We start from the raw sequence: 72,089 nt of genomic DNA on the forward strand, positions 1-72,089 counted from the left end.
AAAAAGCAATCAGTGACATTTCCAAGAAAGAATTAGTCATTTCTACTCTACATTGGAAGAGTGAGAGTAATTTAAAAAGTTTATGTGAAAAGGGAATAAAAGGTAAGTTTATTCTGGTATAAACATTTTCAAAATCTGTGACTATATTTTTCGTCATAATACGCATTTTCCATGAACTGTTTAAATTTAGATCCTTCCTCTCTATGAATGAGGAAATGTAAAGAACTACTAGCTTTTAATATAAAACATAAATACAATCACCTAACATGGAATCTACTTTAAAACACCTTAAAGCTTGTTTTTCTTTTGACCTTTCACTGTTCTCCTTCTTATACTGAATGCATAGACTTTGAAATTTTCCACAAGTATACCTTATCTTATTTTAGTTACTGCGACTACTCTGTCTTCTTTACTTGTGTTAATCTAAAATGTAAGTAATGTAAATAATCTTCAGTTCTCCTAAACTCTCATCCATTCTGAGATGGCCACATTAGCAAACCTTCACTCCCTTTCTGACTGTAGGCAACATCATTTACCATTGTCTCATCAAGTTACTATTGTTTTATCATTTCCTACTTTACCAATTATTTTGCACATCACTACTTTTGATGTCATGTCTCTTCAAGGAGAGCTTAAGTGCTTGCAGTCTGTGCTATTTATTTTAATAACTGGTTGGCACACACATTTATTAACTTACTCATTTGCAAACCGTATAAACAACTATGTTCGGCAAGGACATTTTTGTTTGTGGCAGCAACTTGTTTCTTCGTTTTCTTTGAAATATTATGGAACTCTTTCCTATCCTACCTATTTAATGTTAGAGCAATACTAATTAAAAATAGTCTTTTCTGTAAGTTCCTTTGATATTCATCTATATACTGTTTGATCATTCTTTGACTCCATCTGAATAACTCTGTGTATTTTCTTGTATCAGAATATATTTTTTCATAAATGCCCTCAATGTCACTAGCAGTCTAGATTTGTATGCTGCTTCTAAAGTATAAATAAAGGCTATCTGGGCTTCTCTTCAGTTATGGAATTTTGAGTATGAGGAATTTTTGTTTGCTTACATGTAAAAGGTATCTTAAAGTATAATTTACATTAGATCAAAATAATTTGTCTTTGAGCAATGATAAATTTGGGTGTTTCAAAAAGTTCTGAGAATAAATATGTACTCTGAATAGTAACTATTCCAACTTGTAATGACAATAATTTATTAAAAAAGGGAATTGTGGGAAGGTTTCCTTACTTTTTTAAAATTTATCTTTATGTTACTTTTACATCTTGAATTCTCTAAAGACTTATACATAAAAGTGATTAATGAGCATATGCCTACAGACATCCATTTTTTTAAAATGTCATTTACAATAACAATAAGTATGCTGTCTAGAAATGTCAACATAAAAATTATCAGCACATATTATGTAAACTGCAAAACTCAGTTGATACATACAAGAAAGGTGAACAAAACAGATAATAGGCTGGATTTCCGAAGACTAAATGATGCAATGTTATCACTTCTTTAATTAATCAAAAATTTCTCAAATAATTCTAGTTAGGTTCTTACAAAATTCCCTTTTAAAAAGTAATAATTAAATAAGCATATAAAAGAATTTTCTATAAGAACAGAATGGTCTGCAAAGCTAGATTTATTTCTTATTTATTATAAAATAACAGAAATTGTAGTAGTTTAAAAGCAAGAATAATAATAAACACATTTTCATACTATTGAGAGTTTCTCCCTGTTATGACTGAATACTATAAAAGAAAGGAAAAATGTATACTAATATCCCAATGCCTCTACTAGTACATGATTTGAAGACTAGAACAAAGTAGAAATATAAAATAGATACTTGACTGGACAGTTTGTTCACAATGAGAATAAATTGTGTCCTTATTTGGACTTATATCTGAATGTTTAAAATGATATTGAAATTCTACTTGGACTTAAAATTTAAACATTATGTTTAATAAGAAAATAACCAGCATAGTGTGGTAAGTAGACTCTTAATTCAAGAAATTACAAGAATTATATTAAAAACTTCATTAAAACATGATTGAAGATACAATAATAATAATTATACTAATAAACACAGTGATAAAATGTGACACAAACAAATGTCCCAAATTGATAACTATAGCGAAAGTCAGTGGGCATAATAGAAATAAATAAGTAAAGTTTCTTAGTTGTTACCAAAGGAAAATTAAACAAATAATACATATACATTTATTTATTTAATTTTTTAAAATTTTATTTGAAAAGTATAAAGAGATAGATGCAGAGAGATCTTCCATCTGGTGATTCACTCTCCAAAAGCCCACAACAGCCATAGCTGGATCATACCCAAGACAGAAACCCAGAAAACAATTCAGGTCTCCCATGCTGGGGGAAGTGACACAGATATTTGATCCATCCCCTGCTGCCTACAAGGATGAGTATTAGCAGGAAGCTGGATAGATGCAGAGCAATTTGAAATCCAACCAAACACTCTAATATGGGATACAGGCATCCCAAGTGATGCGTTAACCACTTCACAAAACACATGCCCCCAAACAAATATATTGTTAGAATTAAATACAAAATTGTGTATAATCAAATTTGGTAAAGAAGTGAAAATTAGAAGAGATTTTAGGTAGAAATATACAAAACACGTAGTGAAGAGAGTACTTTTCTAGAAAAATGGCATGTAGTAAAAATAATATATAAAATCTACTTTGGTAAATTGGAAGTATACAGTATGAAAAGCACGGGAACTTTATTTTAAATTCCATTTTAAAGCAGCAAAGAATAAGACAGTGTGATTTAGCATAAAGACCAAAAAGTATGAATGAAACAGGACAAGAGATCTGAAAAAAGATTACCATGAATATAGTCAACTGACTTTATCCAAGATACACAGGCAATTTAATGGTGATTGGAATGTCATTTCTACAAATGGTTTTAAACCAACTGGCTATTCATTCGCAAAGACAAGAATTGTAATCTATACCTTGTACCACATGAAAAATTAAACTAAATAGATCATTTACCTAAACATAAAATATTACACTTAATGGAAAAAATAAGAAAAAACTTTATAATTTTGAATTAGGCAAAACTTTTTAAATTTGACATTAATGGGGGATATGGGAGTGAGGGGCAAGATCGGGCTTCATTGTACTTAAAAATTTACCTTCAAACATATTATTAGAAGAACAAAATGACAGGTTACAGACTGAAAGAAACATCTGCAAATCACATTTTTGGAAGAACGTGCATTTAGAATACATACATAACTCAAAGCTCAATAATAAAACAACTCACTTTAAAATGAGCAAAATTTTAAATAGACACTTTATTCAAAAAGATACACAGATGTTAAATGACCACTGAGAAAAATGTTCTTAAATTACTTGGGAAATTCAAATTAAAACAGTCATGAGATTCCTCTATGAGCATATTAGAGTGCTTTCCATGTAAAAGCATAACATTATCATATATTAGGAAGAATGGAGGCTTTTGTCACAGCAGATAGAGCCATAAAATGGTATAGCCAATTTGAAAACCAGTTAGGCCTTTTCTTGAGAACTACACATATGCCTATAACATAATCCAGTCATTTTTAGACATTTATGCTAGACAAATTATGTGTAAGTCCACAGAATGTACACAAATGTTCTTGGAAATTTTATGTGCAATAAATAAGAGTGAGAACAATTCAAACGTACATAAACCAACTATAGTGTAGTCTTAAAAAGGAGAAAACTCAGCTATAAACAGGGATGCATCTATACTAGTGACCAAATGGACATAATTGATACCTACAGAACATTTCATCCCACATTTGCAGAATACACATTCTTTTCATTAGGGCATGGAACTTTCTCTAGGATGGACCCTATCCCAGACCATGAAACAAATGCTCAACAAGTTAAAAAAAAAAAAAAAAAACTAAATTGCACCATTTATCTTTTCTAAAAACAATGGAATAATGTTGGAAATTAAGAATATAAGAAACCCTAGAAAATATGCACATACATGGAGTCATCAAAACTTGCTCTTTAATGAACAGTGGATCAGGAATGAAATCAAAAGAGAAATTATAATTCCTAGAAATGAATGAAAATGACAACACAACATATCAAAATGACTGTGGCATACCAAAAGCAGTGTTAAGAGGAAAGCATATAGCAATTAGTTCCTACATCATGAAATTGGAAAGACATCAAAAAAATGACCTAATAATGCAACTCAAAGACCTAAACAAACAAAAACAAACCAAACTCAAACTTGGTAGAAGGAAAAAAATAATAAAAATATGTGGAAAAATAAGCAAAATTAAAATTAAAAACTATACAAAAAAATCAATTAAACAAAGACCATTATTTGAAAAAATAAACAAAATTGATAAACCATTGGAGAAACTAACCAAAAAAAGGGAAATGACCCAAATTAATAAAGTCCGGTTGAAAAATGAGATATTACAACAGATACAACAGGGAGAAAAGTATCATCAGGAATTACCGCAAACAGCAATATGTCAACAAATTGGGAAATCTACGAGAAAAGATTTCTAGATACATACAATTTACTACAATGAGGCACAAAGACACAGAAAACCTAAATAGACCAATAACCAAGACAGAGATTGATTTTATATCCCGCAACTTTGTGAAACATCCTTATTGAGTTATGGTATTCTTTTAGTAGAATCTTTTAGATTCTGTATATAGAGGGTCATGTCATCTGCAAAGAGGGATAATCTTCCTCCTTTTCAATTTGTGTCACTTTGATTTCTTTTTCTTGCCTAATGATTCTGGCTAAAACTTACAGAGCTATATTGAACAATGCCATGGCTTAAGAGAACATGTATGATAAGTGCCATTCATGATAACTACCAAAAAATTCAAATTCCTTGGGATAAATTTAACCAAAAATGTGAAAGATCTCTACAATGAAATTAACAAAGCAGTAATGAAAGAAATAGAATAAGACAGAAAAAATGGAAAAAAATCTTCAATGTTCATGTACTAGAAGAATGAATATCATTAAAATACCCATACTACCTAAAGCAATATGCAGATTCATTGCTATTGCAAACTAAATACCAACAATATTCTTCTTGACTATAGAAAACGAATTACCCTAAACTTCACATGGAATCTTAAGAGACCCCCAAACATTAAAACAATCTAACATAATGAAAACAAAGCTGGGTGCATCACAATACCAGATTTCAAGACATTTAATAAAACAATCATAAAGTAGTCTGAGACAGGCATAAAAATAGACATGTAGGCCAAAAGAAACCCCAGAAACGAATCTACACAGCTACAACCAACTAATCTTTGACAAATAAGATTAGAACATTCCCTGGAGAAAGGACAGTCTCTTCAACAAATGATGTTGGGAAAAATTGATCTCCACATACAGAAGTATGAAACAAGACACCTGTCTTACACCTTGTAAAAAAAAAAAATCAACCCACAACGCATCAAGAGTTGAAATTCAAGACCTGAAACCATCAAATTACTAAGGGAAAACACAGAGGGAGCACTGAAAGATATTGGCATAGATAAGAACTTCTTGGATAAATCCCAGAAGCACCAATAGACAAAAATAGACAAATGGATTGTATCAAGCTAAAAGAAGTTTCTGAATAGCAAAGAAAGCATTCCACAAAGTGAAGAGGCAACTGGCAGAAGGGGAGAAACATTTGCAGATTATGCATCTGATAAAGGATCTATATCCAAAATATATAGAGTGGGAGAAACTCAACAATGAAACAAATGTCCAGTTCAGAAATGGGCAGGGGATGGCGCTGTGGTGCAGTGAGTTAAAACCACTGCCTGTAATGCCAGCATCCCTTATGGCTGCTGATTTCAGTTTTGGCTGTTCTTCCCATCCAGGTCCCTGCTGATGTGCTTGGAAAAACAGTGGAGGATGGCCCAAGTCTTTCAGCTACTGCACCTGCATGGGAGTCCCAGGAAAAGCTTCTGGCTCCTGATTTTGTCCTGGCCTTGGTAGTTCTGCCCATTTGGGGAGTGAATCAGAAGATGGAAGATCTCTCTCTGTCTTTCATTCTTTCCTTGTAACTCTGCCTTTCAAATAAATAAATTGATTAAAAAACAAACAAAAAGAAATGGGTAAAGAACACCAACAGGATGTTTTCAAAGAATTGAAATGAAAATGGTCAATAGAAAAAATGCACAGGTTCACTAGCCAACAGGGGTATGCTAATAAAAACAACACTGACTTTTCACCTTACCCTAGTTAGAATGACTATCAATCAAAAATCAACAAATAAGAAATACTGGTTAAGACATGGAGAAAAAGGAACCTTAATATTCTTTTGGTGAGACTATAAACTAGTATAATCATTATGGATTACCACACAGAAATTCCTCAGAAATCTGAAAAGATATCTGCCATACAACCCTTCCATCTCACTCCTGGGAATTTACCCAGAGGAAATTAAATCAGCTATGAAAGTTACCTGTATCTCTATGTTTATAGCAGCTCAATTCATAATAGCTAAGATACAGACTCAACAAAGATGTCCATCAACTGAAGACTATATATATATGTATATATATATATATATAAAATGGAATACACACTATGGAATATATATGTGTGTGTGTGTGTGTGTGTGTGGAATACTACTCAGCCACAAAATAAGAATGAAATCCTTTCTTTTGCAACAAAATGGATGGAATTGGAGATCATTATGCTTAATGAAATAACTCAGATCCAAAAAGAAAACGATATCATGTTTTCTCTGACTTGCGTTAGTCAATATATAGAGTACAAAAAAGTAACATTTGTGAGTGGAATTGACATCTTGAGATTTAATTATTATTTATAGCCCTTTTATATACTCCTGAAGAATAGTGGTATTTCTGCTTTCTATTTGTTGAATAGTTCTTTATTCAGTGGAGCCTGTGGTAATAAAGTAAACTGAAAGGTATGTTATTGAAAAAATTGAAAGAAAAAAAAAGAAAGGAAGGATAAAGGCATCATTTGTCCTCAAAATTGTATATATGAAACACGTGAAAGCTGTTCTTTTTATTTAAATAAAAATTAAAATACTTTAAAATGCATGCAATACCATAGGTGATTCTCAAAAAAAAAAAAGCATATTGAGCTAAAACATGCAGGTTAAAAATAAATATGTACTTTACAATTTTTATTTATAAATTTTTTTATAAAATACAAACTAATTCATACCGAAAAAAAGACTAGTGATTGTCTAAAGCAGGGTAGTGGATGACAAAGAAAAAAAGAATTAAGTTATTATAAAGGGATACATGAAAATTTGTGGGGATGCTATGTTCCTATAGTCATCATTTTTATTTTGGAAACCTATATATATATATATGTGTGTGTGTGTGTGTGTGTATTCTCCTTTGTTAAAAGTCATTAGAGAAAATAATATTAAAATTAAATGTACCTAATAAAATATCTTAATATCTTCCTGAAAAGGAAAAAATATATGGATAGCTCAAAATTTATTTTTTCTTAATATACTTTGAAAGTTTTAATTGACATTTAGCTGTATAAATTATTGTATAAGGTGTGATATTTTGACAGAAAGAAATGATGATGGGAGAAGGGGAAGTATCATTATGTTCGTATCTATGAACTACATGGAATCTGGTTTCATTTTACTAAGATCACTTTAACATGAGAATTGTGTTGTAGTATTTATCACACATTTGCTGTGATCCTGAGAATCCAATGTATTAATAAAGTCCGTAAAATATATATAGATGGGGCCAGCACTGTGGCATAATGGGTAAAGCTGCTGCCTGTGGTGCCGGCATCCCATATGGGTGCTGGTTCAAGTCCCAGCTGCTCCACTTCCAATCCAGCTCTCTGCTATGGCCTGGAAAAGCAGAAGAAGATGGTCCAAGTCCTTGGGCCCCTGCACCTGAATGGGAGACCTGTGGAAGAAGCTCCTGGTTCCTGGCTTCAGATTGGTGCAACTCCACCTGTTGTGGTCAATTAGGAATGAACCAGTGAATGGAAGACCTCTCTCTCTCTCTCTCTCTCTCTCTCTCTCTCTCTCTCTCTGCTTTTCCTTATCTCTCTGTGTATCTCTGACTTTCAAATAAATAAATAAATCTTTAAAAAAAAAACATATAGACAACATATAATGATCAGATAAGGGTACTCAGCCTACCCATGATCTGAAACACTGATAATCCCTTTGTGTTATGAACATTCAAAATCCTCTTTCCTATCAATCCTGAAATATGCAATTAACTATCTGGTTGTAGTTGAAAGATTTTCTTACAGCTGTCTTTGCTATATAGAATATTAGAGGTTATTTTCCTATCCAAGTGCACTCACATATCCATTTCTCCATTCTTCCATATCTGCACATCATCACTTCTCCATTCTTCCATGTCTTTATCCATCCCAGAGTCTGGTATCCACTATTTTACTCTCTATATGGAGGAAATCAACATTTTTAGAGTCTACACAAAGATAAGGACATTTGTTATTTGTCTTTCTGTGCCAGACTTGTTTTAGTTAACATAGTGTTCTACAGGTCCATCCATGTCTTCACAATGACAGAATGGATGAGTAATATTCCATTATGTAGAGATACCATATTGTCTTTGTCCACATGTCTATCAAAGAATAAGAAGGTTAATTCCTTTTCTTGACCATGGCAAATAGTGCTAAAATCCATGATCATGGGAATGCAAATAATTATTTGATTCAGTCACTCCCTTTCTTTTTGATATTATAAAAATGTATTTTAACATTCTTCATGTTTAGTACCAGCCAAGAAGCAATGAAGTCCCTTAAATAAGAAAGTGTCATAATGACATAAAAATAAATAATATCAAGGTAAAAGTTAATAATTAGAATGAGAAAAAAGATCAAAATAAAAAACAGCAAATCGAAATACATGTGGAGTAATGATTCACTTTGGATTTCGTAAGTTCTATAGACACTCTCATATGGGATACTGCCATTGCAAGCTGCAGCTTAAGTGGCTATGCTACAGTGTGGGCCCTGATTTTTTTTTCAAGCTTTTGCTGATCTTAATTCTGCTGCTTCATCTCTGTTGCTCCTTCCTCACTGTGTACTGTTTGAATGTTTTTAAGTTTTCACTGAGTTTATCTTCAGGGAGTTTTTCACTGCTGCTGGACTCCTTATGCACTCCCACCAATCCCATGGCTGAATTTTATTAACCATGTTCTTCAGACACTGTTCAGCGTGTCTGCTGTATCTTTCTATTTTGATTACCAGTGGGAGGCAGGCACAGTATCAACCTTCCTTGTTTATCTGTGTTTGCAGGCACATGTTCTGTTCCCCTACATTCCCTATTTACTGAAGAAAGCAATCACAACATTGGCGATGCTCTTAGTTCTAGCTCACTGCCTTCTGCAGGCCCGAGACACTGCCTGCCTCCTCAGTAGGGCTCTATGTGATTCTTCTATATCCTAAGTCTCCTGAGGCCCTAGCTCGTGAACATGTTGCTCTAGATTTCTATTCCTCTTTTATTTCAGTGTTTAAACATAGCTCTGCCTTCCCTTTTTTAGTGCAGCAATTAGGTTTTCTGATCATTTTTTCCCTCTATACTACATGTTGTACAAAGTATGGAAATTGTAATAAATAAAACTACTTAAACTCTCATCAATAAGTGGACAATAAACTGTGTTTTAGTCACACAGTAAAGTATTTTACATCAATTAACAGTATTTCCTGCCGGTGCTGTGGCTCACTGGGTTAATCCTCTGCCTGCGGCACCAGCACCCCATATGGGAGCCGGGTTCTAGTCTGCATTGCTCCTCTTCCAGTCCAGCTCTCTGCTGTGGTCCTGGAGTGCAGTGGGCCCTGCACCCGCATGGGAGACCAGGAGGAAGCACCTGGCTCCTGGCTTTGGATTGGCACAGCACGCCGGCAGAAGTGCATCGGCAGTGGCCGCCATTTGCGGGGGTGAACCAACGGAAAAAGGAAGCTTTCTCTCTATCTCTCTCTCACTGTCTAACTCTGCTTGTCCAAAAAAAAAAAAAAAAAAAAAAAAAAAAGAAAAGAAAAGATATTAGCTAGAAAAACCAATTTAATATCCATCACCTGCCAAGATGTCTCCAAGAGTAGCATGTAGGGGCATGTAATTTGTGGAATTTCTGCCTACCAATGCTTACTACTAAATAGATGGGGCTCTTCACACTAATCTGTGTCTTATCTACTACACGTGTTGCCTCCAGTCATTCTCTTTCTACTTACTGGGTCTCTAGAAGAGTTGGCTCATAGTGCCCCATCCTAATGGGATTAACACTCTGTCCAGGATAGCACAAGTCATCACTGAAACAATTGGGACATTTTCAGTAAACAAGGCTTTTGTAAACCTCTCCACTGAATTAGTTGAACTTCACACCCAAATTGCAGTTTCCCTCTGTATCTTTGAAAATCAACTCATTGCCTGCAGCTGTCCTCAAAAACAGATCTAGATAAGTTAACTGCTGCCTAAGGAGGCATCAGTGCCATGTGCCAAGAAGAATGTTGTTTGGGGTTCAGTCAAATTGGACAGGTACAACACCATATTCAATGGTTCTTGGACAAGGCCAGACAACTTCAGCACAAGGCTTAACATAGTTAAAAAATTTATCCTAGCATCTGGTCATGGTAGTCCTGGCTATTGCCCCGCCTTGGCCCTATAATTCCCATACTCTTATTATTTCTCACTGGACTATGCACCTTTTATATCTTCATCTGTTTTGTCACCAACAGAATACAACCTTTCAGCTCCAGATGGTCATGAGGGAGGGCTTCAGCCTACTGTGTTGGATGATATAACCAATCTTCAAGACCATGCAGACTAAAATTTTCCCAAACTATCTTCCAATACCATAAGCAGACAGTAAGAGAATACTTACAATCAACTCTATACTTCTATGCCAGCAGGAGATAGATATGGAACACAGATCTCTACCCATTCTTCTCCAATAAGATGTATGAGTTGCTTCTCTTGAGTGGGGGGAAGGTTAGGCAGGCAAACAGATGCAAGCCTGTGTGTCTGTGTGAGAAAGAGAGAGAGAGAGAGAGAAAGAGAAAGATATTTTTAAAAATGAAATCCTGTGTACTATCTTTGAGGGAGGTGGCAGGGGTGGGTGAGGTTTGAATTTCATGCCTAGGAAGCCTTCCACCTAACAACATGCCAAAAGAATAGTGGTAGGGAGAAAATGTGGCAGAAAAACTTTTCCTTAAACCCATAAAAACTCCATTCTAAGAAATGGCAGAAGATTGAGTTTTCTGCCAGGCTGTTCACCTCGTCCCTTAAGTGTACACCTTAATTAAACTTCATTAAATTGCTTACTGCTGTCTGTCTCATCTGAATTGTTTTCTTACAGGGAGACAAAGGCCAATTATTGTTTCTTACTGGTAGCACTTCTAGTCATACAGGTAATAGATACATGAACACATAAAGTTGTACAATCTTTCCAATACATGAAGACATCACTTTCAGAAATTAGATAACTTCTGGAGATATTAGATGCAGTTTTATGGTTATTGCAGTGAATTTTAGCTCTTATTATATCAGTCTTAAAATAATAAAAGCTAATATGGAAAGTAATGTTTGACAAATCTAGTATATAATACTCACTACTCCAGAGTGCATTGTGCTACTTATTTATCTATTTTAAAATACTTTACATATTTTTCTTGTTTTTCATTTTCTATCTTGTATCCTCAAATTTTTAGGCTTCTATAAATTACAGTTACTATCTTTAAATAACATGTACATTCCTTGTCCATCTGACAGTAAAAGATGACAAAAATCATCTTGTTTATACCATGCTTCACCTGTTCATTCTCTTCTCAAATTCTATACTTCGTATTATTTCAAAATGTCATTTTGTTCTGTTTCCTCAAATTTTGGTGGTAGTATTAGCGGAGAAATATGTTAATGGAGACGGCTGCTTGGAGGTTCTTTTCTTTGCACAAGAATGAATTCGGAAGTGAGATAGAAAGTAGTGATAAGCAGACTAGCCAAAAATAATGAATACAATAATGAAGAGAAGTACACCTGGTAGCACAGCAGCACCTCAGTAATGGGCTAAGATCCCAGGGTGTGTTCAGACTGCAGTTTTTAGTTGACATGAGTATGGTTCCCTTGTTTCTATTCCCCTCCTCCCTTCTCTGAGAAATTGCACGTAGGGCTTTTCTGAATGTGGATTTCCTGAAAATCCTACCAAAACCTTTTCAGTACAGTGCCATCATACCTAACAGCCTCCTTGGTTAGAGGGTAGGGAGAGGCCTAAGCCCATCTGACATGAGCAACTAATTTCAGTGTAATTGCTTGTCTGCTTTCAGGGCTTGTTTCCTTGGTTCCATTGCACATAATTTTTTTTTCAATTCTCATTTTTTTTTCCCAGCCCCTCTTATACACCTAAGCTAATATCTACCTAGCTAATCATCATTAATTATCTCTGTGAGCCACCTGTAATATCAAACATCTCTGTAAACATACATATTAACAATTTTAATGTGTAAACCTATATTTAAAGATTTCAATATCCGTACAATTAATCTAATTTTAGATTCTTTATTTGTTATTTGCTTGACAAAACTGATTCTCTGATATTTTCCATTAAATAGATCTCATGGGAGCTCTATTCTTTGGATTGTTAAAATATTCAAAAATACTGATTTTTTTTCCTTTATAATTCAGTGATCACTCATGTAAATTAAACCAGAAATACTATTATTATAACTATTATTATTATTAAAGACCAAGCAGGCATTGGACCTGTTTACTATATTTTTTTAATTCACTCCTTCATTCTCTGAACAAACATTGAGTTTTTAATATGTGATTGGCTGTGTTTTAGGATGAGTGTATAGCAAAACAAGATAATACCATGAAAAAGTCTGCATCTGGCATGGTTTTATATGCATTAAGGGTTAAAAATATTCTAGTAATTTGTTTATAATTATTTTTCTAAGCAGTAACTTGTCAAAATCATATGTCAAACTGTGTCATGTTATAACAATATTCCTTTAATATCATGATTATTATCTGTTATTGATTCTAAGCTTATTTAAATACTGGAAAATATTATAATTGTATATTTGAAATAATATAACTGATTATTTAGTTGTCTTCTTCTTGGGCACATTTTGAAACTCCTTTGATTCTGATATCTGAAATATAAGTAGGCAGAAATTAAGACTTGGATGCTGAATTTGGTGTTTGGCCCAGCTAATACGATACCAGGCTCTATGTCTAGGGTTTCTTGGATTTGACTCCAAGATCTTGCTCCTGATTCCATCTACCTCCAATGCAGATCATGGGAGGCAGTGATGATGCAAGTAGATGGATCACTGCTATATATGTGGGGTACCTGGATTGAATCTCAGGCTCCCAGCATCAGCCTGGTCCAGTGTTGGTGATATGGGGCATTTGGGGAGTGAACCTGAGCCTGCAGATTTTTTTTTTCTCCTTAAAAAAAAAAGAGTAGGATAGTGATACTGGGACTTAGAAATTTCTCTCATTGCATACTGTAGAAAATTTAAAGAAAAATACCTTAATATTTTATGAATTTATATAAATAACCTTTTAAAATATAACAAAAAGTACAGTTTCTCTGAATTATCTGAGTGACCAGAAGCTGGTCTCTGATCACTAACAATTTAGTGCTACAAATGTTTTGAACAATAGGATGCATGCTCACATTCATTTAAAATAATTAAATAGAATGCATACAAATACAAAATACAAAAAAGGGCCATAGAGATTATCTGAATAAATAGGTTTATGTAAGGATAACTTCAGAAGACATCATAGTCTTAATTATCTGTTACCATTTGAGTAGCATAGAAGGGCAACTTAAGGTTTACCCTGTTTCTAATTATTTTTACAACCTTTAACTTCTATTTTCAAATAAGTTATACTAGATTGTTTGAAAACCTCATTCAGTATATTTTTCTTCTGGTTGTTCTCAAGATAGTATCCATTGTCTACAACTTTTTTCCTCTTAATTACTGTGTGTTCATGCTTATTTTTCCTGTTGTCTCTGAGATCTATTTCAGCTTTGAATTTCTTATTTGAATTTTTAAGAAGTGTTGATGGAATGTTTAACCATTCTTATTTTTCTTGTCATAGTTTAGGAATAATTGTTATGAGGACAAGGGGGCAAATATGAATTTCCTGTGCTTTCTCATACTAGAAGACAACTAAACTAATTGTATTTCCCAAAATTTACATATTTTAAAAATATTCAAATGAATATTTTTATTTTACTGTGATTCTGCTATCTCTATCATAGGAAAACAAAATTAAAAACATATCCAAAGGAAATCCAAACATAATAATTTAAAAATCTTTTTTAGGTATTTGAAAGTTGTTCTTTATAATTTTATTTATCATTTTAAGTGACAAAATCAGAAAAAGTTGAGGACAGAACAATAATCTGTAACTGCCTGAAATGAATTAATTATGAGTTTCAGAATAAAATGTAAAAGAGAAAGGAATATATTTGTACTAATTAATAAGAAAAATACTGGTAAATATAAACACATATAAATATATGTATAGACATATGCAGTTGAAAAAAGACTATTATTACTTATAATAAAACAGTATAATAAATATTCAAAGTATAGTTCCAGTTAATAAGAAGTTAAGAGACTGCTATTGGCCGGCGCCGCGGCTCAATCGGCTAATCCTCCACCTGCGGCACCGGCCCACCAGGTTCTAGTCCTGGTCAGGGCATCGGATTGTATCCCAGTCGCTCCTCTTCCAGTCCAGCTCTCTGCTGTGGCCCGGGAGTGCAGTGGTGGATGGCCCAAGTGCTTGGGCCCTGCATCCACATGAGAGACCAGGAGGAGCACCTGGCTCCTGGCTTCGGATCAGTGCGGTGCGCAGGCCACAGCGCACCAGCCTCAGTGGCCACTGGGGGGTGAACCAACGGAAAAGGAAGACCTTTCTCTCTGTCTTTCTCTCTCACTGTCCACTCTGCCTGTCAAAAAAAAAAAAAAAAAAAAAAAAAAAAAAACACCTGCTATTGAGTGACTACTGAAATCAAATCACATGAGTTATATCTGTTTATTGAGTCGGTCTGTATCTCCAATAGTATCAACCGTGATTGTACAAATGAGGGAACAACCTAGGAGCTGGATGTTTCACTGGAGCCAGTAGAGGGGATAGGCAGTAAGATCAGGTTGGTAAACTGTCGTTGTGACTGTAATGACAGTGAAGCACCACCAGAAAGCATAAGTAACATTCAATTATGCAAAGGAAGGAGTGTGGTACATCTCAGCAGATGCACAGCCCTAGGACATTTCCAGCCAAGGATCTATCTTTGGTTAAAAAAAGTCAATCAAGGACCCTCTGGAGCTCAGCCAATGGAATCTGCTGAGGGCATTGTGGAGTTCCCATTTCATCGTGCCATTTTAAAGGCTCAGAGCAGTTTTATCTACCATGAAATGGATATTGTTTTCACATATTCCAGTAAATCAATCAAATTTGTACCATGTGGTTAACTTAAAATTCAAAGAATCTCATATATGTGTGTGTGTGTGTGTGTGTTATTTATATTATAACTTCAGTTTCTGGTTTTTTTCAATTATAGATGACAGATTAAAAAAATAAGTAAATAAGTCTTCATTGCTTGGGATCTTATAGATTATTAGTTATTCTACTTTCACCAAATATTCTTGCTTCTTGCTAATCAAAGTTTTGGAAACCATCTGATTTTCTACTCTAAATCTCGTTCAATGATGTCATGATGGGATACCTCATTGTAACTTTCATGAGGTAACACTATGCTTATTTTTATTCTCTTTCCAATTTTCTTTTTTTTTTACATTTTATTTTAGAATAGTTTTAAATTTACAAAAGATAAATTGTGAGGTGGTTATACAAAGAGTTCCCATATATCCCTTTCCCCATTTCCTCTGTTAACATCTCATAAACTAAACTCAACTTCCCATATTTTTTTAATCTGGAAACTTTTTTCCTTCCTATTCTTCCAGCCTCTAGTATTCAACATTCCGTGTTCAGATTTTTTTTTTCCCCTTTTAGTTTTAGCTCCCACGTGTAAAGAATACATGGCTATTTGTCTTTCTGTGTCTGGCTTATTTCACTCAATGTGGTGGCCTCCAGTCTCATCAATTTTGCTGCAAATAACAGGATTTCACTAATTTTTTTAACCTGAATTCCATGGGGTGTGTGTGTGTGTGTGTGTGTATGATTTTCTTTATCCATTTAAAAAATGGACAATGTGGTTTATTCCATATCTTGGATACTGTGAACAGTGTTGTTATAAAAGTAGTAGAACAGGTATCTTTGATGCCTGTTTTTTGGGGGGTATATACCCAGAAGTGAATTTCTGGATTGTATGGCAGATCCATTTCCAGTTTTTAAGAAATCCCCATGCAGTTTTCCACAGTGGCTGCACTATTTTACAATCCCACCAAAGTTATGTAAGAGTTCCCTTTTTTCCATATCCTTGCTAGTGTTTATTTTTCTCTCTCTCTTTGATAATAGCCATTCTGACAGGGTGGGGTGATATTTCACTATGGTGTTGATTTACATTTCTCCTTTTGAGAACTGTCAGTTAAGGTCCTTTGCCCATTTCTTAAATTCTTTGGTTGTTTTTTGCTGTTGAGTTTTCTTTTTAAGATTTATTTTATTTATTTGAAAGACATAATTACAGAGAGACCATCCACTGGCTCACTCCCCAAATGGCCACAACAGCCAGAGCTGGGCCTATCCGAAGCCAGGATCCAGAAGCTTCTTCCAAATCTCCCTTGTTGGTCAGGGGCGCAAGGACCTGGGCCATCCTCAGTTGCTTTCCCAGGCACATGCCGGAGTCCAGCTCCAGCAGGTCCAGGGGTTCCCGAAGGTGTGGGAGGCATCAGCACAGGAAAAATGAGACACACTCACAGCAAGGCTGATGGCATGGCTCTGGTTCTGGAGTGCCAGACTGTTTTTCTTATATCATAAGTCATATAATGATTCTTCTTACAATACTAAGTTGCCCATTTTCACCTAGTTTCAATTTCTTTGATTTTCAAGGGTATATTCAGAGCATAGGTTATAATCACAGGTGTGAGACAACAATTTTCAAAGGCATGTTCAGAGTATGGGTTACTATTACAAAACAGGTGCAAGATAACAGGCTGCCCACACAAGCCAAGCCTGGAGGGCTGTCCAGCTATGCAGAAATTGGTTACAGAAGCTAGAGTACTACCTTCCTAATCTAATGTTTCCTAGAAGCCCCATGGCCAAAGGAGGCCCCTTTTTAAATGTATCCCCTCTTATGCAGTCCTTTCTGTAACTCTTTAATTTCTTTATTGTACTTATCTAAAGGTTCATTTAGATCTATTCCACGGTTTTGAAATCCTAACCATTGTTGTATTTGTAGCACATATTGAATTAACAATTTATAACATTTGTCTTTGTATTAGTGGGAAGTATATACCAGGGAGCTGTTGCCTTTTAACTCTTTTCCACAAACAGCTCAACCTTGTGTAAAACATCACCCCTTCTCCTACACTAGCATTTGACTTGATTAAAATTCTACAAAACAATGGACACTTGGGGATTTTGAAACTAAGCTCTCTTCCCTAAAATTAGAAATAAGGTAATCATTGGTGGGACCACCAGGAAGCCCTGGCTCTCTTATGCAGTGTGTAGTTCCCAACAAATCTAAAACCACCAAGAGGACCGCAGCTGTCCTTCTCACGCCTTGCTGAGACAGACCTTCCGCTGTGACCTTGTCAGCCAGCCAAAGTTGCCTTGGCTTCACCAAGCACATTAGCAGGGAGCTGGATTGGAAATGGAGCAACCTGGCCTTGAACAGGCACCCATATTGGATACTGGTGCTGCAGACCAGGGCTTTAACCTGCTGCACCACAGCAGCTGCCCAGCTGTTGAGGTTTTTTTGTTTTTTTAATTGTTGATATATTTTGGATATTAATCCTCCCTCTCATAATGGCTTGCAAATGTTTTTGCCTGTTGTGTTGGATGTCTCAACTCTACTGATTGCATCCATTACTTCATAGAGCTTCTTAGTCCAATTTTTCTGATTTTTACTTACTTTTGAGTTACATCCCTAGAGCAACACATTATCAAAACTAATTAGAAATGCATTTTGACTGCTTATCATATCTGAAAGCATATTTGTCTCGTATGGATTTGGTATAGGTTGTTTATGTCAGAGTCACTGAACTAATATTTTCTTATCATATTTATGAACATTCTGCTAGCATGCAAACTTGGATTACTAACACTAGAATTGCTGGTTATTATTTTTGCACATTAATAGTTGTAATCATGTTCTCTCTAGCACTGATATTGTGAAATTTTGATAGGATAAGCCTCATAAATTTTTCTTCACTTTTCTTGACCTATGATGACTCCACTAAAATGAAGATTTCAGACCTGGAATTTTTTGCCCTATATATATTTTTATTTTATTTTTCTTTAACTCTAATTGAAGTCATAGAAAACTCTCCTTTTGTTTTTTAAATATTTCAGTTTAATAAAATTATTTGATATTTATTAAACTCCATATTTAAGTTATTCTTTAATTTTATTTAAGCAATTACATTTTTTAATTTCAAAGCTGTTATTCTTTCTCATTTTTTTCTTTTTTGTACCATCCTTATATTGCTCTGTGCAATATACAATTCCTTGCAAATATCTAGAAAAACTAGAAATCTGCTGCTGTATATTTAATCTTTTCTGGAAATTATGTTGATCATTCATCTACTAATTCATTTTTTATTGATGACTATGTGATATATACTGGTGTATTTTTATATAGGTGGTTGGTTGTCTCTTCAAGTGGAACCATGAAGCTCATGGGAAACCCTGAAGTTCTAAGATTCTTCATTTCTATATGCAAACAACATTCTGAGCATTCCCTAGATTCTGCTTCCAAAAGGGAAGGCAGCTCGGAGCCAATGCGCTGGATCATGGCAAAGCTTTGCTTTCCAGTGAAGCCCGAGTCCTGGATGATAAATTCCTCCATCAGTGCCAAGAAGTGCAAAATACCTAGTAATTAGGCATTCAATATTTTATTGAGTGACTTAATAACTACTTCCGTGGAGACCATGAATGTTACTAAAACTATCCTGAATTTTAGATTATAAAATAATGATTCTATCTTTAAGGAACATATCCTGGATTGAACATTTAGTTATTTTATATGAGCAATAAGAAAAATATATAAATACTCTTGGCTGTTATAAATTATGTATGACTTAGATTGTGTATCTCTAATAATGTAGAGATTCAGAATATTCAGCATGCATGCATAATAAATTTCAAGTAGAATATCAGTCCGTCAACATATTTACAAGAAGAATTGCTAAATATATGACTGGAAAAATTTGGGATTTATTGCAATTGATTGTGAATTCTTTAGTTGTAAATTTAATTTACCTTTCATTTTTTTCTGATTTAATTTTGTTAAGAATAAAGTGAAGTAGAACAGAGAGAAATTCAAAACATCTTCTTTGACAAAGAACAAAATTTACATTGCACCACATTTCATATTGAAAGCACAAATAAAGGTTCCAAAAGACTTTAAAATATTTACTTTAAAACATTGAATTTATTATTTAATGATAGAAGATGATATTGTTATGCCATAATATAGTTTTGTAATTTATTTCATAAGAATTAGAAAATAACTAGAATACAAGTGGGCCCAAACTTTCACAGTTCTAAATCTCAGAACTGCTGCTTTAATCCAGGTATTACAGGGTCTAGAGATATCTGACAAAAATAATAATATTTAATTTAATGTTCTCAATATCAATGTATAAGATATGTTATAAAGTTCCTAAATTTCAATATCTTTTCAAAAATTTTATTATAGATGTACACTAGTATACAGTGACTATACAATACTATCATTTTAAGCAATGTAGAACATAGGTATACATTCAGCAGTCATTTCCCAGAATCCATTTGATAAGTGAATTGAAAAAAAACAAATGGCATTAATTAATAGTCCTTTTCCTACAGAAACTCATGAATTGAAGGTCCTTCATGGGAATATATTTATGAGATAAGTAAATATGGATTTCAATTTTTACACCAAAATAAATTTATCATTTAATTCAATTTCTCATGAACTTAAAGTACCATTTTATATGGCATTGGTCCCAAAAAGGCAAATACCATGTTTTCCCTGATCTATGGTATCAGAGTGCCAAATTATGTATAGGAGTGAAATTGCCACTTTGAGATTGGATGATTGTTTACAGCCCGTGTCTGTACTGTTGAGGAACAGTGTTTTTTTCTTGTTAATAAACTAAAAGTAGACCATTGAAAAATTAAGAGGGAATAAGACAGGGAGGAAGAAAAAGGGTGAGAATGTGGGCAGGAGGGAGGATAAGGTAGGGAGTATCACTATGTTCCTAAATCTGTACATATGAAATAAATGAAATTTGCTTACCTTTAAAAATTAAAATAATTCTTTTTAAAAAAGAAAAATTCAGCTTGTGTTAGAATAAACTTTCTGAAAATTTTTTTTTAATCTTCCCCAATTACAACCTGCAAATTTAAATTTATTATTCAGTAGGACTAGGGGGAGACTTAAAAATTTATATTTCCAATAAGGTACCAAGTAGTGACATGCTCCTTGTCTTTGAGCATACTTGTAGAACCACTAATTTGTGGTGATACCATGTAATTTTAAAAAATATTACTATGTATAATTACAAAGACAATGAGTGCAAAAGAACATTGAATATCTAGTTATGGTTGATACTAGCTTCTCAACCAGAACCCACTGGAATTCTCATTCTACTATTTGAAACTAAATGTAAACACTACCAGTCTCCTTTGATTCCCAAAGTTACATGGGAGATATATGCATAATACACCTCACAAAATACATAAGTTGCAAAGGGAGGAATAGCACACAACTTGTGATATCACTTACTAAACTTCTGAATGATTATTTAACATACATGAACCTTGGAATTTATATCTTTAAAAAAGTGATCATATAGCTGCATGTATATATCAGTATAAGTTGAGATATATCTGCTGATACAAAAGCAGTTTTCTACAGTCTACACAAGTTGAAAACTAATGACACATGAAAACATGAGGTTAACATCACATGAAGGAACATCAGAAAGTAATTGGAAGGCAGAATTAAATGTATGAGATTATATTGCTGAAATACTTTTTCAAAATATGTAGAAAATATATATTACAAAAAGTATAAATGGATTTAATAGTCTATCTCTAGTACCTTGATATTTTAATTATGATCAACTTAGAAAAAACTATACAGTAGGGCAATACCAAATTATAATCATTCAAGTGTGTTTTGGCCACTCTGCCACTTTCCATATACTTTTTTGAATTGTGAATTCATTCTATACACACACAAAAATTCATTTACTCTATTACTTTCTGTAACGTTGCTAATGTTTTATGGAATTTCATGTTCTTTGGCATGTGTCTGTCTCTGTGTATATCTAACATATGTCTACCTACCATCTATCATCTACTTTATACTTTCTACTCACACATATGCTGTGGCATATTATACCTGAGTTACTTTTTTTTTCTTTTTGAGTTGTTTTGCTGATAAATAGAAATATAATTGTTTTCCGACTTATGATCAAAAGCAAAAATGGATAGCTCTTATTTCAGTGTTTAACATATAGTTCAGATATAGTAATCTACTCTGGGATTTTTCTTTGTAAGATTGTTTCATAGTTGTGGGAAGATTTATGATATATATTTTATCTGTTCATTTTTGAAAGGGCTACTTTCTTAGAATTTATCTCTTCGGTCTAAGTTTTCAAATTTACTGATGTAAATTTTCTTGTAATACTCTCTTTGCATTTCAATATTATATTAGGTTTTCAGGTTTGAAGTCATGACACTTTTTGATCATTGCTGTTGAATATCTGCATTTCTTCCCTTTATTCTCTTGAGTTTTGTCAGTTAGTTGGTTGGATTATCAAAAGAATCAACACCTGCCTTTGTTGCCCTCTATGTTACACATTTTCTATTCCATTAGTTCCACAAATATCTTTATGATATTTATTCTTGTCTTCTTTTAGCTTACTTCTATTTACACAAGTTCTTATATTTTTTTACTTTTTTAAAAAAAGATTTATTTATTTATTTTAAGGGACACAGGAGAGAGAGGTCTGCTCTCCACTGGTTCACATCATATCTGCCATTTGCAACAGCTGGCACTGGTCCAGGCTGCAGCCAGGAGCCCATAACTCCATCTTGGCCTCCCACATGGGTGGCAGGAGTCCAAGAACTTAGATCATCTTCATTTTCCACTGCTTTCTAAAGCACATTAGCAAAAAGATAGATCAGAAGCCAAGCAGCTGGGACTTGAACCAGTACTCCAAAATGGGATGCAGGCATTGGAGGAGGAGGCTTAGCTATCTTGATGCCACAATCCCTTTATATATCTTGAGTTAGATTTTTTTTAGTCATTAATTTTCGGTTATGCTGTTTTGCTTATATAGGCATTTTAGGTAATATTGTGTCAAAACTCATGTAAAAATTTCCAAGTTTTGTTTTATAACATTTTGATTACATTTATTATAAAATATTTACTTAATTTCACTGTTATTGTTATTTTTGAAGAATGAGTTACTTAGGTGTTAGCTGGATAATTCTTCATTATTGCATTATGTTTTCAGTGCCCAGATAGGTATTTTTCTTATTTCTGAATAATTTTTTACAGTATCCTTGCTCCAGGTTATTCATTCAGACAACATTGACATTGGTTTTGAAACACCTAAAGTGTATAAATTCATAGGAATTTATAAATGTGTACATAAAATGGATAATAAATATATATATTGCATCAAATCCTTCCTTTGCTTAATGTTGAAAATGATGCCTGTGTCAGATTAATGTGAAAAAGCAAATTATTTGTGAAATGGGAACGATTAACTTTTAGGAATAACTGCACTGAGGAACATGCCTAGGGTGACACATATTTACATGTATTTCACAGTGAACATAATGAAATGATCATATTTCAATATGAAATCTTAATTTACATTATAGAACAAACACAAATAACTATAAATTACTCATGTTACACTATTTTATGTTAAGCACTGCTTTTGCTAGTCTTTGCTTAGTCCTTGCAAATACAGATTACCTAGGCTAAATAAGGTACATCCCAGGATGTCTCAGTTAATTTTTTGTCAACATGCATAATTAGTTAACATGCCATCTAAAACTGGGAAACTACCTCATTTTTATTATGATTCTAATATTTTTTCCGTAGCATTTATCCTCTGATTTACAGGCATGAGAAATGACATTTTGTTATTTTCATGAAAGAAAGAGAATTTTTTTTTTTCCAGACAGAATCAGACAGTGAAAGAGAGAGACAGAGAGAAAGGTCTTCCTTTACCGTTGGTTCACCCCCCAAGTGGCTGCAATGGCCAGCGAGTTGTGGCCGGCGCGCTGCACCAATCTGAAGCCAGAAGCTAGACGCTTCCCCCTGGTCTCCGATGCGGGTGCAGAGCCCAAGCACTTGGACCATCCTCCACTGCACTCCCGGGACACAGGAGAGAGCTGGACTGGAAGAGGAGCAACCTGGACAGAATCCGGTGCCCCAACTGGGACTAGAACCCAGGGTGCCAGCACCGCAGGCAGAGGATTAGCCAAATGAGCCGCGGCTCCAGCCAGAGAAATTATTACTTCGTTATTTATTTGTTAGCAATAAAACAATTCATTTATTTTCATAATTACAAAACAACTAAATAGTCAAGTTAGGAAATGCATCAAAATCAGCATCTTGTTGTTAACATAAATAAATATTACTACTCTATCAGATTCAAAATTTAGAGAGTTTGAAGATTCTTCTGAAAAGTATCTCTTCTTTTTCTAAAAGAAAATGCTATTTGCTTAATTTGAATGGCAGTGAGACAGAGAGAGAGAGAGAGAGAGACAGAAACAGATCTCCCATCCACTGGTTCATTCATCAGATGTCTATGACAGCCGAGCTCTGAATCTGGGTTTTCCACATAGGTGACAGGGACCCAACAACTTGAACCATCACCTAGTTGCTGCCCAAGGTGTGCATCTGCAGGAAGATGGAATTGGGAGTAGAGGTAGTACTCAAATTCAGGGATACTGATTTTATTTCTTAGAAGAGTTTCACATTTTTTATTAAAAGTTGAGACTATTGTTCAGAAAGATCCCACACTTTGTACAACAATGTCCTCAGTTATCAACAATGTACAATAGTATGGTATAGTGCATTTGGTCCCATTAGCAAACCACTATCCATACATTATTATTAGCTAACATCTATAATTTATTAAAAGATTTAGCTATAATTTAGTTTATTCTTAATGCCCAGGGTACCATCAAGGATACCGTGTCACATTTGTTCTCATGTCTTCTTATGTCTCTCTGCTTTGTGAAATGTATCAGAGTTTTTTTTTTTTTTTAATGATTCTGACATTTGTAAAAATTTATAAGATGTTGAAGGATGTCTGTCTTTTTTGTTTTTTAAAGGATTTATTTATCTTAGCCAAAAGGCAGAGTTACAGAGAGAAGGGAAGGGGTGGGGAGGGAAGAGAGAGATTGATTGACTCATCTTCCAACTTTGGGTTGTCTCCCAAAATGGCTGCAGCCACAGGGGCTGCTGCAGCCCTTACTATATGAGACATAAGCAACTTAACTGCTAGGCCAAAACCCCTGTCGTGGGTAAAAGTTTTGGATACAACATAAAAAGCATAATCCATCAAATTATAATTTAAAAATAATTGAATATATAAATTAAATTTATATAATTTATATATAGGCCAGAGTCAGCAGCTTCATGTATGTCTCCCACCCCACGTGGGTCACAGGGACTCAAACACTAGCACATCCTCTGCTGGTTCCTCAGGAACATAAGCAGGGAGTTGGATTGGAAGAGAAGCAGCTGGGATAGAACCAACGCTCATGTGGAATGCTGGTATTGCCGCAGCAGCTTAACTCATATCCCACATGCCAGCCCCTGATTTTTTTTTCCTCATGGTTATGTTTGGTTTAGGTACTTTTGAGAGAAAGGTCACAGTTTTACCAGTATTCCTTTGATGTTGTTCTATGTTTTTTCATAGCTTGGTAACTGATCTATTTTTACCATCTGAATACACCACAAGAGTTTTGCATTGTAATTCATTAATCTGCTGAAGTTTATCTTGGTTGCTTTCAAATTGGAGGGAATACATTTAAAACTGTTTAGGATGCATGTGTAAGTTCTATGTGGGCATAAATTTAAAATTCAGTTAGTTAAATATTTAGGAGTGTGATCATTAGACTATGTTAAGAATACGTGGAATTTGCCAACAAGCTGTCTTACAAAATGGCTTGACTACTAAAGAAAAATGATTGTTTCTCTGTACAAAGCATTTTTTAAAGTCTTTTTTTTGTATTTTAAACATTCTAATGTTACTGATATATCATTTGTGTTTTAATATGTGAACCTCTAATGACAGATGATGTTGAGCATATTTTCATTTGCATACTTCCCATCTGCAATTCCCCCTTGTTGAAGTGTTTATTCAGATTTCTTTGGTCATCTTAGAGCTTTTGTCTTATTGCCAAGTTTTAAGAGGTTTTTTGATACGAACTTTTAAATCTGATTATTTTGCAAATAAATCTCCATTTGTTCGCTGTATTCTTCATTCTGTTTATCAGATCTTTTGCAAACTACAAAGATTTTATTTATTAGATTATATAAATTAAATTTATTAAATTGTAATTTGATGGATTATGCTTTTTATGCTGTATCCAAAACTTTCACCCACGACAGGGGTTTTAGCCTAGCAGTTAAGATGCTTATATCTTGTATTGGAGAGTCTGAGTGTGAGACCCAGCTCCTTCTGATTCCAGCTTACTGCTAATACAGACACCTGCAGGCGATAGTGATGGCTCAACCAATTGGTTTCCTGCCACACGTTGGAGACCCAAACTGAATTCTGACTAACTGGCTGTTGTAGGCATCCAAGACATGAACCAGTGGATAGGAGCTATTTGTCTCTGTCTATCTGTCTCTTTACCTTTCTCTGGGTCTCTGCCTCTCAAATAAATAACTAAACTAAAATAAATAAATAAACTAAAATGATAAGCAACTCAATAAAAATTTACCACTAACACCACCATTGCTTAGGTTTTCTCCAACGTTGTCTTCTAGGAATTTCATAATTTCCTCATACTTAAGTGTACCATCCATTTTGAGTTAATTCTTATGGAAGGTCTGAGGTCAACATCTAGAGTAATTTTTTTAATAGGTGCATCTACTTTTGCTAGAACCCATTTGGTGAAAAATTTATCCTTTCTCTATTGAACTGTCTTTGTTCCTTTGTCAAAATTATGTTGAGGGGCCGGCGCCATAGCTCACTTGGTTAATCCTCCGCCTGTGGCACCTGCATCCCATATGGGTACAGGGTTCTAGTCCCAGTTGCTCCTCTTCCAGTCCAACTCTCTGCTGTCACCTGGGAGGGCAGTGGAGGATGGCCCAGGTGCTTGGGCCTCTGACTTGCATGGGATACCAGGAAGAAGCACCTGGCTCTTGGCTTCAGATTGGCATAGCCCCGGCTGTAGCAGCCATTTGGGGAGTGAATTATTGGAAGGAAGACCTCTCTGTCTCTCTCTCTCTCTCTCTCTCTCGCTTTTTATAACTCTACCTGTCAAATAAATTCTAAAAAAGAGTCAAAAAATTATGTTGAGCATATTTGTGAAGTTCTAATTTTGCAATATTTTTCCAGTATATTGATCTCTATGGCTATTCTTTCATTAATACCATGCTGTCTTGATTGTACTAAGTTTATAGTAATCTTGAATTGCTGTATCATTAATCTTCCAAATTTCTTCTTAATTTTATGTACTTTGTTGACTATTCTATCTTTATTTCCAAATAATTTCTAGAATCGTTTTGTTGATATTTACAAAATAGTTAGCTTGGAATGGTACAGATTTTGTTGGCTTTAGAGATCACGATGGGAAGAATAAATGAATCTTCCCAGGCTTTAGCTAGAAATATCTCTGAATTTATTTTTTTAAAGATTTATGTATCTATTTGAAAGGTAGAGTTAGAGAGAGTCAGATAGGGAAAGACAGAAACAGAGAGTTCTTCCATCTGCTGATTAACTCCCCAGATGTCTGCAATGGCTGGAGTGGACCAATCCTAAGCCAGGAGCCAGGAATGTCTTCCGGATCTCCCCTGTGGGTGCAGGAGTCCAAGGACTTGGGCCATATTGTACTGCTTTCCCAGGCTATAGCAGAGAGCTGGATTGGAAGTGGAACCACCGGGACAGGAACCAGTGCCCATGTGGGATGCTGGCACTGCAGGTTGTGACTTTACTGGCTATGCCTCAGTGCTGGTCCTTGAATTTATTTATATAGTTTATTATTTTTGAGAATTTTCTGGTATTGCACTTGTATATCCTCTATGTATTTTGTATCCAAGTATTTCATTTTATGCTAATTAAATGATATTATATCATTAATTATACATTCTAAGTATAAAGAAAAACAATTGATGTTTGTATATTAATGTTTTAGCCTGAAATTTGGCTGTAAGTGTATATTAGTTTCAGAATTTTTTGTCAATACCTAGCAATTTTGGAGATAGATGGTACTATAATCTGTGAAAAAATTTAGTTGCTTCCCTATAACTCTCTAATCTGGTATCCTTTTTAGCTCTTACTGCACTAGCTAGGTTTAATAATATGATGTTGAATACAAAAGTTCTGAAGTAGCATCCATGCTTTATTCTTGATGGTAGAGAAAGATACAGTTTCTTACCTTTATGTATGATGTCAACTATAGGGTTGTTTTGTAGATGCTATTTATAAAATTGTAGAAATGCTCCTTATTCCTAATTTACCGAGAGTTATTGCATTAAATGTGTATTGGATTTTGTTGGATGCTTCAACAATTTATAATATATAGTTTTTCTTCTTTAATTGGGGCATATTTTAGTTACAATTTTTGACTTTTGAATCTCAAATTGGGCTCATATAACTTAATTTGATAACATTTCTCCACAGCATCTTGTGTTTATATATTATTGTATTTAATTTGCTAATATTTAGTTGGAGATTTTAGACCTAAATTCATAAGAGATAAGGCTGAGTTTTCTTTCATGTTACGATTTTATGTGGTTTGGTTTTACTGGAACACTGACCGCATAAAATGAATTAGGAGGTGTTCCCTCTGCTTCTTTGTTTTGGAAGAGATTGTGGAGAGATAGCATATTTCTTCATTTTAGCATTTGATATAATTCAATAGTAAAACCATTTGGATCTGTTACTTTATGCTTTGGGATGATATTAACAACTATTCCTTCAATTTCTCTAGTTTTACAGGACTTTTCAGACTATTTTTGTCTCCTGCGAGGCCATTTTTAATTGGGTATTTATCCATTTGCCATTAGGTTGCTTAACTTCTGCATTTTAATATTGTATATATTTTGGATTTTAACATTTTATTATATGTAGCATTTGGAAATACTTTTGCTCAGTCCACAGACTGCCTTTTAAATCTGTTGATTACTGCCTATTTTGTGCAGAAGCTTTTTAGTTTGATGTAATCCCACTTGTCTGTATTTGCTTTAATTCCAATGCTTTTGCAGTCATATCCAAAAAATCTTTGCCAAGATTAATATTAAGCTTTCCCCCTGCACACCCTTCTAGAATCATTTTCTCAAGATTTGTTTTATTTGCTATTAAGGAAGGATGACAGAGACAGGGAGAGAGAGGGAAGCAGGGAGGGAGCGCAAGAGCCAGGAGTCAGACACTCCATCCAGGTCCCTCAGGTGGATGGCAGTAGCTTCTTTTTGAATACCAATTCACTGTTTGTGCATGGAGTCATTTCTGGGATCTCTAGTCTGTTCCATAGTCTGTGTATCTGTTAAGGCCAATAGTATACTATTTTAATTACTGTAGCATTGTAATAATTTGTTTTTGACAACCAGAGTTAGACAGTGAAGGAGAGAGAGACAGAGAGAAAGGTCTTCCTTTTTTCCGTTGGCTCACTACTCAAGTGGCCACTACGGCCAGCGCGTTATGGCCGGCGCGCTGTGCCAATCTGAAGCCAGGAACCAGGTGCTTCTCCTGGTCTCCCATGTGGGTGCAGGGCCCAAGCACTTGGGCCATCCTCCACTGCACTCCCAGGCCACAGCAGAGAGCTAGACTGGAAGAGGAGCAACCAGGACAGAATCTGGCACACCAACTGGGACTAGAACCTGGAGTGCTGGTGCCGCAGGAGGAGGATTAGCCTAGTGAGCCGCAGCGCTGGCAATAATTTGTTTTAAAAATTATTTATTTGAGAGTTAGGGTTACAGACAGAGAGGAGAGACAGAGAGAGAGGTCTTCCATCCTTTGGTTCACTCCCCAAATGGCCATAATGGATAGCAGAGAGCTGGATCTGAAGAGGATCAGCAGGGATGAGATGGATGTTGGTACTACAGGCAGAGGCTTACCCCACTACGCCGAGTTGCCCACCCCTTGTAATTCTTTCTTAAATCAGGAAGAATTGTCCCTCTAGTGTTTTTTTTTTTTTTGATTCAAGTTTGTGTGCTTATTATATTATATTGTGGTTCCATATGAACTTTAGAATTGTTTTCTGTATTTATATAAAGGTTACTGATGCCAGAGTCCAGCTCTAGCAGGTCCAGGGGTTCCTGAAGGTGTGGGAGGTGTCAGTGTAGGGAGAATTAAGAGACACATTCACAGCGAGGCTGGCAGCATGGGTCCAATGAGAGAGCACCAGACTTTATTTTTATACCCTAAGTTACATCCGCTGTTCATTTTACACATCCTTTACTGTTCTCATAAATTTTGCAAATGTCCACTCATAAATGATCCTTACAGAGTTAATGATTCCTCCTTACGATAACAAAGTCTGTTTCCCATCCACTTTAAACCATTGACCTTGTACTATATGTAGCTCCTTCCTAATACTGATTACCATAACCATGTGACAATTTCTTTGATTTTAAAGATTTACTTGATATTTGAGATACAATAGAACAGAGACTCAAAGTGATGTTAAATTATATAATAATCAATTACAAAAAGCATTGTGGTTATTTTGCAAAGAATTGGAACATCTACTTATAACAATTGATTATGAAGATTGGAACATCCACCTTTTAGTTTAACTCTACTACTAACCATTAACAAATTAACCATTAACCTGCTCAAACAAACCCGTTCATTATACACGTCCTTTCCATAACTCTTCACTACTATTAGTTTTAGTAACTCACTGATTTTGGTAATTACTTTATGTTCTTTCCACCAGGCCACACAAACTCAGGTACTTACCCCTGTTTGTGTTTCTCTCAGCTACTTAAATTGTTAACTCTCATTTACCAGTCATTAGTCTAGAATAAGACATACTCTCAAGTGGATTATAGCAGGAGACTGAAGACCTACACAAAGGACCCTCTCATCCCTAAATCAGGTCTAACTGAATACCAGATACCCTAGAGTTCGGAGTTCCCTCTAAGCTTTTACTGCAAATAACTGAAGCATCAGAGGATTGAATTACTCTAGGAGGATCCAGTCCATCAACAGCTCAACCGCCAGTGAGGTCATTTGGAGCAGAGGCCGATTCTCATAGATTTCCAAGAATGTAGCGATCATGAGTGAGATCACCAGGAAACTCTGGCTTTCTTGTATCAATAAATCTAAAACCAGCAAGAGGACGGCAGCTTGTTCTGCCCTGCGGAGACAGACTCCTGCTGAGACCTTGCAGACAGAGGAGGTTGCACTGGCCTCTTCATATTGGTCTTCTTCTAGGGATTGCATAGATCAGTTTATGTGGCATTTCCCTTTTATTATTAATAATTCTTCCAAATCGTGAGCAAAGGATGATATCCTATTTGTGTATCTAATTTTATCATTGATATTTTGTTTTCTTTTTTTAAAAGATTTATTTATTTATTTGAAAGTCAGAGTTAATGGTCAGTATAGAAGTGTTTCATCTGTTTAGTTAATAGTATTACTGAGTATTTTATTTTTGTTGCTATTGTGACTGAGTTTGCTTTTTTTATTTCCTTAATTCTTTTTATTTTTAATTTTTTGAAAGAGTTATAGAGAGGGAGAGAGAGAGAGAGGAAGAGAGAGCATGTGAGAGTGCTTCCATCCTCTGTTTCAATCCCCTAATGCCTACAATGGCCAGAACTGGGCCAGGCCCAAACCAGGAGCCAGGGGCTTAATCTGGGATTTCCATGTGGATGCAGGGGCCCAAGCACCGGGCTATCTTTTGCACATTAGCAGAGAGCTGGATCAGAAGTGGAGCAGCTGGGAGTTAAACTGGTGCTGGTATGGGTTGCCAGTGTTGCAGGCTTTTACCCACTACACCACAGTGCTGGCCTCATCCTTAATTCTTAATAACCCACTTGGAAGTATTATTTAGAAATGTGTTGTTAATCTCCACATATATTGAGATTTTTCTGACTGTATGTCAAATGTTGATTTCAAGTTTAAATCATCATCAACTGATGATAGACTGAATAATTTTTATTTCATTAATTTATTAAGGTATATTCTTTTCACCAAAATATGGTTTATCTATTTTCATTATCTATGCAAAGTTGAAAAGAATGAACATTCTGCTGTTGGTGGATGAAACATTATATGAATGCTAATTCAATCTTTTTGATTAATGATCCTGTTCATTTCAACTATACTTTCTGAGTTTGAACCTACAGGATCTATAAATTACTGAAATGCAGGTTTGGAAGTCTCCAAATATAATATGATGTCTATTCTTCCTTGTAGTTCTATCAGTTTTTGCCTCATGTATTTTGATGCTCTGATATAATCTACCAACATACTAAAGAGATTTGTCTTACAGGAAATAACCCCTTTAACATTATTTAATATGTCTGATAATTTACCTGGCCTTGAAATATCCTTTGTTTGAAATTAGTGTAGATATTCCAGCTTTATGTTTTTTTTTTTTTAGATTAGTGTTAATGTGCTCTTTCTCTTTTCATCTGTCTATCCTTATATTTAAATGGGGTTTCTTAGAGACAACATGTAGGAGGATCTTATTTCTATGTCTCCCTATCCTGTGGTTGTCCATGTCTTTAAGCTGATAGAATAGTCACATTTATAGTGATTATTGGCATCATTTAATTACTGTCTGTTTGTGATTCTTTTCTATTCATTATTATTGTTCCTCTTTTCTATCTTCATCTCATTTCTGCTTTCTCAAGTTTTAATTGTTTATTTTGTAAGTACATTTTCTTTCTTCTATTTTAACAAATACACTTCTTTAAAATTATTTTTAGGGATTGCCCTAGAATTTTCAATATGCATTTATAGCTAGTCTAAGTGTACTTTTAAATAACAATATGCTGGGGCCAGCACTGTAGCATAGTGGGTAAAGCTGCTGCCTGTAGTGCTGGCATCCCATATGGGTGCTGGTTCAAGTCCTGGCTGCTCCACTTCCAATCCAGCTCTCTGCTATGTCCTGGGAAAGCAGTAGAAGATGGCCCAAGGCTTTGGGCCCCTGCACACTTGTAGGAGACCTGGAAGAGGCTCCTGGCTCCTGGCTTTGGATCAGCGCAGCTCTAGCCGTGTGGTCAATTGGGGAGTGAACTAGAATATGGAAGACTTCTCTCTCTGTGTCTCTGCCTCTCCTTCTCTCTGTTAACACTGACTTTCAAAAAATTAAATAAATCTTTAAATAAATAAATAAATAAATAAATAAATAAATAAATAACACTATGCTATATGTTGGATAATATAAATGCCACATATCCAGGTATTATCAATATTATCCTCTCTGATATCTCTGATAATATAAATGTCATTCATTTCATTTATGTATATGCTAAAATCACCTAATATTTCTTCTAGTATAGTTTGAAGAGTTATCATTTAGGTCAATTAAGGATAGAAGAAATAAAAAAAATTATTTTTACTTTCGTTTATTCCTCCTTGACACTTAATTTATGTAAATCATTGTTTTATGATCTATACCAATTTTTTCTATGAATAACTTATTTTATGATAAACCTCCTCTACTTTCTTGTCATATACTGTCTTTCCAATTTCTGAAGAATAATTTCATTATCCATAAATTTCTAAGTCTGTTTTTCTATCAATAGTTTAAATATTTCACTCCTTGCTTACATGGCTTTTGAAGAGACATCCAATAAATTCCCCCCTCCCCCCTTTAAGGTTAATGTAATCATTTTCTTCAGTTTATTTCAAGATTTTCACTTTATTTAGGGTTTTCTATAGTTTAATATGATTTGACTTTGTGTGATTTGCAGACCTTTTATCCTGATTGGTGTTCTGTAAGCTTCCTGTATCCATAGTTCAGAATCTGCCTTTAATTTGGGAAAACTTTGTCCATTTTCAGTCTTTGGGATGTTTGGTTTGGCATGTCTCAAATTCACTCATATTTTTCACCACTGGACTGAGTGCTGTCTACTGGTAAGTCTAAAAGAGGCATTTTTTATTTGTGTACAATGATTTATATCTCCAGTATTTTCTGCTGATTCTTTGTAAACGTTATCCTGTCTTTCTGCTTAAATTACTTGATATATTTGCATTTGTAAACATGTTTTCATGTCAGTCCCTAACATTTAGTCATATTTATTACATATTTCTTATCTAATAATTTCCAAAAAAATATCCTATCTAGATCTGGTTCTGTTTCTTACTTTATGTTTTTTTTTTAAAGATTTATTTATTTATTTGAAAGTCAGAGTTACACAGAGAGAGGAGAGGCGGAAAGAGAGAGAGGTCTTCCATCCAATGGTTCACTCCTCAACTGGTCGCAACTGCAGGAGCTCCTCCCTCTCCCTCTCCCTCTCCCTCTCCCTCTCCCTCTCCCTCTCCCTCTCCCTCTCCCTCTCCCTCTCCCTCTCCCTCTCCCTCTCCCTCTCCCTCTCCCTCTCCCTCTCCCTCTCCCTCTCCCTCTCCCTCTCCCTCTCCCTCTTCCTCTCCCTCTCCCTCTCCCTCTCCCTGAAGCCAGGAGCTCTTCCTGGTCTCCCATGTGGGTCCAAGCACTTGGGCCATCTTCTACTGCTTTCTCAGGCCATAAAGAGAACTGGATTGGAAGAGGAGCAGCCAAGTCTTGAATGGCGCCCATATGGGATGCTGGCACTTCAGGCCAGGGCATTAACCCAGTGCACCACAGCACTGGCCCCTCTTACTTTATCTTTTCTTATGGCAGAGTAGTATTCCATATTTAATATCACAATTTCTATCCAGTCATCAGCTGATGGACAGCTGGGTTGATTGCATATCTTAGCTATTTTGAATTTAACTGCAATAAACATGGGAGTACAGATAACTCTTTCATATGCTTATTTCATTTCCCTTGCGTAAATTCTCAAGAGTTGGAATGCTCATCATATAATTTATCTGTTTTCATCTTTCTAAGGTATCTCCATTCTTTTTAATTCCTTTTCAGGCATTTCTTCAATCTCCTCATCTTCACATTCTGCTATTGATGTATTGTTGTGTTTCTCTGGGGGAATCATGCTTTCTTCTTTATTCTGATTTCCTGACTTTCTGTATTTATTTTTAGGTTTTTGTAAAAATACTTGATTTTCTCCTCTGATGGATTTCATCTTTAAGCCATTCCTCTGTGGCTTAGTGAAGTGTCTTCTCTTGCAGTGAAGAGGTGTGTGCTGGGTGTGTCAGGGAAATCTGGTCAGTGCTCTTGGGTGGGATAAGTATCCAGATGTGGTACATATCCTCTATTGTTAGCATGGGGAAGGATATGTTCATCTCTGTTGACATGATCACACCTTCGCCACCTCTCCCAAGGCGTTCAATGCCTGGGGTTAGCCCATAGTGGGTGCCTGACTCACCTGTACTGCCGCATGAACTGCACACAGGATTTATGCAATCCTCAGTATGAGAACAGAGCCCTCCGCAATGACCCACCCCTGGCAATCAGGGAGCTCTGAGCCTCTAGTGTGCTGGACACAGTGATTGACAAGAGAGCCAGCTACACCCTGCACCCTATTGTGTAATCACTGAGTTCCCAAGTCTCAGCAGGACTCCCCCAGTCATGGAATAGAACTACTTGCTTATGGGTGCTCCACCTTGGCAATATGAAACCTGGAGCACCTCATAGTCCTATGGGGTGTCAACCCTCTCAGCCAGAATCAAAGTCAGTGGGAAATGTTGATTTTTCCCTCTGGTAAGATCCCCATGCTCGCACGCTTGCACAAAAGTCGCCACAGCTGCTGCTGGTGTCAAAATCTCACTTTCTTCCTGCCGGTTGCTGGGCACCCTTTTGGGGGAATATGGAGAAAAAACCTTTTTTTTTTTTTTTTTTTGCTGGGTTATGCAGGTACCCTACCCCTCACTAAGGTTCCAGACTGCACTCAAAAGACAATGTGGCCCACTTGGCTGTCAGACCCTCAGTGTCACCATAGCATGAGCTGCTGCAGTCTGCTCTCACCTTGCTCTCCAAAGTGGGCATATCCTCTGGTGCTCAGCTGTGGTGGTCAGGTGTGGTGCCAATGCTTGTTGCTGTGCATCCACAGCTTCCACTGCAGATCCACAGCATCCCACTTCCTTCTGGAGAATTTTCACTGCGAATTTATCTCCAAATCTCCCCTGGGAATGTGCTTCCTCTGCTATTTTTCTGCTATTTTCTCATTGTCTGAAGCAGTACTTCTTTCCCCTATTCAGCTATATTGGAATTCCTCATGATTTTATCTTTTGATCAACAGTTCTAAGCCCATACTTTATCCATTTAAAAAGGGATTCTTTATAAGTTGTTTAGACCTGTATTGTAGAGATTGCTTTTTAGAAATTCTGATGCTAGCCGGCGCTGCGGCTCACTAGGCTAATCCTCCACCTTGCGGTGCTGGCACACCGGGTTCTAGTCCCGGTTGGGGTGCTGGATTCTGTCCCGGTTGCCCCTCTTCCAGGCCAGCTCTCTGCTGTGGCCCGGGAGTGCAGTGGAGGATGGCTCAAGTGCTTGGGCCCTGCACCCCATGGGAGACCAGGAGAAGCACCTGGCTCTTGCCATCGATCAGTGTGGTGCGCCAGTTGCAGCACGCCAGCCGTGGCGGCCATTGGGGGGTGAACCGACGGCAAAAGGAAGACCTTTCTCTCTGTCTCTCTCTCCCACTGTCCACTCTGCCTGTCCAAAAAAAAAAAAAAGAAAAAGAAATTCTGATGCTTTTTGTTAATACCAAGTTAAGAATGTGCACTAGGAAATGTCTATTGTAAGGAAAATTAAGATAAAATAAGGTATATTCTTTATTTTTAATAAATCTTTTTTAAGGCCGGCGCCGTGGCTCAACAGGCTAATCTTCCGCCTCGCGGCGCCGGCACACCGGGTTCTAGTCCCGGTCGGGGCACCGATCCTGTCCCGGTTGCCCCTCTTCCAGTCCAGCTCTCTGCTGTGGCCAGGGAGTGCAGTGGAGGATGGCCCAAGTGCTTGGGCTCTGCACCCCATGGGAGACCAGGAGAAGCACCTGGCTCCTGCCATTGGAACAGCGCGGTGCGCCGGCCGCAGCGCGCTACCGCGGCGGCCATTGGAGGGGGAACCAACGGCAAAAGGAAGACCTTTCTCTCTGTCTCTCTCTCACTGTCCACTCTGCCTGTCAAAAATAAAAAATAAAAATAAAAAAATAAATCTTTTTTAAGATGCATGTATTTACTTGAGAGGCAGAGTTATATACAGAGACAGGTTCACTCCAAATGACCACAATGCCCAGAGCTGAGCTGATCTGAAGCCAGGAGCCAGGAGATTCTTCCAGTTCTCCCACGTGGGTGCAGAAGCTCAAGGATTTGGGCCATCCTCTGCTTCTTTCCCAGATACATTAGCAGAAAGCTGGATGGGAATTGGAGCATCTGGGACTTGAACCAATGCCCATATGGGATGTCAGTGCTGTAGGCGGATGTTTACTAAGCTACAGAGCCAGCCCCAAGGCAGTATTCTTTGATATCCAATATTTATCAGTTGCATCATTTTCTTAATAATCTATTTCTCTTAGCTTGAATATGATGTGGTTTTCATAATAAAAATTCTTACTAAAAGAGATAGCAGGTATCAGAAAACATTCACATCCTCTCAAAATTTCTACTTTGGCATGTCCATGATTTATTTTGTGTATAGCTCCCACTGACAAATAATTTAAAAAATATAAACACATTTGACATAATGAAACTATATACCTATACACTGCAGTCATTTCTGAAGGATTAGCAAAGCACAGCTCTTCTACTTTATTCAAACTTCAATTTAGAAAGATAAGAAAAAGGAAGCAGGAGTTAGAAGAGAAACACTTTAGATAAATTTGAATAGCAATGGTCACCTTAGAAATGATTCTTAACTGTGTATCACTTTGAAGTTCAAATAACATTTTCTGCATCTCATTATTTTCTTCCAGCGAACAAGAGTTGAGCATAAGTAATTGTCCCATTTATTAAATTCTAAGATAGAAATGAAAGTCCTGAGTGGATAAGTCACACACGCAGGGACCAACACCTAGTTAATGGTATAGTCAGAATTAAATTCAAGGCCTTCTATCCCCTGAACACCTACCAGATCATGAGCAACAGTAAGGTAATGAAAGGAATGTATCAAGGAAGACAAAAGAAGGACCAGAGGGAAAGCCTGGTGGTCACAGATCTGCCAGAACCCAAGTATAGTGAAAATATTCACATTTTGTTGGTTAAGAACATAGGATACAGATGTTAGGGATACTGCTGGAGAAACAAATATTGGGCATACTCCTGTATACCATGCTAAGTGTTTGGACTTTTTTTCTCCATACAATGAAGAAGCATTGAGAAAGCAATGGATTGAAAATATATTTCATTTTGTTTTTGACATAACTGCACATATTTGTGGGGACAATGTGACGTTCCAATCCATGAATAATATTAGCAAGATCAAATCAGAGTATTTAGCATACCCATCAACTCAGATACTTATTTCTTCTTTATGGTTGAGAACAATAAAAATTCTGTTAATTTTTACAACATCATTTTGACTTGAATGTAAACAATGCTTAACATAAGGTTAAGCTACAGCTATGCAAAACAAGGGGGATATTATCGTAACAACGGAAGAGATAACTGTGAGGCTGTTACAGCACTAAGTTCATTTTCTGTTGCTGTAACTGGGTAATGTATAAAGAGGTTTATTTTGGCTGCTGATTCTGGAGGCCAGTGGGTTCTAGAGCACTGCCTCAACATCTGGCAGATAGGTAAGCACGTGCACACAGGAGACAAAACATGCAGGGTTCCCAGGCTTTACAACAACTTGTAACTAATCCAGTTTTGCAAGAGCAGGAACTCACCTCTGAGAAGAAACCCAGTCCTTCCAGGACAACATGAATCCTAAATGACCTAATGACCCCTGAAAGTCCTCACTTCTTGATACCATCTAAAAGACAATCAAATTTCAACATGAGTTACAGGGAAAACAAAGCTTTTTCAAACAATATCATAGTGAAGAGGAACTAACAGATTGTAAAGGAAAAATGATTTTGAAATGTAGAAAATTTCTGATTGGATGCTGGAGATGAATCAGACTCTACAAAAAGGATTAATGAATATAAATCATATTTAGGGAACAATAAGAGTTGCTGGGGAAGAAAGTAAGATAAACGAGAAACATCCTAATGAGAACTTTTTCGTTTTAGTCCTTTTCAAAAACATGAGCACCTGTCTAGGAATAGTTCCAAAACTGCGATAGCCTGAGAGTTACATCTGAAGAATGCTTAATGAATTTAAAAGTGATTTGTCACAAAAGAAAAAGATCTTTTAGATAGTAAAGTAGCTGTTAGGATGAAGTGAGATATTTTATTTTTCAAATTGAACAAATGAGTAGATATTATAGGTAAAGACTTATGAATCCAACATAAAGTTTTTAGCTTTATTTACAAATTCATGAACTTACTGATTTTAGAGCTATGGGGAAATATGGTTTTAAGGAAGTAATATCTACAGTGTGTCAGAGATTAGATTATAATGGTACTTCCACCTTTATAATTCTAGCATTATTGAATTCTACTTACCATAAATACTTTTGGAGGAGCAATTGGGCCAAACCAAGCCAAAAAAAAAGAAAAAAGAAGAAGAAAAAGAAAGAAAAACAAACGTCCCTTCCCCAACACATATACAACCTTAAGCTGAGGGAAGTTATATGTATATCTTTAAATCTTTGTTTCCTCCTATGCCAGTTATACAGCTTTCCCTTTATCTGCTATGAATTCCATATGAACTGACAGCAAGAACATTAAAAATAATATAAAAAATAATGGAGCAAGTTCCCAGCACATTTTTAAATTTGTTTTTTAGGCATTGCTTCCCTAATCTACTAATTATAGACACAGAAGCACATTTTTCAGCAATATTGGAGTAGAAACCTCTGGACCATTACTTTGCTTGACTTTCCATCAACAAATTATTATTTTTTAATCTGAATTCCAATACATAATCACTATTATCTTAGAAGTTCGATTGTTGCATTTTCTTAGGAAGTTTCTGGAGGTGTTAATTCAAAATTTCATCTCTCTTGGTAGAATTTGACTAATTTATTCAAATATATCAAGGGAAGGAGCATTTGAGACTACCTTGAACCTCAGCATCTCTCAGTTCCTTTCTAGCTAAACTACTCAGATCCAGATTGTTCTCAATTTTGGGTTTGTCTGATTCTTTTTGGTCATTTTAGTAGGCCAGAATTTTGAAGGAAACACATATAACCCTAATACATTCTGGAAGTTGTTTCCTGCTTGCCTGCTTGTTATTGCCCAGAATAAACATTTTTTTCTTTTTTTCTTTTTTAATTTCTGAGAAGGAAATGGGAGGGAAAATATCGATAGGCCTCAGGAGGAGGAAGAGGTAAGACAACAGATGTCCAACTATACTTTGATTTCCCTGATTCCAAGGAATTATTATTGTTGCTAGTGAAGTCAGACAATTCTTTTACATTTTGAAAAACTATCTTTAAAAATATAAAAAAATATCAAGGAAGGGCAACAGCTTGCTAGTATTTGACCCAGAAGCTTATATTCTCTGAGAATCATTTCAGCCAGTTGAAATTTAGAATACACTGTGTGCCCCATGATTGATTCTGTACAGTCCTGGCAAACACCATGCTCAGGTGGTGGTACATTAGGAAAGAGTTCACTAAAATGAAGTGGAGTGAAATACGATGTCTTAAAAACAATATGTAAGGGGCGGCACTGTGGTGTAGGTGGTAAAGCTGCCTCCTGCAATGCTGGCATCCCATATGGGCACCGGTTCGAGTCCTGGCTGCTCCATTTCCGATCCAGCTCTCTGCAGTGGCCTGGGATAGCAGTAGAGGATGGTCCAAGTCCTGGAAGAAGCTCCTGGCTCCTGGCTTTGGATCGGCCCAGCTCCGGCCGTTGTGGCCATCTGGGAAGTGAACCAATGGATGGAAGACTTATCTTTCTCTGTGTGTCTGCCTCTTCTTCTCTCTCTGTGTAACTCTGACTTTCAAATAAATAAATAAATCTTAAAAAAAAACAGTATGGAACTGTGTTTTTTAATTATTTCATTTGACCCTGAATACTTCAGAATTACACGAATCTTCAACAATGTCCATATTGTCCATATCAGTGTTTATAATAGCATGCTTGAACCCTAAAACAAAACAAAGGACATTGTTTATTGAAATATCTACCTAGATAATCACCACAACTTAATTGTGTAACTCTCAAAGGAAAATATCATTTCTGGCTTGTCCTTCAGCTCAGTTTTCTCAGAGTAAGCACTGACGCCATTCCATGCACGAGTATGTGATAAAAATGTCAGAAGATCACATGTGTCCATCCTGAACAAGCATTCAATCTTCTGCATGTCTGATTATTTTTGATGTAGAAAATTCTCTAAATATTGCCTCAATGTGTCTCGGTAATGTAGTGTTACTATACCTGGATTAACACTGAAAGCTGTTAGGTGTGAGAAAAAATAGGTCATGAAGATCATGGAGCATCAGGTTACTGAAGCAAAACGTTCAAGGATTTTGCAAAATTAACTCTTTCCTGTTGACCAGTAAACCTTCACCAGAGTTCTCTCTATCTCGTCCTATAAAATGTTGACATCAATAGCTATGTTGCATAGCTGTTGCATGATATCAATTGCAATACATGCCAAAATTTAAAAAAGTATTTGACAAATATTAATAATTAATCCCATATAATTATTGTTACTATATTTACTGGTAATGTGTGGCACAATAATACAAGCTATGAGACAAGAGTACCTGACTTCAAATCTGAAAACTTTCAATTACTATCCTGCTTTGTCTTGCCCAAATTAAACAAAATTTTTATTCCTAGGAAGGAAACTGAAGAGAAGACAGCACTGGAACTCACAATGAGGAAGAAGAGGTAAGGAAACATAGTATTATTAAAAAATTGATTATTGGTAATTTAAGATTAATTATCAAGAAAATATTTTCAAAGTTGTTTTTTCCTTGCTCAGAAAAGCTCCTTGAAATTACTGTTTAAGTACATGGAAGCTTTTGTACTCTTTCTCTTGGAGGAAAATATTTATCCATTATTTTTTCAAAGACAATCTTTCATGATCTATCAAAATCATTTTCTCAGAATTGTGCTTGATTGGGTAGTGAGGTGAATAATAATAATGAATCCAAAGTTCTAAATGTGAAGCTATATGTGTGTAGCCTGGTGAAAAATAATAATATTAATTCAGAATACAATATACCAAGGAGTAAAAGGAGTAAAAGCCACTGTGGCTAGAAGATACTGCCACTCAATCTGCTCTGCTTATGAAGAAGACAGAAATCAAAGTTACTTCAAAAATATTTGTAAAATAATGTTGCTTGGTTTAGCTTTTATTATCAACCATTAATTTCATGCCTTTGAAATCAATTCAGCAAGAATTCTCTGCAATGAGGGAAAGAGGATTTCTTTCAGTTGTCATATAACTTCTAGGTATTTCTTTTAATGGCTCAATCAACTAAGCTATATATATGTATATGCTTCACTTAAAGCCTAAGAAATGTGTACACTCCTCTCATGGAATCCTATGTAAAGATCCATTTCCCCCATGACTCATGATCTGGATATGCTAATATTTGGCACGATAATTTAAAACTAATAATTCATTGTTTCAAAATAATTAATAGTTAATCAAGTAGAAGAAATATATACTATAATAAAAATAATGGTCTAAAAGTCTTTAATATACCTTATAAAAAGGGCTAAAACCACAATATAGATGTAGATCTGAGAAATGACATCCATATCCATTTTTCAAGTCTTACTAAGTAAAATAAGGATAAAGGGATCACCATTTGACACAATTTCATAGATGCTGTTTGAGATACCCACATCCCATATCAGAGTGTCCGGATTTCACTACCAAATATGCTCTGATTTCAGCTTCCTGCTAATGCACACTCTAGGGGGTAGCAGGTGATAGCTGAAGTAGTTGGGTGCCTGTTACCTTTCTGGAAGACCTGTGTTGAGTTCTGGGTTCCTTGCAACAGCCTGGCCCAGCTAAGGCTACTGAAAGCAATTCGGGAGTGAATCAGTGGATAGTAGACTGATTCATTCTCTCTGCTCTCTCTCTCTCTCTTAATCTTTAAAATAAATAAATATTTTAAAAGATTTATTTATTTATTTGAAAGTCAGAGTTACACAGAGAGAGGAAATGCAGAGAGAGAGAGAGAGAGAGAGAGAGAGAGTGAAGTCCTTCATCCGATGATTCACTCCCCAGATGACCGCAACAGCTGGAGCTACGCCGATCTGAAGCCAGGAGCCAGGAGCTTCTTCCTGTCTCCCGCACAGGTGCAGTGACCCAGATTGTCCTGGGCCATCTTCTACTGCTTTCCTAGGCCATAGCAGAGAGCTGGATCAGGAGTGAACCAGCCAGGTCTCAAACTGGCACCTATATGGGATGCTGGCACTTCAGGCCAGGGCATTAACCTGCTGTGCCACAGAGCTGGCCCCAAATAAATAAATATTTTTTGAAATAAAGAAAAATAATGAGAGCCAACTCCTTCATATTACATCATTTAATACCTACAACAACCATTTAAAATAGAAACCAGCATTATGAGTTACATCAGTTATCTCTTGCAGCATAAGAATTTAACCCAAAACCTAGGAGCCTAAATCAACACATATTTGCTATCATAGTTGCCATGAATCAAAACTCTTAGGAAGTCCAAGTTGGGTTCTCGGAGTTTCAAATGATAGCAATCAAGGTATTAGCCAGGACTTTGGTCAACTCAAGGTTCAAATAAGATACGATCCACTTCCAGTTCCACTTACAATTCTGCATGTGATGTTTGAACAAGCGCTCTATTTGGTTCTACTAGATCCTATTCAAGCTTCAATTAGGGTAGAATCAGCATCCATCCAAGCCCACTTATGTGATCATTTGCTGAATTCAATTCCTCATACATTGTTGTATCAAGGCCTCACTTCCCCAGGGCCTTTTGGATAGTGATTGGCCTTGGTTTCTTGCTACATGGAGATTAAAAAATTGTAGTTTACTTCTTCACAGCAGGTAAGTAAGAGTGAAAGAAAGCGTGTCAGCAAGAAAAAAAAATATCGTTTAGGACCTAATAACAGAAGTGACATCCCATTGTGTTTGTTATATTCTGTTGGTTAGAAGTAAGAGAGAAGGTCAAGCCTTGTGAAAGGACATGAATAGTGGACATGGGGATCATTTTGAACACTCTCAGAGTCTGCCCACTCCATCCATGTTTTGAAGATTGGCAAGTTGAAATCTTGTTTGGATAATTTCCTTGTCTCTGTCACCTAAGTAAGAGCATGGTAAAGTCAGTGTCTGATTTCAACCTGAATCCATATTCTTAACTGTTACACTGAACTTCTGTGTTAAGAAGCAGACACAAGTGGAAACCAAATAAAATCTTTATCTCAGAAATGATTTGACATGATTCAGTTAGCAGGTTTTATCCAGTTGTCTTTGGGAAGAGACCATCATGGTTTTAGTCTAAAGAGAGGCACTATTTTGCAAGTAGTAATTGCAATCATGGAAGGAGTTCTGGATTTTATCTGCACTCCTGAGAAAATGGAATTACATAGAAGGAAAATGCAAATGGAAGAATATAGCCTTTAGATACTTGATCAGGTGGTACATTCCAGATCTGAAAATCTTAGTGGTACATGACATTGTAAGAAGGTTCAGTGTACAAGTAGTTGAGAGCATTTGAGTGGTATCATAAAAATTTAACCCATAGATTTTCTTTCTGGAGATTAAACATCAAAAATCATCTCATGAAAAACAAGACTAATTCTTAGATAAGTGAGACTCCCAGATAACATGATTTTCTGTGTAAACAAGTGTGTTTTTGTGATGAATTTCAACAGCCTACAATAAAAACAATGTGAATTTTTAAAAAACAGTCAATTTTATATATCATGATATCACTGTTATATTAATGTGTTTCACTTTCACCTGCATTCACTTTCATTGTGCTAATGCCATTCTCTAGTATGCTTAATTATAAAATGCATTGCTTATTACTTCCTCCAGAAGTTGAAATTTAGATCAACAATTTGAGGCCAGAAAGTACCATCGTTCTTCCCATTGTCACCTATAAAAGGATACTTCTAGAAATGTTCTAATTTTCCAAAAGAACAGGTGGTTAACAAAAGAGAAATTTGAAGAAATTCTTTCTGAGAATAAATCTCAAAATGATACCCGTAGTCCTCCTCACCCCTCCCCTCCTCTCTCCTTTCCTTCCCTTCCTCTCTCAGAAATTTAATCCGTTGGTTCATTTCCCAAATGGCAAAAACAACCTGGGAGTGACGGGGGTGAGATCAGGCCCAAGCCTGGAGCCTGGAACTCCATTAGGATATACCATGGAAATTGCAGGGGCACAAGCACCCAGGCCATCTTGCAAATTTTTCCAGGCACGTTAGCAGGAAGCTGGATAGCAAGTGGAACAGCTGAGACTCGAAATGTTTCTCATATGGCAACATTGCATGTGACAGCCTAATATGATGCACTACAACACCATCCTAGCACCAGTGACAGTTTTCAGATTTGGAATGGGTTATAAGAAGAAATCTTGTTTACTCTGTAGCTATTCACAATGTGGTTTCTTCACAAGGTTGTGAAATCTAAAGCTCAAGTTTCATTCATTCACATTGTTTTAATCCCCAGAGAGGTTCATGATCAGAGCATTTTCTATTTTATTTGATTCCTTGGCTCAAGTTAGACATACTCCCCTAGGATGATGCAACTGAATATCCAGTCTGAACTGGCAATTAAAATGAGGTGGATTTTAGTTTCTACTTAACCTATCCCTGGCTGGGCATTGGTGTAAGACATCAACTTCATAACCATCTGCAGCTGTTCTCTTTCAAGTTCTAAATATCAGGAGACATGTTCTGTCTCTACCTAGTCATGGAACGAAGCTTTCAACAATCTTCTAAGTACTGGTGTTGAATTTGGTTTATCATGCAGACATCCTGGTTGTTAAAAGTTGAATATTGAAAGGTAGAAGGTTGAAAATTCCCATCCTTTCTTTTGTATCTATGCAAAATTCATCAAATATTTTCCCAAAGTTCAAAATGTAAGATTAAAAAGGGCTATGTGATAGAGTCGACATTTTTAGATTAAATTCGAGGCTTTTTTTTAAATCCAACAATCTAAAGAAAACTAAATCAGTTACAAAGAGTTTGATTATCCTGGACTCTCATGGAAACAAAAGTCACATCAATCCATCATAAAAATCATCTTAGTACTGTTCAAGTGAAGACAAGTTAAAAAATTGTTTATTTGAAAGAGCAATTGAGAGAGAGAGAGAGAGAAAGAAAGAGAGAGCGAGCGAGCGAGAATATCATCCATTCACTTGCTCACTTGTCAAATGGCCCCAACAGCCCCATCTGGGCCAAACCAAAACCAAGACCTAACAACTCCATCATAATTTCTCGTATGGGTGGCAAGTACCCGAGTACTTTAGCCATTATCTGCTGCCTCTTTAGGAGCATTATCCAGGAACTGGATTGGAAGCCAAACATCCAGGACTCGATCTGGGATTCTGATAGGAGATACACCTGCATCACAAATGGCAGCTCAACCAACTGTGCCAAAATGTCAGCCCCCGAAGACAGGTTTAGTCAATAAACCTTAGGTTATTGTTGTAAAATAGGTGAACCATTAGGCTGAATTTATATGAATCAATTAATCTTAAGTTCTACATTCCTTGTTTGGGCATCATCTCTACCTTTTATGTGTAAAGTAAATTACTATGTTTAGTTGCTGTTAGTAAGGAGAGCTGATCAACTGTTTTATGATCTGGCAATTGATTTACTTAAAAGTTTACAATTCAAAACAAATGTGGCTTTATAAACAGACTTCTTGGGCTTATTGAAAAACAAAAATTGTTACTTTGTGAGCAAGCAGAATTATGTTTCCAAGTTTCACATCTGAGGGTAATGTTTGAATGTAAATAAAATCATAATAGTAATAAATGGTGTGGCATCTTTTCCTGCTTATTGAAATGTCTGAAAAAACATACTGTTAGATGCCATCTGTCCTTCTGTTGAGTATGGTAGGATTTCCTCTGACTAGTTACTCTGCATGTAGATGCTTCTCTATTGCCATGTGACCCAATGATGTATCTGTTAAAAGTTTCTCTTCTATGTATGACATCCACATTATGTCTAATATTTGAAAAGCAATTCACTGTTGATAAGACAACATTCTCACATGTTATCCCACTTAATCTTCTCTGAGTAAGATGTGCCATAATTAGCATTTGTGAAAATTTCTTACATAAAATGGAGTCATCACTATTACATATCAATACAATGGAGGCAAGGGTCATGGAAAAGAAAGGGAAGGTTTCAGGCCATGAATACCTGTTCCAGGAATTATCACAGAAAAAAATCCAAAGAAACAGCCTGCTGTGTTTTTACATAGCAACTAACAATGGAACTATGAACTGTGACCATAAGGTAGGTTTTGCTAGTTACTCTTATGGCGCCTCATCCAGAGCTTGCCAGCTTCCACAAGTACATAAAATATCAATGAACTTTCCTTCAAAATGCAGATCTTTGACTTCATAAAACTCCCAACCTTTCCTTGTAATGCAGACATAGCACAAGCCATACACCCTGGTTGGTGCCTGTGTACTCCAGATTGCAATCCTATTCTTGGTTTATTACCCAGCAAGAGGTCCTTTATTAGAAATTCTTCACTATATGTTATCTGATTTTGACAGTATTCTACATAGGCAATCATTTAAACTGTAGATAACTGAACTTCTTGGGTTTGTAAACATGTATATGCTGAGTCCAAGACTGAATCATGAGGGTTATATACCAGAGTTTCTGAAGTCTGAGACCATTTCCATACTAACGCTTTTCCCTCCTCTTCAATGCACAGGTATTGTGACACTTACTCCCCTAGAATTTTTATAAAGATAAAATAATGATCTCAGCACTGTGATGGATGTAACAATGTAATCGGCTCTGCCTATTATAGGAAACCTTGCCTTTATTGACCTCTTTTATTCATAACAAAGAAGAAAGGATGAATTTTAGTCTGTGTTTCTGTGTAACTGTCAAATGAAATTACTTCATAAAGTATCATGAGAACAAATAAGCTGGTTGAGATCATGATTCTTGTCTTCCTGCAGTAACAACATTTAATCATTCTGGAAACCTGCTGACTTATCTAAAGATAGAATGAATTTTGGACCTATGATTTCTTCAAATGCTGAATAAGTCCATGGTTTTGGAAGAAAAATAAATAAAAATACGAATATATTTCATAATAATGAAATAATTCAACAAACATATAGGGGAACACATTAACCATTGTTTCCCAAGATAAACATCTAAGTTCTCAACTTAGTAAGAAGTTGCATGCTCATGACTGAAGTATTTACATTTCATATACTTAAATCAATATGTGAATACAGTCATGCAAATTCAGAGTGTTAAGAAATTTGACATTTGATTTTTTCATATAAAATTAACAATTAAAAATACATGATAGGGGCTGGCATTGTGACACAGTTGGTTGTGTCAGTTTGCTGCTCTACTTCTCATCATGCTCCCTGCTAATGCACCTGGGAAAGAAGTTCAAAAGGGGTTGAATGCTTGGCCCCTGCTACCTAGGTGGGAGATCCAGATGGATTTCAAGGTACCTGGCTTCAAGCTATACCAGAGCTGTCCCTTGCGGCTATTTGAGTAATGAACCAGCAAATTGAAGATCTCTGTCTGTCTGTCCCTCTATCTCTGTAACTCTGACTTTAAAGTAAATAAATAAATAAAATACTCTTAAAAAGTATGTGAAATAAATCATATTTTGTTGTTTATCTCTTATTTTAGGAAAATACTGTTCATAATTTTGTAATTTAGTTCATTCAGATGAAACCTGAGTAATTACCTTTAAAGTTTCTGTTGTCCAATCAAGGCTTCGCCCACTTTTCAGAGTTGCATGATATTGTTAATTTATTATTTTATCAATTTATATGTTTATTTGTTCATTAGAACATATTACTCTCAAGCTTTGCTATGAACTTAGAGAGTGCTTAGCAATAAAGAATATAAAAGTTTCTGCTCTAAATGAGATTGCATGACGTATTTGATTTTGCAAATCAGCTGACATTAAAGAAATTGGGAAATAATTCATATTGTGCATAAATACTTCCTATTAACACTCCTATGGTCCTGTTCCTAAGAGGAACCATAAATCATTAGAATTTGCAAACACTAAACACAAATTATGTCATTAAAACAAAAATTATTCTAACACCCATTATAAATTAAACCTGTTTTATTTAAAATGACAAAAACCTCACAGTTGTAGCCAAATTTACACACACACACACACACACACAGAGTTTATTTGCTCTTCATGTCCTATGTAGCACATCACACTATAGTATGCTACTTCAAGTAGTAAATCACAGACTAAAGATACTTTTATAATTTCACCAAGGCAGAATACATTGGAATCATTTGTGCATGCTAAAATGAGAGATTATGGAAAGCATGAAAGTAATTTCTTAACAGTCTTGTAGAGATAGGCATATGATCTTTTGATATTTCTACTGGAAGTCAAGATTGGTCAGTTAACCTACTTAATGCCATAGGGGCTATATAATATGAATCATGTGGCTATTTAGAAAGTATAAGTCTTCTGGTTACCATATAGCTATTTGACTCTTTTTATGTCACTCATAATGTAGAAGGACAAGTTGTATAATCAATTTTATTTTTTTTAACTTTTATTTAATGAATATAAATTTCCAAAATACAGCTTATGGTTTATAATGGCTTCCCCCCCCCCATAAATTCCCTTCCACCCGCAACCCTCCCCTTTCCCACACCCTCTCCCCTTCCACTCACATCAAGATTCATTTTCAATTCTCTTTATATACAGAAGATCAGTTTAGTATATAATAAGTAAAGATTTCAACAGCTTGCCCTCACATAGCAACACTAAGTGAAAAATACTGTTGGAGTACTAGTTATAGCATTAAATCACAATGTACAGCACATTAAGGACAGAGATCCTACATGATTTTTTTAAAGAATTGATTAATTTTCTATGCAATTTCCAATTTAACAGCGTTTTTTTTTTTCTTTTTGAATTATATTTATATGCAGAAGATCGATTCAGTATATACTAAGTAAAGATTTCATCAGTTTGCACCCACACAGAAACACAGTTATAGCATTACTTCACACTGGACAACACATTAAGGACAGATCCCACATGAGACATAAGTACACAGTGACTCCTGTTGTTGATTTAACAATTTGACACTCTTGTTTATGGCGTCAGTAATCTCCCTTGGCTCTAGTCATGAGTTGCTGAGGCTATGGAAGCCTTTTGAGTTCGCCGACTTTGATCTTATTCCGACAGGGTCATAGTCAAAGTGGAAGTTCTCTCCTCCCTTCAGAGAAAGGTACCTCCTTCTTTGATGACCTGTTCTTTCCACTGGGATCTCACTTGCAGAGACCTTTCATTTAGGTCTTCTTCTTCTTCTTCTTCTTCTTTTTTTTTTTTTTCCAGAGTGTCTTGGCTTTCCATGCCTACAATATTCTCATGGGCTCTTCAGCCAGATCCGAATGCCTTAAGGGCTGAGTGTTATTTAGGACATCTGCTATTCTGAGTCTGCTGTGTCTCCCGCTTCCCATGATGGGATTGTTCTCTCCCTTTTTGATTCTATAGGTTAGTATTAGCAGACACTAGTCTTCTTTGTGTGATCCCTTTGACTCTTAGACCTATCAGAGTCATCAATTGTGAACTGAAATTGATCACTTGGACTAGTGAGATGGCATTGGTACATGCCACCTTGATGGGATTGTATTGGAATCCCCTGGCATGTTTCTAACTCCACCATTTGGGGCAAGTCCGATTGAGCATGCCCCAAATTATACAACTCCTCCCTCTCTTTTTTCTACTCTTATATTTAACAGGGATCATTTTTCAGTTAAAATTTAAACACCTAAGAATAATTGTGTGTTAATCACAGAGTTCAACCACTAGTACTAGAACAAAAAAAAAATACTAAAATGTAGAAAGATTTACATTGTACATCAACAGTCAGGACAAGAGCTGATCAAGTCATTGTTTCTCATAGTACCCATTTCACTTCAACAGGTTTTCCCTTTGGTGCTCAGTTAGTTGTCACCAATCAGGGAAAACAAATGATATTTGTCTCTTTGGGACTGGCTTAATTCACTCAGCATGATGTTTTCCAGATTCCTCCATCTTTTTGCAACCGACAGATTGGGAAAAAAATATTTGCAAACTACGCAACAGATAAAGGGTTAATAACCAGAATCTACAAAGAAATCAAGAAACTCCACAACATCAAAACAAACAACCCACTTAGAGATGGGCCAAGGACCTCAATAGACATTTTTCGAAAGAGGAAATCCAAAAGGCCAACAGACACATGAAAAAATGTTCAAGATCACTAGCAATCAGAGAAATGCAAATCAAAACCACAATGAGGTTTCACCTTACCCCAGTTAGAATGGTTCACATTCAGAAATCTACCAACAATAGATGCTGGAGAGGATGTGGGGGAAAAGGGACACTAACCCACTGTTGGTGGGAATGCAAACTGGTTAAGCCACTATTGAAGTCAGTCTGGAGATTCCTCAGAAACCTGAATATAACCCTACCATACAGCCCAGCCATCCCACTCCTCGGAATTTACCCAAAGGAAATTAAATTGGCAAACAAAAAAGCCGTCTGCACCTCAATGTTTATTGCAGCTCAATTCACAATAGCTAAGACCTGGAACCAACCCAAATGCCCATCAACAGTAGACTGGATAAAGAAATTATGGGACTGGCCGGCGCCGCGGCTCACTAAGCTAATCCTCCACCTTGTGGCGCCGGCACACCGGGTTCTAGTCCCGGTCGGGGCACCGATCCTGTCCTGGTTGCCCCTCTTCCAGGCCAGCTCTCTGCTGTGGCCAGGGAGTGCAGTGGAGGATGGCCCAAGTACTTGGGCCCTGCACCCCATGGGAGACCAGGAGAAGCACCTGGCTCCTGCCTGAGGATCAGCGCGGTGCGCCGGCCACAGCGCGCTACCGCGGTGGCCATTGGAGGGTGAACCAACGGCAAAAGTAAGACCTTTCTCTCTGTCTCTCTCTCACTGTCCACTCTGCCTGTCAAATAAATAAATAAATAAATAAATAAAAGAAATTATGGGACATGTACTCTATAGTATACTATACAGTAGTCAAAAACAATGAAATCTGCTCACTTGTATAATCATTTTTAAATACAAAGCCAGAAAATTTATATGGAGTCACTAACATATATGTACATATGTTTCAAAATGTCTGTAGGCTATGAATATAAAAGTTGCTGCAAGAAAATTAAATTCATGCATTATAAGAAGTCTTATAAAGTTGAGAAAAAAACATGCATTATGAAAAAAACCACATGAGTTTCAAAATTTGCAGTGAAATAGATATAAAATTAGTTTCATTTATGCATGGTTTTAAAAGTAGTCTCATATATAATATATGTATCTAAAACCATATATTGTAGAAAAACCCTCATATATTTATCTAAACACATGCATGCACATGCATACTCTAACATCAGAACAGGATAATGGTGGGAGATACTAAGCAGTCAATAATGTGGAGCAATTTAAATATTCTCAGGAAGACTTGAGTAAAAGCTTTCAGAGCTATAACTGGTAGGATCTTTCTTAATTAGATCCCATGATTTTGCTTCTACAAGTGGCTTCCTAAACTTCACCTAGCCCCCAAAATGATTTTTTAAATATCTGAGATTTTCCTTTTTCTTGATCAAATTTAGCAATGTCTGAAATTATTGTGGACTTCATACTCCCTTGAGGGTCTACATAGCCTTCTAAGCATGCTTTATGCTTGTGAGTGAGAAGACACATAGTGTTGTTTTAAACAGATTATTTTTTAATGATGTATATTTATTTGAAAGTCAAAGTTACAGAGAGAAAGAGGGAGAGACAGATCTTCCATCCACTATTTCACTCCCCATATGGGCTCAATAGTCAACTGGCTGGGCCAGACTTAAGCCAGGGGCCAGGAACTCCATCCATATCTCCCAGGTTATGCAGGAGCCCAAGTACTTAGGCCATCTTTGGTTTCTTTCCCAGGTGTATTAGCAGGGAGCTGGATTGAAGTGGAGCAACTGTGCCACAGAAAAACACCCATACGGGATACCTGTATTGCAGGTGTTGGCTTTATCTGTTGCGCCACATTGCCAGTCCCAGATACTGTTATGGTTCATTTTTGGCAATATGTGTTACTCAAACTGTGTCCTGTGTCTATTTTCTTATTGTTTTATATTGAAGTAATAGGTTATAAATATAGATATATTTTAATATATATTAAATATCTAGAGATTTCACAAATCTCTATAATTTGGTTTTTTTTTTTTTTTTGAGTCCTAATTTTCCATCTGTCTCTGTCACCCTCCCTCCCTCCCAATGTTTAATTATATGGGAAACAAGTGAAATGCCAAATATCAAAACTAATTTAATTCCTGAATTATTACCTTGAGTTGGGGTTTTCTTGTGGCAACTATTTATTTTGAAGTTTTTGTTTTTTAAATTTAAGAATAGACTTAGGAATCTCTACACATGATTATCTCAGTGTGTCCGTTGTTTCCATTTTGCAGCTTTGGCAGTGTCATTCTCTCACATGTACATGTATTTTTTCCTAAACCATTGAAGAGAAGTTGAAGATTCTCTACCCTTTTACTATCAAATAGTTTTGTATATAGTTTCTAAGAAAAATATGCGCCGGTGCCACGGCTCACTAGGCTAATCCTCCGCCTGTGGCACCAGCACCCCGGGTTCTAGTTCCGGTTGGGGCGCCGGATTCTGTCCTGGTTACTCCTCTTCCAGTCCAGCTCTCTGCTGTGGCCTGGGAGTGCAGTGGAGGATGGCCCAAGTACTTGGGCCCTGCACCCACACGGGAGACTAGGAGGAAGCACCTAGCTCCTGGCTTCGGATTGTTGCAGTGCGCTGGCAAGTAGCGGCCATCTGGGGGGTGAACCAATGGTAAAGGAAGACCTTTCTCTCTGTCTCTCTCTCTCTCACTAACTCTGCCTGTCCAAAAAAAAAAAAAAAAAAAAAAAAAACATAAAAAAGGAAGCCAGGAAACTTAATATTCACACAACATTATTATCTAATTCAAAGTAATCTCTTCTAAAATATAGCCATATGAATACTTAAGGTGATAATTCTACCAAAGCATAAGGATATTTTTCTTGAATATTTGTGGAAAATTTTGTAGTTATAAGTGATTGTGGATGACCTTTTTTTGTTTCTTTTTTAGACAGAGAGAGAGAAAGAGACGGAGAGAAAAGTCTTCCTTCCATTGGTTCACCCCCCCCAGATGGCTGCCATGGCCGGTGCGCTGCGCCGATCTGAAGCCAGGAGCCAGGTGCCTCCCCAGGTCTCCCATGCGAGTGCAGGGCCCAAACACTTGGCCCATCCTCCAGGCCTTCCTGGGCCACAGCAGAGAGCTGAACTGGAAGAGGAGCAACCAGGACAGAATCTGGCGCCCCAACTGGACTAGAACCCAGAGTGCCGGCACCACAGGCAGAGGATTAGCCTAGTGAGCCATGGCGCCAGCCATGTGGATGACTTTTTAATTTTTTTTAATATTTTATTTATTTTTTTTGACAGGTAGTTACAGACAGTAAGAGGGAGAGAGAGAGAAAGATCTTCCTTCCATTGGTTCACTCCCTAAATGGCTACAATGGCTGGAGTCACACCCATCCAAAGCCAGGAGCCAGGCACCTCCTCCTGGTCTCCCATGCGGGTGCAGGGGCCCAAGGACTTGGGCCATCCTCTACTGCTTTCCCAGGCCATAGCAGAGAGCTGGATGGAAAGAGGAGCAGCTGGGACTTGAACCGGTGCCCAAATGGGATGCTGGCACCGCAGGTGGAGGATTAACCTACCATGCCATGGTGCTGGCCCCTGAAAATTCTTCATCTAAACATGTAATACTGCATGTACATACCAATATATGTAGAAATTATCAGTATAAAAAATTTGGAAAGTACAGAAAAATTAAAAAAGAAACTATATAATTTGAGATAAACCTTTATGCCTTTACACACATATACTTCTCAGTGTCAATATAATATATAATACATTTAGGATATTTTCATTTTTATATAAAATTTATTCATGTGGTGAATTTTGATGAGGACAGTATTTTTATTTCATATTTTATATTCAACAGGCATATATATATTCAACAGTGGGGTGGATGACAGAAAGATAGCCAGAACTCTCATTGTCTGGTTTGTTCTCCAAATGCTTGCAAAATCTGGGGTTGTCCTGGGTCCAAAGCCAGACCCAGGAGCTCAGCCTATATATCCCATGTGAGTGGCAATAACTCATCTACTTTAGTTATCACCTGCTACCTTCCAGGATGAGCAGTAGTAGGAAGCCTGAAATGGCAGTGGAACTGAGACTCAAAGCCACCCACACACTGACATGGGATATAAGCACCCAGATAGGCATCTAAACTGCTAGGCTGAATGCCTGACCCTGAGAACAGTATTTTAATATGTTGCAGCATATCATAAAATATTTAACCAGCACCATACCACATTATCCTACAATTTATGTTTCCAGGTTTAAAAATAATGAAGACATTTATACACAAACATTTTTCTCTCTTAATGTTTCCTTGGGTTAATTATTAAAAATAGAATTTTTTGGTTCAAAGCATCAGTGGTTTTTAAAGGTTTACAATATATATTGTAAAACTGCATGGGAAAGTATATCCCTTGACATATTCAGCATTGATGATCATTCTTTTTTCCCTTTTCAACTGAAAGAGTATCCTGGAGAAAACTAATAACTTTGTTCATTTACTCATAGAAAAATTAGAGCATTATTAAAAATTTTGGTGTGAAAAGCAATAGGAATTTAGAATGTATCATATAAAATTGATCTTAAGTAATAAATTATTTCCTATCTGATATTTGCATCCTAATTCATTTGATGGCACTTTTTTATATTTCCAAAAATGCAAAACGATTATACAACTCACATGCTTATCTATCACAGTTTTCAACATTAGCAGGGAGGGTGCATTAGAAGGGAAGGGAGATGGCTCAGAAGTGGAGCAGCCAAGACTTGAACCTATGCCCATATGGGGTGCTGGTGCTGCAGGTGACAGTTTAATACAATGTGTCATAGTGCTGGCTCTCCTTATATATCAAAATTTATGAGAATATACTGAGAATAATTGAAAACCCTTCTATACCCCCTTTTCACACTAAAAATAACCACCTTCTTGCACATGGTATATATTTATACTAGGTATATTTCATACTTCTTACTTCATATGGTGATGCACAATTCAAATATATAGTTAGTTTCCATGTTTGAATCTTCAAGAAAATAGTTTGTTATACAATAGATATAATAGCCAACTAGGATTATTGAAATATAATTTTGCCAAGTGTTAATCATCTTGAACTGGTCTATACTCAATAGTTTAATAAGGAAACAACTTGCTCCTCGTATTCACTTAGAGGAAATGTTAAGTGTCCCTAGTTTTTGTTATCACTGTTTCTTATTAGGTTACTCTGTGTGTGTGTGTGTGCACACATGATATTACTTATTTTTGTGGCATTATGTGTTTTTGTATGTGGCAAGTGGTTAGAAGATAAAATGACAAGACTTTGCTGAACATTGTGAGTTCTTTTTATTTTGTCCACTTATTCACAAAAGTTAGTCCATCATAGTTACTATTTATTTTCCTCTTCCCTAGTTGGAGGTGAGGTGGGGCTTTTTTGTGTATATTTATTTTTGAACTGTCAGCTCTTCTTTTGTGTGCATTCATTATATATGTTTTTATTTTTATTGCAGTTTCACTTGTTAAAATAGGTATTCTTAATTTACTTTGAAATATTATTCTTTATTAGTTGCATGTCTGGCAATGTTATCCAGCTGACATATTCATTTTTATGTGGTATCATTTTTGAACCAAATTTCGTGTTGTAGGGTTGTCATGTTTATGAGTACTTTAACGTATTATTGACAGTTTCATTTTTTGCAAAAAAAAAAAAAGTTTCTTCAGCAAAAAAATGTGTTTATTGACTATACTTCTTTCCCCCTCTGGTACGTAAAGTTTTCTGTGTTAACACAGATATGGTTCTGGCCTACTTGGCCTTTCTATTATTGATTCAAACATCACGTATTTTTCTAATAACTAGAAATAGTTACATGAACTTCATAAGAAGCTTTAGCAGCTGGTAGGAGAATTTCATTCAGTCATTCATTTTGAAAATAATCTTGACTGTTCTTGATTCTTTTAATCTTTAATGATGTTAGGCCATGCTTGAAAGATCAATAGAAAGCACTAGTATTACTTTTATTTGATAAGCATTGAATTTAAAGATTAATTTATAGTGGTCTCCAGTGACTTTTCTTAAATTTTGCATTTTACCACTGTTTTGTTTGTATTGTCCTTATGCTGCAGTGGCATCTTTTTTTTTTTTAATAAAAACTCATAAAATTCCAATTTTCAATAGATTGTGTTAAACTCTATTACTGTTGAGTACCAGAGTAGACCGTGTTACTACCCAGTTATTGCTCCTCTGTACCCTGCTGTGTTCTGAGAGACATTTGTCATATGTCATTTCAGCCAGCCGCGTTATCACTATCCTTCATGGAATGTTTGGGATCCTGCATGCTGGCTTTTGAGAACTTAACATTCACAGCTCAGTTTGGTATGAGATCAACATATTTGGTTTCCACTTATAAGGCTTTACAAATAATCCCCTATCATGTGAGGGACCTATATCTACTACAGAGCTCTGAGATGATCTGGAAGGTAGAACAAAAATGTCTTTTAGTAGACTATGACAATATTTCATACAGCATATTTGAATATCATTTTAATTCTCCTGGTGTTTAAAGTGACCTTCTCAGTCAAACATACAAAGGTACGATTATTATCAAGACTCCAGATTCAGGGAGAATTGGATCACAAGGGCTATGTGTAGTTTCAGAAATGCATATTTTCTCCTTCAGGAAATTGTGTGTTTTTATTATATCCTGCTAGAGTTCATTTAATGTACTTAGTATCTCCGCTCTTAGTACTGGATAATTTCCAACATGATAAGCAAATTCTAGACCTACTGGCCTCACACTATTTCCTGAGTCCTCTTGTAAGTCCTGATTTAAATGATTACCAAAAGGAACATTCTTAGTAATTGAACTACATGAGATTTTAGATAAGGGCATTCAGTCTTGTATTTGGGAGCACCACAGTCAAGTTATGTTAAATTTCAGGGTCCTGATTCTTAATGGGAACATTATTATGTTCTTAATTGTGACTGATGTCCACCTCAAAATATATGCATAAAGAATAATAAAGATAAAATAATGCAAATTATTTTTTCACAAAAACTAATTCTAACTATGATAATAATACTTTATGTGTATATAAATACATTTTTAATATAATTTATGCAATAGCTTCTATTATTAAAGCCAGTAAAACAGAATAAATTTATTTTTTCCAAATATATAGAATACCTATTCATAAAAACAATGAATTATAATTATAGCACTTCTATAACTAGGGAAGAATTAGGACTTAATAGAATTAAGAATTTAAAAATATCTGAGTTGTTAATCCTGGGTTTTATTATAAATTTTGAAAGTGTATGATATAGAATACATTATTAAATGAAAGACATGATTAAAGTAGATCAAAAGGGTCAAAAATACTTAAGTGCTACAATGTATCTTCCTGCTTGCAGACATGAGTTTTACCAAAAAGTAAGAATTAATTTTTTCATTTTGTATTTTTCACATGAAAGCCTATGGTTTGTATTTGTACTTTGGTTTAATAATAAATTTCTCTATTACATCGTTCATACATCAAAGTTTTTACTGAGATTTTCATTTGCTTCAATCTAAAGTTAACACTTTCTTAATGTTTCATTTATCTCTGAAAACTCACAACCCAAATTTCCTTTTTCTTCCATTTTCCCCAAATTCATTTGTGAAATTGCTTCTTTCCCTTTTATTTCCATTAACAATATGATTCAAAGATGAAAGACAAAGTTCAACTGCCTTTTTCTGTGAGGCTGTTTGTTAAGACATAAAGCAGTGTCTTCCATTACACAGCTTGTTTTTGGCGTTAATGTGATCTTATGGTTCTTTGTTTTCTTGAACAGAGATTCACTTTTGCAGGAGACTTAAAAATATATTTCTAAATTTTGTTAGAGATTTTTTTTTTTAGAACTTACTTATATAAAGGGAACAAATTTCATACATTTCATATATACAGTTTCAAGCATATAATAATACTTCCCACCCTACTGTCCCTCTCTGGCTCCCACCTTCTCTTCTGCTTCCTTTCTTATTTTTCTTTTAATTTTTATAATGACATATTTTCAGTTTGCTTCATAATCACAAGCTTAATCCTATACTAAATGAGGAATTCAATAAGAAAAACCACTATTCCTCAGGAGTATAGACAAGTGCTCTAAACAATACTTAATCTGAAAATATTAATTTTATTCATATTTTTTGCATTTTTGGTACTCTATTTATTAGTTATCATGAATTATTAGAAAAAGTCTATATCTTTTGCACACTGGCTTAATTCCATGAGTGATATGGTCTCCAATTGCATCTATTTTGTTGGCAAAGATAAGAATTCATTCTTTTTATGGATGAGTAGTATTCTATCTTCTATTGCACGTATTAACTCTCCACTAGAAAAAAAAAGAGTAGACATTCCAAAATTGTTTTCTTGGCTTCAAAGTTTGTGTTGTTCACTGGATCATATACTATTGTGTTGTATCATTCCACAAAATAACCAACTTGCACCATAAAAATTCCTGGCTTAAACTAGACTTCACAAGATATACAAACTCTGGTTATGGAATATACATAGCATGGTGAACATAAACAATAAAACTGTATTGCATATTTGAGATTTTTTTTTGACAGGCAGAGTAGACAGTGAGAGAGAGAGAGACACAGAGAAAATATTTGAGATTTATTATTGGCTAGATCTTAGTCTCCTTACCATATAAAAACAGTGAAAGAACAGAACACTTGGTAGTAAAAATAGTAGCATGATGGATATAATAGCATGTGATAGAGATTATTTTGCACCGTACTTGTATATCAACACAATAACATTGTGTAACTTAATTATATCCAAATTTCGTTAATTATATATCAAACCGAAAGAAAAACAAAAATCAGTAAATCTGACCTTGATATTTTCCTTTGAAATCAATACCAAAGCTCTATTGATGTAGAATTACTCTCTCTTGGGAAGGTATGAAATAATTTGTTGTGTCTTATCCATATGCGGTGCTAGTGATCTCTGGAGAGCAAATACTATGAACAAGTTTCAGGAATTCTCTAATTCTCAATTCTTAAATTTACTTATATTGAGTGAAGTGGAAATAAATGCAAATAAATATAAATGAAAATGAAATGGCTGAATTAATTCACACCCTGTTACTCATTAACTCTAAAATACTTTCCTCTGTAATTGAAATTTATCACTTTCAAATCAGTTTTGTAGAGCCATTATCTTTTTCTGTATTGTAAGCTACCTCAAATATCAATGCAAGTTATATTCATGGCAAAGATTTTCTATTACTGTTTGTTAAAGCTCTTAACAAAAGCCAGATGCCAGTTGACATTTTCACTTCACAAAAGTTAACAGCGAGGCGGAGTAGGACAGGGAATAAGCAAATGCTGTGAACATTTGGAACAAAATAATATTTAATTCTCATTGTATTCTACCATAAAGAATTCTAAAAGAGTGGGAGGGAGAACAAGCAAACCGTACTCATAGCTGTGTGAATTAGACACATCTACACTTTATGTAAATGGCAATATTCCCCAAAGTTATGGATGATCTAAAGAACTCACACATCAAAAAATTAAACATAAGAAACAGTGCAAACACAGAGGGAATTAAAATTAACTACTAAACCAGACAGCAAATGTTATAGATATTCTGCTTTTCATAGTCTCGGCTATGACAGCCCTGAATGAGTATTATAATGATGTTTCTACACAGAAGAATCTGTTATCAAAGCAGCTATTTATAATCAGAAGAAAAAATTCCATTAAAATGTATAAAAAGTTTCACATTTCTGACAAATCTGAAGTTGTTTTTCAGAAGCAGTAGAAACAATGTAAAAGCTAGCTTTTTAGGTGATTCTGTTGGTGTTTGTTAGTAATAGCTTTTCTGACATAAAATTCACACATTTAGCATGTATAATTTGATGATTTTTTTTTGTATAATCATATAGTTGTACAATCACCATCATTACAATTTCAGAATATTTGTATCACTGCACAAAGGAAGAGTCAAACACATTAGCATCTCATCACAAACGTATCATTCTCTAGCCCAAAACAACCACTAACGTACAATCTCTCTCCATATATTTACTTTGCTGTATATTTCATATAGGTGTAATTATAAAATATGAGTTATTTTGTGTCTGAGTTATTTCCTTTAGCATATTTGCAATGTTTATATATAATTCAGCATAGATATGTACTTTAGTCATTAGTACAAATAATAGTTTGTTGTATTAATATATTACATATTTATTCATCAGGGTGTTCCATCTTAATATTATAAAGACTGATATGTGCATTTATTTACAAGACTTCATATGAACATTGATGTACAATATTGACAAGTTCCTATATTTTAAATTTATATTTTTGTTTTACTCTCTGTTGAAGTGTAATATACATACTGATAGAGTTGTAAGTACATGGGTCGATAAATTTTCAGACTGAGTACACCTGCATAATCACAACCTATATTGAGAAACAGTTTGTTCAAATCACTCTAGAAGCCTCCTTTACTCTCTGATAGTCATACTCCCCTCCTCTGACTTTCAAAGCATAGTATAGTTTTGGGTATTCCTGTTTTATATTCGTGTTTATGAATATGAAGATGCACTCTTTTGTCGCAAGCTTCTTAAATTAGCTGAGAAATGAATGCATATTTTTGCATGTTGAAGTTTGTTCCATACACTATTGTTTAAGCAGAAGTTCTCAAAGTATTACACAGGGACTCCTCAGATTCTTCCCATCTTTTGAGGGTGTGTACAAGGTCTAAACCATTTTCATGGTAATGCTAAGAAGCTATTTAACTTTTCACTGTCAGTCATTCATAAATGTTAGCGAGTTTTCCAGAGACTACATGATGTGAAGCTGCTTATATAACCCTGTTGTTAAATGTCTCAATTTTAATTGTTAAAATGTTAATTTATTGTTAAAATGTCTCAATTCTAACATGTTAACTATTAATAGATATAGCTCACAGAAATAAAAGCTCATTTGGCCCTATAATAATTTTTTAAGAATGTAAAATAGAAGTGCTTATCATAATCTCAAAAAAACATATTTTTTTAAAAAAACTTTGGAGTTATTTATTTATTTATTTATTTGTATTTACTTGAAACAAAGAGGCATACAAAAAGAACGAATGAGACAGAGACAGAGAGATCTCTGTTTGCTAGTTTATTACCCAAATGACAGGGTTAGAGACAGACTGAAACTGTGAGTTGGGAACTCAATCCTGGTCTCCCATGTGAGTGGCAGGGACCCAATTGCTTTAACTATCACCTGTGTCCTCCCAAAGTGAGCATCAACAAGAAGCTGGAATTAGAAATTGAGTCAAGACTCAAACCCAAGGACTACAACAAAGGATGCGGGCATCCCAAGTCATCTTTATTTTTTTAAAAAATATTTATTTATGGCCGGCACCGCGGCTCACTAGGCTACTCCTCCGCCTTGCGGCGCCGGCACACCGGGTTCTAGTTCCGGTTGGGGCGCCGGTTCTGTCCCAGCTGCCCCTCTTCCAGGCCAGCTCTCTGCTGTGGCCAGGGAGTGCAGTGGAGGATGGACTGAGTCCTTGGGCCCTGCACCCCATGGGAGACCAGGAGAAGCACCTGGCTCCTGCCATAGGATCAGTGCGGTGCACCGGTTGCAGCGCGCCAACCAAGGCGGCCATTGGAGGGTGAACCAACAGCAAAAAGAAAGACCTTTCTCTCTGTCTCTCTCTCTCACTGTCCACTCTGCCTGTCAAAAAAAAATATTTATTTATTTATTGGAAAGAGTTACAAATACTCACACACACACACACACACATAGGGTAGAAGAGAAAGAGGAGTGGGGAAGGGAGAGAGGGAGGGAGGGAAGAAGCGTAGGAGAGAGATAGAGAGAGAATCTTCCAATCTTCCATTTGCTTGTTTATTCCCCAAATGGCTACAATGACTAGGAGGTCTGGGCCAGGCTGAAGTCTGGAGCTGGGAGCTTCATCTAGGTCTCACACATGGGTGCAGGGGTCCAACTTTTTGGATCATCTTCAGCCATTTTTGCAGATGTACCAGCAGGGAATTGAATGGGTAGGGAAGCAGCTGGGAAGTGAAATGGCACCCAAATGGAATGCTGGCATAGCAGATGGCAGCTTAACCAGCTAAGCCACAAAGCCAGCCCCCAAGCATCATTTTAACCACTGCAACAAGCATCCACTCCAGAAGACACAATCCTGAATATCATAATCACAAATTTTGAAGTATTGCAAGCTAAAAATCCCTGAGGAATAAATTCCATTATGATGAAAATCTCATATAATACTGAAAAATTATCAAACTTGAAAGCTAAAATTACAGAAACTAAAATTTCTACCAGGAAAAAGTATTTTTAAAAGAGGAATATAAAGTCGTACTCTGACTAAGGAGTTAATGTATAGATTTTCTGTTGTACAAAGGGTTGTTGCCACCTATTCAGTTGTGCGCTATGTCCACTTTACCGATAGTATTATGCTGCCCATAAAAAAAAAAAACACTTTTTATTAAAGAATCAAAATAATTTGATGAGCATCATGACTTTTCTGTTCTAAACATACTTGCTGATGTAGAGGTTCCTTCAGTGTTACAAAACACATTAAATAGTGAATTATTCTTTGTTAAGGATTTCCCTGCCAAAGAAAACAAAATTCTTATATTTACTACATAATCTCACAGAAAAACTAGTGCATCTTTTACTTTAAAAAATGAATGATGCTTTCACAATTGTCTTCACTCTGTGTTATCAAATATGTAAAATACATGCCCCTTTTTCTATCTAGTAATTTTATTATTAATGTACCCAATTATGTTTTAATAACAGGAAAAACAAACACTTCATAAATACTTACTTGGAGATTTGCTGGACTTCAAAGAAGAACATAGATTTCAATTTGATCCCCAAACCAGATTGACAAATTTGAAATTAGTTACAATCAAAAATTCTAAAAGTGAATTTCCATATGTTGCTAATAAAGTTTATTTTTCCCATTCAATTGAATGCATAGCAGAAAATTCATGGATGCAGATGGTCATGTGACATGCAAAGGAAAACTTTGGCTTATAAATGAGTTATTCTGCATTGGTATTCCTTCCAGTTCATGAAATTCCAGGAGTTGTTAATCAGTGAAGGCTGCATCACTTGAAGTAGCCAGCAAAGTTATTTGCAGGTTTGAGGGTTCTGTGAATAGTAGGATAAGAAGACATGCAATGAATGTTGTTGCTCTTCTGTCACCGATATTGTTCCTGCCAAATTTGTGGTCAGTGTGTATGTACATACAGAATGGATTTTGTGGACCCAAAACAATGTAGAAATACAGAATAGATGATGAACAAAATTTCAAAATTTATGGAGAATGCTCTTGACAGTGTATATCAAACAGAGTAATTTCATAAAGGAGCAGTTCCATATAGAATATGAATCTTAATGTATTCTCAGAAGAAAGCCATGCCCTACTAGGATAAGGCAAACGTTCATTGCAATGAAAGAATTCAAATTATGGTTAATGTCCCTGCACATAAGCCTGCTGTTACAGATACTTTGGAACAGTTGCCAATATTCTGTACAATAACTTTTTCATATATTTACTTTTCTTTAATTTTTTTTTCCATTTTTTCTTTTTTTACAGTGTTTCAAATTTACAACACTTTTTTCATGCTTCACTATGTTGAGTATTTCAACTTTGCATCACTTGCAATACTGGAGATAGAAATATGGTAGACTTTTTAGAGAATTCAGATTTGTTTAATGCATTTTTTCTTCAAATTTAGCTGAATCAGAGTACATTCTCATAATGTGGACTTTGTGTTTAAGGGCAGTGTATGCACATAAAAACATTGAAACTTCCTCAATAAATGAAGAGAAATCCTTTTGTATTTGGGAAAGACAATTTTTCTTGACATCTCTATTCTTTGGGTGACTGCATACATAATCATATATTTTTTTCTTAATTTGCCTTTTTATTTGAAAAGAAAAGAGAGAAAGAGGGACAAAGAGAGATGAAGGGGAAGGGGGAGAGAGAGAGAAAAAGAGAAAGAGGAAAGAGAAAGAGAGAAGGGAAGGAACAGGAAAGGTGAGGAGAGGCAAGGGAAGGGAAGGGAACAGGGATTTCCCATCCATTTGTTCATTCTCCAAATGCCCTCGACTGCTCGGACAGAAGCATGCCAAATCCAGGAGCTGGGAACTCATCCTGGGTCTCCAACATGGGTTGTAGGGACCCAACTACTTGAACCATCATCTATTGCATCTAAAAATGCACATTAGCAGGTGGCTTGAATTAGGAGTAGTGCCAGGACCTGAACCCAGGAACTCTAGTAAGGTATACAGGCATTGCAAGCTTTTTCTTAATAGCCATGTCAAATGCCCACCCCACCATCAAAAGTCTCTAAAGACTTGGGTTGTCAATATTTCAGATTACTACTGTAACAAAGCTGAGCACACAAAATTTCCTACAAGTATGTCATGCTTTATATATTTCATATTATAGACATATATAATATATATAGAGAGAGATGATTCATTAGTTCATAATTATTTTACCCACGTGATTGTCATTTGTACACTTGCATGATTATGCATGAGAAAACATGCATTATTGCCTGTTTTATTGTGTAAAGAGGCTTATGAAGGGTTCTATGTGTTTTTATATGTTCCTTTTAAATAATATTTTAAAAATGAAAACCAATATCTTGTAAACAATTAGCTTCTTTTATTCAGAATTATAGTTCTCAGATTTTCATCTTTAGAGACATTCACAGCAACATTTGGGATTATTGTCTTTAGAATTGATGTCTTTTAGAATTATCACCCAAATCATATACAGTTACAGAGACCACAAGTTTGAAAACCATGTTGCAATTGGTGACTGAAGGACAATTTATTTTTCCATTATATTTTTGTTGATAATTTGGGTTATTTCCAGTCTCTGGCTATTCTTTATACTGCTTTATGAGAATGTCTTTTGTAGGACATAAAGACATTTCTGTTGGGCATATATATCTAGGAAAGAGATTACTGGCATATAAAGTACATATTTAGTTTCTAGTAGCTGACAACAAGTTTTCTGGGTATCTGCAAAACATTTCGGTTTATATTCCTGCAAAGAGTTTGTAAGAGTTGCAGTTATTTGGCATTCTTACCAACAGTAGGAATTACCTGTCTTTATTCTCTTAGATGTTTTCTTGGTTGTGCAGTGGAATTACATTCTGTTTTAAATTTGCATATCTGTTGAAAGTGAAATTGAGCACAATCACATATTAATATCGATCAAACAATATTTTTTAAATTGTTCACTTATCTTTCTCAGATTAGGTATAATTTGCAAATAAAAATTTATATAAAATATACAGTGTGAGATTTTGATATATGTATACATTGTAAAATAATCACAATTACAATCACTAACATATTCAGTACCTGACATAGTCACCTTTTGTTTCTTTGTGTTTGAGTGATAAAAATACTTAAAATCTATCATCTTGTCCAATTTCAGGTATACTCATGCTATATTGTTAACTATAGTCACCATGTTGTGCATTAGGTTTCCAGAAATTCTTCATCTTTCTATTTTAAATTTGTACTATTTAACCAGTGAGATTTTGGCTTCTGTGTGAGTAGTTTTGTTTACATTTTTTCATATAACTGAAATAATAATTTCTGACTTATTTCACTTAGCATAATATCCTCAAGGTTTATCTCTGTTGTTGCATATGGTACAATTTCCATGTGTTGTTCATTTATTCATTTGTCCGGACATACAGATTTGTTCCATATCTCGAATATTGTTAAACATGCTATAATGAATGAGAGTACAGACACCTCTTCAACATGGTGATTTTATTTTCTTCTTATGTGCACTGAGAACTAGATCAGTTTACTTTCTCACTGACTTTTCTCAAAACTTTGCTTTTCTCAACATCCTCTGAAACATGTATCTTTGTTATTTTTCATAATAGCCATTCTAATAACTGAGCAGTGATATTGCATGATATAATTTATAATTTCTAAAGATGAGTGATTGACTGACTTTTTATTCATCTAGGAGCCATTTTAATATCTGCTTTTGATAAATTTTTTCTTTTAATTTGACAGGCAGAGTTAGACAGTGAGAGAAAGAGAGAGACAGAAAAGTTCCTCTGGTTCACTCCCAAAATGGCCACTATGGCTGGCGAGCTGTGCCAATCCGAAGCCAGGAGCCAGGAGCTTCCTCCAGGTCTCCCCATGTGGGTGCAGGGCCCAAGCACTTGGGCCATTCTTAACTGCTTTCCCGGGCCACAGCAGAGAGCTGGACTGGAAGAGGAGCAACTGGGACTAGAACCTGCTGCCCATATGGGATGCCGGTGCTACAGGCGGAGGATTAACCAAGTGAGCCAGCCCTGATAAATATTTTTCATATATTTTTTATTTAGTTCCTTTTCCGATTTTTATTTGATTATTTCATTTTAGCTATTTTTTTTAATTACTTTTACCTACTTACTTACTTGTTAGGCACAGAGACAAACAAACACAATGTGCCCACAACAGCAAGAGAGGCCAAAGCCAGGACCAAAGAGCCAAAAACCCAATCCAGAAACTCAATTGAAATTAGTAGCAGGAACCCAATTACTTGAACCATCATTATTGTCTTCCAGGTTCTTCATTTTAAGAGAGCAGAAATTGGGACCAAAAGCTAGGAATTCAACCTTGTTACTCAGATATGAAAGCAGGAAATATAAGAAGCAACTCAACTGCCACGTCAAATACCTGCTATGATTTTTTGGCTATTGTTTGAGCCCCTTATATATTTTGGCTACTAACAGTTTTTCAGATGTATGATTTCCAACTATTTTCTCCCCTTCCATGGATCTTTTTTGTTTACTTTGTTGATTATTTCCTTTGCTGTGCATAATGCATAGCCTGATGCAATTCTATCTGCATGCTTTTGCTTTTGTTGCTTGTGATAGCCCAAAATCATTGCCCAGAACAAGGTCGAGGAAATTTTTCTCTGTTTTCTTTTCAGTGTTTTGATGTTTCAGAGCTCATTTTTAAGTCTTTCAGCCATATTGAGTCGATTTTTGTATATGAAATATGTGCTTAATTTTATACTTCTTCATATAATACAGTTTTCCTAGCATCATTTGTTGAAGAGACTATCCCAATCCCACTGTTTCCTTGGCACCTTTGTGAAATATCAATTAACAGTAAATATGTGGATTTATTTCTGAACTCTTTATTCGGTACCATTGGTCGACATGTATAATTTTATTCCAGTATCATACTATCTTGATTATTATGTCTTTTAATATACCTGGAAATTGGGAAGTGTGCTGCCTCTACCTTTATTTTTCTTACTCAAGATTACTTGGAGTATTCAGGTTCTATTTTATATAAATTTGGGGCTTTTTTCTATCTCTGTGAAAAATGCCACTTGAAATAGATAGAAATTGAGTAATGCAGTAATTTTGAAATATTAATTATTCTAATCCATGAACACTGTATGTCTTCCTATTTGCTATTATCTATTACACCAATACTCATAATTTTCAGTACATAGTTCTTTAATCTCTTTTTTGTTTATTCCGATATATTTATTTATTTATTTATTTTTTTGACAGGCAGAGTGGACGGTGAGAGAGAGACAGAGAGAAAGGTCTTCCTTTTGCCGTTGGTTCACCCTCCAATGGCCGCCGCGGCCAGCGCGCTGCGGCCGGTGCACCATGGCCGGCGCACCGCGCTGATCCTCAGGCAGGAGCCAGGTGCTTCTCCTGGTCTCCCATGTGGGTGGAGGGCCCAAGCACTTGGGCCATCCTCCACTGCCTTCCCGGGCCATAGCAGAGAGCTGGCCTGGAAGAGGGGCAACCGGGACAGAATCTGGCACCCCGACCGGGACTAGAACCCGGTGTGCCAGCGCCGCAGGCAGAAGATTAGCCTAGTGAGCCACGGCGCCAGCCAATATATTTACTCATTTGAGCACTACTATGAATGGAATGTTTTCTTAATTTTATATTGTTGTATTTTTTTGCATATACTGATTTTTACATGTTAATTGTACAACAAGATCATGTCTTGTGCCAAGAAATGTAATTTTATTTTTAAGAAATTTTTGCCTTTTATTTCTTTCTTGTGAAATTTTTGTAGCAGTTCTTTCAGTATTATTTTTTATACAAATGCTGAGATTAGGCACCCTTTTCCTGAGCCCGAACTTACAGGAAAAATTTTCAGTTTCTCTTTATTAATACCACACTAGCTTTTGCTCATCATAGGTTACCTTCTTGCATTGGGGTGCATTTCTTCCGTAAGTAATTTGTTGAGGGAAATTTTTGAATCATAAATGATGAATTTTGTCAAACCCTTCTTCTGCATCTTTTGATAACATTACATTATTTTTGTACCTTTATTATGTTAATGTAGTGCATCACAGTCCATAGATTTCTATATGTTCACAGATCTTTTGGATAAATCCAATTTGATCATGATGAATAATCCTGGTAATTTGCTATTGAAATTGTTAATATTTTGGTGAGAATGTGTATATCTATAGTCATTAAGAATATTGGCCTATTTTCTTGAAATGCCCTTATGTGGCTTGCATATCAAACTCATACTAGCCAAATTTAGGCTTTCATAACAATAATCTCATGGGAACTAACTTCAAAGGGCACATCCCAGGACCCAAGACCCTCCCACTAACCTCCATCATCTAAATGTTTACCACCACTGAATATTACCCTGCTGCAGGCCAAATACTTAACACAAGAACCTTTGTGGGATATTCAACCTCCAAAACATAGAACATAGTCACATCTCTCCTCGAGACTGGGGTGCTAACATGTCTGTGACTCTATGTCTGAAGCATGGTCATAGATGGTATAGTTCAGTAAGCTGGGTCCAGAGCACGGGTACATGTGGAACAACAGTGACTTCAGGGTCCATTTTCTACGTGGTTCACTGTGGAGGTGGTTTACATACCTGAGGCACAGGTGCTTATGTGGAAGCAGAATTGGGGTTCATGACATAGGTGCCTGTATAGTGACCATGACTGTGAGACCTAGAGTAGGAAAGAAACTGTAACTTAGTGCTTGCAGCACTTTCACCCACGTTATAGCTTCAAGGACATAGAGTAGAATACATGTGAGACTGGGAGAATGGCTACCCCAATCAAGGGTGGCACAAAAATGGCTCTCTCTTGGCGTTGGGCGTAGCAGCAGCTCCATCTGCTGAACGATTTTGGCAGCGATGACTCTTCACTTTCAGTGATCTCAGTTGATAAAGTTTCCAGTGTTCTTTGCAAAGCTCAACACCAGAGGGGATGGTGGCTGTCACCACATGGCTGATGTTGATATCTTCACCCTTCTTTGTTTCTTGGCATCTCCAGATGTCTCAGATATGTTGATGTATCCATTGATCGTTTCTTTGTCACTTATATTAATTGTTTCTCCACCTTGATGCTACAGATTCTTAAATAAATGCCTGGGCACACTTAAGGCTATTTTAATAATGAATGGTTTTCTTGCTTGCTTGCTTCTTTTTTTTTTTTTTTTTCTTTTTTTTGAATGAGGGAAAAGGTTTGGGCATTTACTTTGTCATCCTGTTGATGTCATTGTTAATTGTAACTTCTTCATGGACATTACTTGTCCTAGCTAGTTTGGGTTGCTATAACAAAATATCATAGACTAGGTGACTTACATATTAAATAATTATTTATTACTTTTCTGGAAAGTTGAAATTATAAGACAATGTGCCAGCAAATCTAGTATTTGGTAGGTCTTTGTTTTGGTTTAAAGATAGCATTCTCTCTGTATCCTGGCAAAGACATTTTTCCTGTATTCTGATAAGGATACAAGTCCTATGTAGTGCTATACACTCATGATCTAATCAGTAAAGGCCTCATATCCTAATAACATTACATTGGATGCTAATATTTTTCCATATATAAATTTTGGTGGCAGAAAAACAATATTCAGTTTATAACATTACTAATTTTGAAAAGAAAGAAGGAAATAAGGAATGGAGAAAGGGGTGGAACATATTAAGAAGAAGAGAAGAGGAAGGAAAGGAAGCAGGTTTAACTATTTCATTCAAATAATTTACAATTCAAGATCACAATATTCACTTAAAAATGCAGTAAAAATCCCCAGATACTCAAAAAGTAAGGAAGGAGTACTTCCTTGTCATTCAATGAAAGAGAGGAGATGAGAGAATGGTTAGACATCCAGAAAGTGAATATATCTGCCTGATGAAGATTATTTGAAGAGTGTGTACACATTGTCTTCTATATCTATCTATCTATCTATCTATCTATCTATCTATCTATATCTAACTATCAATGAAAAGATTGCAGACAAAGAATCTAGAATTAACACAAAAGAAGCGGAGGGAATAAATCAAAGGAGAATAGTTACAAAAACATGTTGAATGTCTTATTTATGGCCTGTGCATATCCTTAAAGTGCATACAATTAATTGAGGATAATTAAATACTTAATCTTTTGTTAACAAACTCAAGTATCATGAAAGTTCCTTGAGATCATCTGCGGGCTAGAATAACTTCTGTGAGCTTAATGAGTAAGAGCTTAGGCCTGGAGATATGTCAAATAATTATTAATTATAGGTGATGATGAAATTTTCATTTTGAGAGCAACGTGAATAAAATGGCTGTGGGAGAAAGAGGTGGCATAGTTTGATTTGACACTACTAAGAGTCTACTGTGGAAGGAGTTCCTTGTTTTTCTGAGTTTAGTTTTTATTGTGTTAGATTTTTCTTGTATGAAGAGAAATGAGTTTACGGAGTCTCAAAATAAATTGGACATTATTTTATTTTTGACAATTTACAAATGTTTTCTGAAATACTATATATTATGGCCTGCCAAATATAAATTACTTTCTATCTGCTATATAGAAATTTTATATAAGCATATTTTCTTGTCCTTTCTTATCTTCTCTATCTTATCCAATTTTTCTCATATATATTGATGATTTTGAGTCAGAATGAATATCAAAAGATGTTACTAAGGAATTGGGAACAGGAGCAACCTACATACAGAAAATGGTGAAGACTGATGCTGTGGATATGAACAGCAAGTATAAAATATAAATCAGAAAATATTTATTTGTGGATGAAATGAGAGATGTGAAGTTTGATATGCTGTGAATCCAGACTTATGCATTTTATTCAAACACATGTAAAATTAATTATCCATCATTCAGTTTATATTTTATGACATTATCATCATTTTCTAGTTATTCAGTAACTTTTGTAAAATGGTATAGCTACAGATTTTTATGTATAGAAAAACCTGCTAGAATGAT

The sequence above is a fragment of the Lepus europaeus genome, chromosome 13 (assembly GCF_033115175.1).
Source record: "Lepus europaeus isolate LE1 chromosome 13, mLepTim1.pri, whole genome shotgun sequence".
In the NCBI taxonomy this organism is placed as follows: Eukaryota; Metazoa; Chordata; class Mammalia; order Lagomorpha; family Leporidae; genus Lepus; species Lepus europaeus.